The sequence below is a fragment of the Hyperolius riggenbachi genome, chromosome 3 (assembly GCF_040937935.1).
Source record: "Hyperolius riggenbachi isolate aHypRig1 chromosome 3, aHypRig1.pri, whole genome shotgun sequence".
NCBI classification, from domain to species: domain Eukaryota; kingdom Metazoa; phylum Chordata; class Amphibia; order Anura; family Hyperoliidae; genus Hyperolius; species Hyperolius riggenbachi.
The window spans coordinates 12960414-13030976 of record NC_090648.1 but is presented as its reverse complement, the minus strand read 5'-3'; the positions used below and the strand labels follow the sequence as shown (position 1 = coordinate 13030976).

Sequence of the window (70563 nt, the reverse complement as noted above, 5' to 3'; positions counted from 1 at the left end):
TGTGTAGTCTATGGGTGCCTAGGCATCCACTACTTCCTTATTATGACGTCATCAGACGGCCACTGATGACGTCATAATAAGGAAGTAGTGGATGCCTAGGCACCCATAGACTACACAATAGAGCTAGCCCTCAGTATAAAAGACGTCAGCGCCCTAGTGACGTCAGCCCCTGATGAGTCCATTGGACGAAACGCGTCGGGCGTGACCAGGAGCGCTGACGTCACTGGGATCTGGAAGGTCAGGAGACAGGCTGCCACGAGGAGCGGGGAAGTTCGGGACGCCGACACCGCCAGCAGAGAAGCTTTATTGCTAGGCTGCAATGCTTGAAATGCCTGTTATCTTCCTACACAAGTGAGTGCGCTGATATTGCGCAGGCCATAATTTTTAGCCCAACGGTTTTATGCTATGTGTGTTCTTATATGTTTTTCATGTGGAACTTGTCATTAAATATGGATCATCCAATTGTGAACTAAACTATCGTGGAAGTGTCATTGGAGTTGGCCGCTCTATAGGCTAAGCGCTAGACCCACCTGGACTGTGAGGTGGTGTCAATCTGGTGAGCTGCTAGTGTGGAGGGGCTGTAGAGACCACGAGTGATGCACAATTGAGCACTTATGCACGTGTGGGGAACTGTACTTTGCGATTCACAGTAATGCACTATGTGCGATTGTTTTTTCTATGTTTAAATTGTAGAAAAGAAGAGGAGCGCTGTCACAGCACTATAGACTGATATTCAAGGACTTGTGATAGCGAACATTCGATTGAAGCATATGCTATTGCACCCGTTTGTACTTTGGCAGGCGCAGTTTGTGTTTATTATATGGACAAATCTGCCGACATGATTGCATGTATTCTCTGGGCAAATCTGCACACATTACGTTTATTTTCTTGAGAAAACCTGGACAAGTATGTGAATTTTCTGGGGAAAGGGTCACCAAAACTTGGGTCCACTGTCTTTGCGTTGCACTTTTAAAGGGAACCCGAGGTGAGAATAATATTGAGGCTGCCATATTTATCTCCTTTTAAGCAATATCAGTTGCCTGGCTGCCGTGCTGGTCCTCTGCCTCTAATTCTTTCAACCACAGACCCTGAACAAGCATGCTTGTTTCTGGCGTGATTCAGTTCGCTACTGCAGCCAAATAGATCAGCAGGGCAACTAGTATTGTTTAAAAGGAAATAAATATGGCAGCCTCCATATCACTCTTACCCGGGTTCATGTTAAATTACAGTTAGCTCCGCCCTCATCCGGTCATGGCCACGCCCATTTTTTTGCCACGGTGCGCTTTTTTGCCCCTTTACTTTTCTTTTTTTGGGGGGGGGGGGGGGGGTCGTATAATACCCAGCACCGGGTGTCAAATGCCCTAGGTACGCCACTGGATAACCGTATCTTTGTTTCCATTCCAATGTTGATACATTTGTGTGCGTCTCTGAGAAGCTGTCTCTGCTTCAGGCACACTCACAGTTCAGAACAGCTCATAAGAAAATTTTAATATAAAATAAAAAGCAGTTGGAATAAAATACAATGGCAGCTTTCAGGGCAAGAAAAACGACACTTTGGAAACTTGTAATTTGTAAACAGACAATATTAGGTGTGCACAAAAGCAAATATGATAACTGTATGAGTAATAAAAAGGAGGAAAACACATTTTTATTGAATGTTTACATCAGAGTTTCAGACCACTTTAAGATTTCCTTTAACCTTCCTGGCGGTAAGCCCGAGCTGAGCTCGGGCTATGCCGCCGGGAGGCACCGCTCAGGCCCCGCTTGGCCGATTTGCATAATTTTTTTTTTGCTGCACGCAGCTAGCACTTTGCTAGCTGCGTGCAGTGCCCGATCGCCGCCGCTACCCGCCGATCCGCCACTATCCGTCGCGCCGCAGCCGCCCCCCCCCCCCAAGCCCCGTGCGCTGCCTGGCCAATCAGTGCCAGGCAGCTCTATGGGGTGGATCGGAATCCCCTTTGACGTCACAACGTCGATGACGTCGGTGACGTCATCCCGCCCCGTCGCCATGGCGACGGGGGAAGCCCTCCAGGAGATCCCGTTCTTTGAACGGGATCTCCTGATCGCCGATCGCCGGAGGCGATCGGAGGGGCTGGGGGGATGCCGCTGAGCAGCGGCTATCATGTAGCGAGACTTTGTCTCGCTACATGAAAAAAAAAAATTAAAAAAAAAAAAGATTTGCTGCCCCCTGGCGATTTTTTAGCAAACCGCCAGGAGGGTTAACCACCCTGGTAGTAACCCCGAGTCAGGCTCGGGGTTGGAAATCCACAGCTCAGAGCTGTAACCCTGAGCCTGACTCGTGGTGACCGCCGCGAGGCCTATGCAGAGCATAGTGTGCAGCGGGGGGTTTCACTTACCACCCTTGGGATCCAGATGCCAGCAGCCATTCTTCTTCCTGTCCGTCGAGGCTCTGCACCCCCCTGGTGGGATCGCCGCCTGTCATCATGACAACAGACAGAATCTCAATACAGGGTTACAGCGCCACCCGGAGGACGGAGGGAGAAGTGCAGCACAGGATCCCAAGGAGGCGAGTAAGTGCTGGGCTGCCGCAGGCTTTCTGGCTGCATGATGATTATTTATATTGCGGTTTTAGGGTCTGAAAGAGTGCACAGAAATGCAGCTTTTAGACCCTAAAATCTGGAAATAATCATACCGCCAGGGAGGTTAAGCAGACCATCGATCTTCCTTGGCAGACTATCACATGGATGGGTGGATTGGATTCATCTCTGTTCAGATCAGAGAGGGCTGGAGCTGTTAGCCACACTGAGTGACTGACAATCTAAGCATGTATGGACACCTTTAGCTAATGGCCCCTGCAATAGATATGCATCTGTCTACTAAGGCCCCCATTTACACTTAAAAGGGCGAGTGTCACAAATGGTAATTCTTCAACATGGATACCTTTAGTGCTGGTTTTATGAGTGTAGTGTTTGCCAGCAATTTTTTTTTTTTTTGTGCAGTATGAAAAAAAAACAAAATTAGCTTACCTGGTAATGCGGTTTTTAATAACCCTCCAGGACAGGTGCTACATATGAGATCTGGGCCCCGCCCCCAACAGGAAACACAAAGAACTAGCTCTCTATAAGTTCCACCTCTAATCTCTACCTGCCAGTATGTTCCAATCAACTGTTCCGATAGAATACCATAAAACTTTACATATTACTAAACACATGATTATATTTCCAACTTTTTACACAATCACATTTTCATATGCAAATATAAGTATTAGGGTGGGTCACCTGTCCTGGAGGGTTATTAAAAACAGCATTACCAGGTAAGCTAATTTTGTTTTTTTCAAATAACCCTCCAGGACAGGTGCTACATATGAGATGATATGCAATAAGCGACACTAACCTTAGGGAGGGACTACAGCTTGAAGAACTTTCCTTCCAAATGCCTGTTCTTCCGCTGATAGTAGATCCAATCTGTAGTGTCTAATGAAGGTGTTCACCGTCTTCCAGGTTGCCGCCTTGCAGATGTCGGTTGCTGTTGCTCCAGCTCTGTAGGCCCAGGAAGTTGCCACTGACCTTGCTGAGTGTGCTGTTACCTCCTTTGGACATTGAACTCCTTTCAGTCTATATGCTTCATTAATACAGACTTTAATCCATCTTGCTATTGATGTTTTGACATGCTTTCGCCCTTTCTTGCCCCCGAAAAATTGATAAATAAAGCTGTTGACCTCCTGAAATCCTTTACTCTGTCCAGGTAAAAAAGCAAACACCTCCTTACATCCAATCTATGCCACCTAATCTCCTTCGTTTCCTTGGCATTTTTACAAAAGGATGGCAATACAATCTCTTGCATCCTGTTAGAAAGAGTAGCAACCTTTGGCAAGAATTCACTTGTCGTCTTCAGGACTACTCTATCTTGAAAAATTAAACAAAAAGGCTCTATAGAACTTAGAGCCTCCAGCTCACTTATCCTCCTTGCTGAAGTGATTGCCACCAGAAAAATTGTCTTCATTGTGAGAAACCGTAACGACACTTCGTTCAAAGGCTCAAAATTATCACTCATGAGGACAAAGGCTCAAAATTATCACTCATGAGGACATTTAGAACTAAAGTTAAATCCCATCTTGGATATGATTGTTTTATCACTGGCCTGGATCGTTCCACCGATTTTAAAAATCTGATCACCAAGGGCTCCAATGCTAGTCGTCTATTAAGAAAAACTGACAGAGCCGCTATCTGAACCTTCAATGTACTTAACGCTAGTTTCTTGTCAATTCCTTCTTGCAAAAATTCTAATACAATAGCCAGTCTGTTAGATTTGAGACCTACTCTCTTCTTCCATTCACAGAAAGTTTTCCAATATTTTAAGTAAATAGATTGAGTTACTGTTTTTCTACTATCCAATATAGTCTTTGTTACCCTGTCCGATAGACCCCTTTTCTTTAGGATTTGCCCTTCAGAAACCAGGCTGTCAACTGAAGATTGGGAATCTGAATCCAGTCTCCTTCTCTTCTGAGGAGATTTTTGTCTCTTAATGGGATCGGTCTGTCCACCAGCATCGACTTTATCATTGGGAACCAAACTCGTTTTGGCCAATTGGGTGCAATTAATATTAGATGCATCGAAGTCCCCTTTAGTTTCTGTAATACTAATGTTAGCAGAGGAATTGGAGGAAAGGCATAGGCGATTTGGAACTCCCATGGTTGGGCCAATGAATCTACCCCTGAAGCTCCTCTTGGGTCTAGTGAGAAAAATTGATTGCAATGTGTGTTTTCCCAGTTGGCGAACAGGTCTATCTGTGGATGACCCCATGTTTGAGTCAATTCCTTGAATATACTCGGGTTCAATCTTAGCTCTGAGTTTGATAATTTCTTTCTGCTCAATAGATCCGCCATGGTGTTCAATGATCCTTTGAGGTGTACTGCTGAAAATGACTGCAGATTGTCTTCCGCCCAGTCTAGAATCTCCAGTACTAGTTTTAACAATTGCGGTGATCTTGTTCCACCTTGTTTGTTTATATACATCACCACCGTGATGTTGTCTGATCTGATCTGAGTGTGGAATCCCCTTACTATGTCTATAGTCTGAATCAGTGCTTCCCTTACTGCCAACAATTCCCGAAAATTGGATGATTGTGTCATTGTCTCTCTTGACCAAGTCCCTTGTAAACACCTGCCTTCTATATGGGCTCCCCACCCCGTGAGGCTGGCGTCTGTTGTCAGTATTTTTGTCACCGGACATTTCCATAAACGACCTCTCGTTATATTGTCTTTTTGAGTCCACCAGTCCAATGACTGTTTTACTATTACTGGTAAGGATAAAGTCTGCTCTAGAGCTGCCTGACCTCCCTTCCAATTGTGAAGAAGCCACTGTTGTATTTGCCTTATATGTTTCAGCGCCCAATACACTGCCGGGGCTGTAGAGGTTAAAAAAACCTATTAACCTCATGACTTGTCGGATAGTTGTGACATTCACTATCTGACACTCCTGCACCATTGTCTGGACTTTTTCCACCTTGTCTTGTGGAAGAAACAATTTCTGGGACACAGAGTCTATTCTGAATCCCAGAAACTGAATCTCTTGTGCCGGAACCAGGACTGATTTTTGCAAATTGACTAACCATCCTGTCTGTTCCAGAAGCTGTAACACTATATTCTTGTGTTCCTCCAACTTTTGGATACTGTCGGCCGCCACTAATAAATCGTCTAGATATGGTATAATTAGGATACCTTGTAGATGAAGAGCCCCCACAATCTCCGCCATTACCATTGTGAAGATTCTGGGTGCCGAAGAGATCCCGAATGGGAGACAGCGGAATTGAAAGTGCTCCAGACCTGAACCTGTCCGGATACTGAACCGAAGGAAAGCTTGAGATTCTTCCCTTATTGGGATATGCCAGTAGGCATCTGTTAGATCTATATTGATCATGAAACACCCTGGAGAAAGAAGGTTCCGCATCGAAAATACTGTCTCCATTCGGAATTTCTCGTACCTTATGAAGGGATTTAAAGGCTTTAGATTTAGTATCAGACGATATTTGCCTGTAGGCTTTTTCACGAGAAAGATTCTTGAATAGAATCCTTGGCCTTGTTGGGCCTGAGGAACCTTGCCTACCACATCCCGAATTAACATATCTTGTACTATCTCAGCATGGCTTTCTTCTCCTCTGGAATCCTTGGGGATTGAGTCATTATAAATCTCTTGGGAGGGGTTTTTGTAAACTGGATCTTGTATCCCTTTTCTATTAAATCTAGAATAAATTTGTTTTTTGTCATTTTCTTCCAATTTAACAGAAACTGCTTTAACCTTCCCCCCACTCTGCTGGCGTCACGGCTTGTCCTTGTTCTCTGCAGATTTAAACAAGGGGTTTCTTTTAGTGAAAAACGTATTACTTGACCAGGGTTTACGCCTCTGCTGATCTTTCCCTTGCGCTTGTTTCCTTTGAAAAAATGGCTTTTTCTTTGGTTCAAATTTCCTTTTCTTAGGAAAAGTCGCCTTTTTACTTGCCGTTCGCTCCAACACCTCCTGTAGCTGTGGACCAAACAACAAGTCTCCTGAAAATGGTATATTACAAGCTCTGGTTTTTGACGCCTGACTGCCATCCCAGGTCTTTAACCACAAATTTCTACGAGCGTTATTAATTAGGGCTGTTGATCTCGCCGTTACCCTTAATGACTCAGAAGCAGCGTCAATGACATAATCATTGCCACCCTCAATCACTTCAATTGCCTCTAAGATATCTTTCTTAGGCGCATCTTCATCAACTAATTTCTTTAATCTTTCCAACCAAACCGACATAGTGCGAGACACACAGGTTGTAGCAGCGGCTGGCTTAAAGTTAGTTGCGGAGGCTGACCAAGCCTTCTTAAGGGCGAACTCCACTTTTTTATCCCCTGGATCCTTAAGCCTTCCTAAGTCCTCGAACGCAAGTTCGTTATCTCTATCTACTTGACTAAAGGCTGCATCCAGTTTAGGACATGAGTCCCATAACTTGGAGTCCTCCTCTGTAAAAGGAAATCTCCTTTTAAACCCTTTTGAAGTAAATAGTCTCTTATCTGGGTCTTTCCATTGTAATGTAATCAAATTTTTCATTGTACCATGAAAAGGAAAACAAAGCTGATCTGTAGGTTCCATCCCCTTATATAGCTTATCATGCAATGTCTTTTCTGATGTACTTTTCTGTGGAATGTCTAGAGTCGAATAGATAGCTTTTAATAACTCCTCTGTTTCTTCTGCGGCAAACTTAAACTTGGAAGATCTACCTAAGTCACCTGTTTCTTCCTGTTCTGACAACTCCTCAGAGGACCTAGAGTCTGCATCCCTTCTGTCAGGCTGACTTTCCAGTTCCTCATCTGATGAGTAAATCACCCTTGGAGATTTATTTAAAGTCTTCTTAGGCTTAACTGCCTGTATTGGAGGAGCCTGTGCCGAAGTGGTTGGTAAACTTTCTCTGAATGCTTTAAACGTCTCAATCATTTCTTGACGCATAGTAAACATGAAATCCTTGCATGAAGCAGTGTTATCTTCATTAATAATACTAGAAATACACTTCTGACAGGACGCTTTTGGCCAGTGAAGTTGTAAGGGCTTGTTACACAAAATGCAACTCCTGGGCCTTTCAGAGCTATCAGACTCCATAGCATCCTAGAAACATACAAAATAAGTGCATCAGCATATATCTCTGTGCATAACTTCAGTAAAACACAATCTATATATACTAGATGTACTGTTAAGTCTGAAAAAGATAAGCATTATAACAAACTAGCTATTTCTGCTTACAGATATTGAAACCATTGCATATACATCTTAAGCAGCGATTCAAATGATAAAACCGCAAAAGATGCACTAACTCCAACAATGACCGCCTATTTTCAGCCAATATATAATGTTTAGCCTCAAATCAGTCTAAATGCCTGCTGCAGATATGCCCAAAGAACGACAAAGAAATGCAGACCTCCATCAGACAGCGGTATGTAATATAATAGCGTTCAATCAGACCTCACAGATCAGACGGGCGCTTGTCCTCCGACTCTGCCCACACTTACCTGATCTGCCGACCTCTGGTTCGCGTCCATCTCCTCCAACGCCGCCGCCGCATGTGAGGATGGACGCTGCGGCATCTAAGCAGCCGCCTGACCCGGACCGGAAGTGACGTCGCCGGACATGACGTCACTGTAAGGGCGGAAGTGCCTCCTCTCCAGCGCTCGCGTCCTCCGCCTCCGCCTGGACACGCTGGCTGCACTCCGCTTTCTAGAAGCCACCATTCCGCCTCTGCTTGGTGCCTGCCTCCTCCGTCAGACGTATGGCCTCCGCCTCTGCCGCCTCCGATGCCGCTCCTCAGCTTTCCGTAGCGCCTGCCCGGACACCACCAAGGATTCCACTGTTAGTGGAAAAGGTAACCCCCAAGTATCCCAAGTATCCCACGGGACAGGGTCACCTTACTAGTTCTGGATGGCCTCAGCACTGCCTGGCTGCTGACCACCTTTCCTAGCCGAGAGAGCTAGGTGTTCCCCGGAACAGGAAACACAAAGAACTGGCAGGTAGAGATTAGAGGTGGAACTTATAGAGAGCTAGTTCTTTGTGTTTCCTGTTGGGGGCGGGGCCCAGATCTCATGTGTAGCACCTGTCCTGGAGGGTTATTTGAAAAAAAAAAAAATCTTACTGCATTTATTCACCCCCCCCCCCCCCCCTGTTGGCGACGGCGACGTGGCATAAACTAACAGTACAGGGGTGTACAAGCAGCAGTTGGTATATAGTCATACCGCTCTCACCCCTGCCTCCATCGGCTGCTCCACACGAGCGCTGACAGAGCCCCTCGCAGACTCAGTGGGAGCGCCTGTCATATTGACAGGTGACATCACCGCTTTCCACACAGTAAGCCTGCGCAGGGGACCTTCAGAGTCCAGTCTGGGCAGGCACTGCTGGGGGCACCTATTGAGGCTTTAGAGCAGTAGACTGCGTATGTGCGTGAGTCTCTAAAGTTAACACTACACTCATAAAACCAGCACTAAAAGGGATCTATGTTTAAAAATTACCATTCGTGACACTGGCCCTTTAATCAATTAGTACACTTTTTTTTTTCTTTCTCCATAGCAGTGCATTGCGAAACAGCTTTCAGTTCAAAAACGCATTAAGTGTGAACTGTGCCATAGGAAGACATGGGCATTACTTTGAAAATCAGTTGTCCTTTTAGTTATAACTGAGAGCAACTGATTAAGTGCAAACGGGGCCTAACAGTTCAGAAGCTGCACGAAGTCACTTCTGCCAAAAACCGAACACATGGTGAATCTTTGTGCCAATTTCATGCCTATTTTCACAACATGAAGTCAGCTCAATTCGACACGATATGAAACTAGAAGATCTCATTCATCCCTTACATTCAGCTGACACCGGCAAAGCAGACACTCACCATTTGGAGAGGAAGTCGGCATTCTTTGTCAGGCTGGTAACTCTCTGATGGGGTTGTCCGTCTTAGAAGAATCCCCCGGCAGATTTGTACATCATCTGTTCCTTCAGGCTTCAGAACCTGGCAATGTCTGAGTGAAACCTTCCCACCTTCCCGTGACACATCGAGTCCTTTCTCTCGAGCTAGTGACCGTGAAGGAGGCATCACCCATATTGTTTGTGTTACTAGAACACACCGCTTCTCACAAGTTCAAAGAGATTAATAATGTGAGGCGGAACCGCATAGCACATGGTCCAGGAATGACGAGGTGTAAGAGGGTGTGGCACCTGGTCATCGTCTATTATCCTAAAGTATGTGGTTTCCAATAAGGGTGCAGAGAGAGAAGAAAGGTACGATCACCTCCCCCGTACAGCAGACCTGTCCGGAGGGAAACATGGAGGAATTGTAAAGGTTGTTTTTCGAGAATTCGAAAAAAAAAAAACCACTTCTCAAATATGGACAAGGGCATACCAGGCGTCTTATCTCCACAAAAATGAGTTTCCTGCAAAAAAAGGATTTGGGGTTTGAGTCTATGCAACTCCATCCATAATTTTCCCCTCTTAACTGGACAGCCAAGACCCTTAACATTTTAGTAGAGAATCCTTAAATTATCACCCTTCTGAGACATCAAATACAAACTTCATTAATTGTTTAATCTCCTTGTCGGTTATCCCGAGCTCAGCTCGGGGTAACCTGCGTAGGAGGATTGCTCAGGCCCCGCTGGGCCGATTTTCAAATTTGTTTTTCCCTACACGCAGCTAGCTGCTTGTAACATTCGATCGCCGCCGCTCGTCGCCGATCCGCCGCGCCCCCCCAGACCCCTGCGCAGCCTGGCCAATCAGTGCCAAGCAGCGCTGAGGGGTGGATTGGAAATCCCTGTGACGTCCATGACGTCGGTGATGTCATCCCGCCCCGTCGCCATGGCGACCGGGGAAGCCCAGCAGGAAATCCCGTTCTGTATGGTATTTCCTGCTTACTCTGATCGTCAGAGGCAATCGGAGTGGGTTTGGGGATGCCGCTGCTCAGCGGCTATCATGTAGCGAGCCCTGGTGACATGATTTTAAAAAAAATAAAATTTAAAAAAAAAAAAAGCGCTCTGGGGGTTAAAAAGAACCTGAGGTGGGGTTCTTACATCGCAATCCCCATACAGAGGCCGGGTCTGTCTATATAGCCCAGCCTCTGTTGCTAATTAGTTTCCTCCAAAGCCCCCCCTGCGCGCTGTCAGACCACATAAAACACAGCCGCGCTGGCGACATACAGCTGTCGCAGGTGGCTGTGTATATCTCACTACTGTCAGTCTCGGCTGCTCCCCCGCCTCCTGAATCGCTCCGGTCCCCGCCTGCGTCCCTTCCCTCCCCGCTGATTGAAGGGAAGGGACGCGGGCGGGGACCGAAGCGATTCAGGAGGCGGGGAGCAGCCGAGACTGACAGTAGTGAGATATACACAGCCGCATAGCGCGGCTGTGTTTTATGGGGTCTGACAGTGCGCAGGGGGGGCTTTGGGGGAAACTAACTAGCAACAGAGGCTGGGCTCTACAGGCAGACCCAGCCTCTGTATGTGGATTGCGATGTAAGAACCCCACCTCAGGTTCTCTTTAAAAGGAGACTAGAAGGTGAATAAAAAATGAAAAATCAAAACCACATCCAAAAATAAACAAAAAAGGAAAAACAACCCAATTGTCCACTCAGAACACCCCTCACCAGAGAACCCCATTCTCTTTGTCTCCACCCCCTTAGAGCCCCCTCCTAGGGATTTGAAAAGGCACAGCAGCTTACCCCCCTCCCACACCAGCAAAGCTCTCATACTATTACTAATCATTCATTTTTCCTTCTCCCCTCTATCCTGCTGAGAAAAGGTTACATTAAATTCAGAACTTCTCCAATCCTCAAAGTCTACTAATGTTATCCCCAAAGTCTGACAGAACTTTTTAACATCTTTGGATCTCAAAGTTGCTGATTTTCCATTTAAACTTGCAGTAAGACTAAAAAAAGGGAATCCCCACTTACATTTTGCTCCGGCTTTTCTTAATTCCTCCAACAAAGGTTTCACTGTCCTTCTGATCATTAAAGTTCTCCAAGATAAATCCGGATATAGATCAATTATGCTTCCATTAAAGTCAATTGATCCTTTTTCTCTGGCTTTCAACATAATTTCCTCTTTATCAGCAAAACGTAAAAGTCTGCAAATTACATCTCTTGGCTTCTCAGGGTCAGTCTTTTTAGGACCCAGTGACCTATGTACTCTCTCAATCTCAATAGATCTGTCACTATTCAAAATAATATGGACAATCTTCACAATTGACTCTTTCAAATCAGCTGCATTAACATTCTCAGAAAGCCCTTTTATTCTGATATTTTGTCTGCCATTCCGATTCTCATAATCATCCAATTGGGACATCATCTCATCAAATTTTTTTATTATGCAAATTAATTTGGGAAGAAACTTCAGCCACAATTTGCTCCATCTTTTCTGCCCTACCCTCCACAGCTGCTACTCTTTGACCAATACTCATCACTTCATTTTTAATCTCCATCTTTTCTATATGGAACGATTTTTCTAAACAGAGTCTCCTCCATTCTTTCTCCGCTTCTATCAGATTTTTTAGATTTCACCTCCATAAAACTTTGTATGTCCCCTGTTTGCGAGCAGCCATCAGTCTTCCCTTTCGATTTCCCACGTGTCATATTAGCGAAAACTTCTGGCCAATGGCACCAGAATACATACACAATCTACTGATTATCAAATTCTTGCGACCACCAATATGTAGCAATTTGCAGCATGTACCATATAGAACAAATCTCCTGGCCAATCGCACCAGGTTACATACACAAACTGCTGTTATCGATTTCTTGTGACCACCAATATGCAGCAACTTGCTGCACATATCTTCTGGCCAATCACACCAGGTTACATACACAATCTGCTGTAAACAATTTCTTGAGACCACCAATATGTAGCAACTTGCGTCACGTATCGAACAAATCTTCTGGCCAATCGCACCAGGTTACATACACAAACTGCTGTTATCGATTTCTTGTGACCACCAATATGCAGCAACTTACAGCATGTGTCATCTAAGACAAATCTTCTGGCCAATCACACCAGGATATATACACAGTCTGCTGCAATCACTTCTTGACGTCCACCAATGCACATATATTTATAGTCTCACCACCTTTATGCAGCAGCTTTAACACATTCCATATATATCGCTAGTCCATCTCCTATAGCCGATCCTCCTCACTCCTCTGATCCCCTCTCTGCCTCCTTCAGACTGGCAAACAGTCCTGCTTTGTATCCAGACTATTCAGAGGGATTCTGAGCTTCAGATCAGAGACGCTGCCGCAACACACGTACCGTCTCATGCATGACTTCCTGGTGAGGGGGCGGGACAGGACGCTCCTCTCACTCCCTCCTCGCTCATCTCCCTCCATCCGGATTTGCTGATAACCGCTTAACCCTCTGGGCGATATAATTACATCGCCCAGGAGGGGGCGCAGCACTTTAATTTTAAATTTTTTATCATGTACCGAGCCCTGGGCTCGCTACATGATAGCCGCTGCGCAGCGGCATCCCCCCACCCCTGCTGGGCTTCCCTGGTCGCCATGGCGACGGGGCAGCATGACGTCATCGACGTCATGGACGTCAGAGGGAGTCCCTATCCACCCCTCAGCGTTGCCTGGCACTGATTGGCCAGGCTGCGCAAGGGGTCGGGGAGGGGGGTACTGCGCAGCACGGCGGGTAGCGGTGGATCGGCGGCGAGCGGCGGTGATCGGAAGTTACACGCAGCTAGCAAAGTGCTAGCTGCGTGTAACAAAAAAAAAATTACGCAAATCGGCCCACCAGGGCCTGAGAACTCCTCCTGCGTGACATACCCTGAGCTCAGCTCGGGATTAATCGCCCAGGAGGTTAAATACAGCCCGAGGTGGGCTCATATAATTGAAAAAAAAAAACCCTAGGCTATCTGATCCGGGGAGCTGAGCGGGTCAGGTAGCCGCCATCCACGCCGCTCTCATGTGAGCTGCAATGGCCCACTTTCGACTTCATGACCTCTGGGTCCCGCCCCTTGAAAGAGAGAGAGATCGCTCTCTGACAGCAGCATGCAGGGAGGCGGGGGAGCGGCAGGGGGCGTGGCCAGGTAGAGAGAGCTACCCAATGGAAAGCCTGCAGGGAATCCCTCTCCTCCTTCCTACTCGCGATTAGTAACAATCATTGTCACCAATTTTGGGGGCTATAGCGTGGCAGCAGGGGGGGGGGGGGGAAGCAGAGAGCGGCGGTGTGAGGACACAGAGGCACGTCATGAGGCAGAGAGCATGCCCCTAAATTCCAACTGCCGCCACCGCCTCGGTTTCTCTTTAACCACTTGAGGACCGCGGAAGGACCAGGCCATTTTTGACTAATTGGTCCACTGCAGCTTTAAGGCCAAGCTGCAGCGCCGCACAACAAAGCACACAAGTCACACACTTTTCTCCCCAACAGAGCTCTCTGTTGGTGGGGTCTGATGCTCCCCAGTTGTTAGTTTTTATTATAAATATCTTTTTTATTTATTGAATGTGTGCATTTTTTTTTTTCAATCGGACTGCCCTCCCCCCCTGCCAGCCAATCAGCGTGATCGGCTGTCATAGGCTTCAGCCTATGATAGCCAATCACTTTTGAGCCTGCCAGGGGGACAGCCGTGTCACAGGGCTGTCCCCAGTACAGCGTTGTACAATGTTTATAGATGGCAGTCTCACCATCTAACAGTCTCCGAGCGGCAATCGCCGCTGGGAGACTAAAGGCAGAGCAGAGCTTCCAAGCAGAGATGCTCGCGCATCAGCGCCCTCGATCTCCTGCTAGCCCCATAGAAGACGGTAGTGGGGCAGCCGCCGCGTTCACGCCAATTGGTGTGGAGCGGTCGGCAAGGAGTTAAGTCTGCAAGAAGTTACGCCAAAATTATGAATGGACTATACGAAATCAGTTGAATTTCCAAATTGCAATTACGTGTGGCTACAAATCTGAAAATGTATGCAAAATTTGGTATAATCATGATTAGCAGATTACAATCGTCGCTATCCATTTTTATTTTTTTAATTTTTTTGCACTGTGTCATTTATTCTGGATCCCTTTCCCTTTTTGTACAATTTATATGGTAGATCACACGCTCCCCTGCCTCTGTCCCCACCGCTGCACGCCTCCTGTAAGCTTCCTCCAATCAGAAGCTAAGCCGCAACCTGGGAGGTACTTCCGATTGGAGGAAGCTCACAGGAGGCGGGCAGCGGCGGGGACAGAGGCAGGGGAGTGCACACTGAAGGACATACAGAAGGTCAATAGACAGCTAGCGACAAGGAGACTGTAGCTAGCCATGCGCTTTTTACAGGGGTGCAAAGGAGACCCCGGGGGGACAAGAGGCGGCAATAGCAAGACCCCGAGGCATGTCATTATGCACAGCACATGCCTCTGTGGTCTCCTAAAGCGGGAGTGTCACCATAAAAATCAAATTTCAACAGCAACTGGTCTGAGTGTACTAAAGAGAAACTCCGACCAAGAATTGAACTTTAGCCCAATCAGTAGCTGATAACCCCTTTTACATGAGAAATCTATTCTTTTTCACAAGCAGACAATCGGGGGGCTGTATGGCTAATATTGTGGTGAAACCTCTCCCACAAGAAAAGTACATACTCCTGGCTGTTTCCTGTCTGGGAACCTTGCTGCATTGTGGGAAATAGCTGTTTACAGCTGTTTCCAACTGCCAAAAAAACTTGCAGCTGCTACATCTCCTGCCCACAGTAAAAATGGCACCATGTAATAAATGCCAGAATGTAAATCAGGGATTTAAAAGCTTTTAGAATGGGCAAACATTGACTAAATCATTTATACATAATTATTGTAAAAATGAAGCACTTTTTTATTACATTATTTTCACTGGAGCTCCTCTTTAAGGAGCACTGGCCCTTTAGTAGTCAGTGCCAAACAGCTGCATGCTGGGGGGTTCTTTTTATGTATAATATATTCCTCCTCTTACATTTATTTCCCTGCCTAGCTGCCTATCTGAAACACGATCCCCTGCTCACTTGTGTTTACAAGCAAGGCTGAGGTGACTCAGCGATTATAGGAGAAAAGAAAAAAAAAAAGTAGAGGGCAGAAATGACATCAGGATTTAGCCTAAACTGTGGGTAAAAGACATGGTTCCCACCAGGAACAGAATTCTCTTCATTTACTATACAAAATTCACTGAAATCAAAACGTGGACAGTACAATACATGTGTTATGTAGGTAGATCAAGTATTTATCTACTTATACATGTGCTTTTTTCCCCCTGGCATAGTATGGCTAATCCTACTACTTTAAGATTTAAAATACTTCAATTACTGCTGTTACAGAACTAGTCCACTAGAGGGCATTGTTTGGCACATTTTGTTACATAGACGCTGTACATTCTATAGCAGCATTCATTGTAATGAAGTGTGAAAATCGTTTATTACCCTATACAGAGAAATTTTAGGGTAGCTAATGGCATTTACTGATGAATGACTGTCTGTCTCTGTGGATGAACGAGAATATATAACAGCTGCTAATAACAGGTTATCATCAACAAGCACCGGGGTGTAGCCAGAAACCAGGGACCCCCAAATATTCAAAACCCCCTCCTGTGGTGACCCCCACAGCAAAGTACCACAACTGTGGCCCCAATATCCTCTGATCCTGAGGGGCAGTCCCTGTGTGGGAAGGACTGGGGGGGGGGGGGGGGGGGGTAAGATCCGAAAAATAAAAAAAACAAACATTATGGGAGTAAATTGTAAAACTAAAAAAGTGAGTTAAACTCAATTACTAAAGAGGTCCTCCGGAGCCGCCTGGAAACCCCGGAGAAGAGATGACATTCAGCAAACCTGAACTGAGAGTTTATTCAACTTCTATTTGATGGCTTGTCTGAGTTATATCAAACCATATATTTAACAACAAACAATATCAAACTAGATTTACAGAAGGTGGTAAATAAGTGGGTCTGCAGTTACAGTTCCATGTATGCTTTTACCATTGGGGGGCACTTTCAGACAGACTCTGCTAAATGTATTGACCACAAATCCACTAAACTTTCAGTAACCCCACTATGGTTTGATATGACCCAACAGTGGAAGTAAGGTGTGGGAGAAGGGTGGAGTGTGCAGATCCATCATAGAAGATTGTTAAGAGGACCTGAACTCTTGCACAGGACAGAACGAAAAACAGAGAGAAATGCACCCTATATGTAGGGTTTAGCCTAATTGCCCCGCATTTATGACTAATCACCAGTGTCATGATCTCTCAGCCGTGTCAGCTGGCTGCTTTGGCAGAGCAGCTTATTTGTTAACACAGCATGTTAACCCTCTGCTTCCACGAAAGCAGGAAGTAGACACTGCAGATTTATTGCAGGCTTTGTATCAGCTGTAACAAAGAAATGTTTTTCTTTAAAGGTTATAATGCTGTTGCTTCTCTTTTAGAGCAGAGAGGAAGTTCTGAGTTCAGGTGCGCTTTAACGTGAACCTGAAGTAAGAGTGATATGGAGACTGCCATTTCTATTTCCTTGTAAACAATACACTTTGCTTGGCTGTTTTTCACAGCCCCTGAACAAGCATGCAGCAAATCAGGTGACTGACGTGTGACTGTATTAGCTGCATGCTTGTCTCCGGCCTGTGATTCAGACATTACTGCAGCCAAAGAGATCAGCAAGGCTGCCAGGCAACTGGTATTGTTTACAAAGAAATAAATATGGCAGCCGTTATATACCTCTCGCTTCAGGTTCCCAGTGTTCTCCCCGGGCTCTTTTAGCTGGGCGCTCCACCCGGCTAGTTTTGGTGACCACCCGGCTGTTATCGGCTCACCACCTCACCTCCTCCTATGCTGTAAGCAGAGTTGTGCACAGACGCACCAGCCCTGCATTCTCATCTCGCCCCACCCAGCTACTTTTTCATGACACCCGGCTGGAAAAAAAATTCTGGGGAGAACACTGGGTTCCCTTTAACTAAATCAATCCTATTGATCTTACCTTAGAAATTCATTATTCAAAATAAATCACCGTGGCCAAACAGGTTTGTTATTTTTATTAAGTGTCAAAATGTTACATTAAAAAAAAACAAAAAAAAACAATTTTTTTAAAACAAAAATTAACAGTCACAACAAATTAATTCAAACACCGTTAGGTGGTCTGCAGCGCAGGTTCTAAGGCAGCAACATGGAGAAGAAGGCACTGGGCACCTGCCGAACTCACCGAGTGCCCCGATTACCGTCCTTCCATAGGAAAAGTGCCGGTTTGTTACTCTATACAATATTACAAGTCTGTGCGTCTACGACACTGCTGGGAAGCGCGTTGTGGTGAAGTCACTCAGGCCTGGTTCACACATTTCTGTCCACATGCAGTGCTGACCCATTCGTCGTCAGTGAATGAGATCAGCGCCGCGATGCACAGAAACGCAGATGCCGTGCATTGGGTTGTAAACACCTGCGTTGCATAGTGTGAACACAGCCATAGGATACATATAAAGCTGCTGTTCCTGTCTAATGGTAGTGGGATGGTGATTGTATATTGGAAAGAGTGCTTGAATCTACTGGTAAATGTATCCATCAGAAAACTCACTCAGCCTTGCTGGGGCTGCAATGGGCTCCACATCAAAGCCTGAGCTACAAGCAACAAGAGCCGCAAGCTACAGTTTCTTCAAGTCCCCAAAGTACAACAGGCTACAACTGCCCGAGAGCTGCATGAATATGGAACAATCCACAGGTATGGAGTGATGCAACTGCCCGAGAGCTGCCAGAATATGGAACAATACACAGGTATGGAGTGATGCAACAGCCCGAGAGCTGCCAGAATATGGAATACACAGGTATGGAGTGATGCAACTGCCCGAGAGCTGCCAGAATATGGAACAATACACAGGTATGGAGTGATGCAACTGCCCGAGAGCTGCCAGAATATGGAATACACAGGTATGGAGTGATGCAACTGCCCGAGAGCTGCCAGAATATGGAATACACAGGTATGGAGTGATGCAACTGCCCGAGTGCTTCCAGAATAGGGAACAATCCACAGGTATGGAGCAATGCAACTGCCCGAGAGCTGCCAGAATAGGGAACAATCCACAGGTATGGAGTGATGCAACTGCCCGAGAGCTGCCAGAATATGGAACAATACACAGGTATGGAGTGATGCAACTGCCCGAGTGCTGCCAGAATATGGAATAATTAATACACAGGTATGGAGTGATGCAACTGCCCGAGTGCTGCCAGAATATGGAATAATTAATACACAGGTATGGAGTGATGCAACTGCCCGAGAGCTGCCAGAATATGGAACAATACACAGGTATGGAGTGATGCAACTGCCCGAGTGCTGCCAGAATATGGAATAATACACAAGAATGGTGTGAAAGCTTTGACAAATCCCACCTCATTAAACTAAAAATCTCTTCAAACAGCTTTATAAGTCTCTCCGACAATTTACAGGTGAAAAACTCATAATTAGAATATTGTGCAAAACTATTTAATTCAGTAATTCAATTTAAAAAGGTAAAACTAATCTATGAAATAGGAACCCTTTGCAGGTGTTTAGGATGAATTAGCTGATTAGAGGCCGACACTGAGCCGAGAATATTGAACATTTTCACAATAGTCTGATGGGCTGAGATTCTGATTTTGGGGTTCCTATAAGCTGTAAGCCACAAGCATCAAATTATATCAAACAAAGGCTTGGAATATCTCGCTTTGCATGTAATTAGTATTTCCTATATTAGCTTCACCTTTTTAGCTGAATTACTGGAATAAAATGGACTTTTACACAATATTCAAATTTTTTGAATTTTCACCTGTATAGTCAGGACTGTTCAACGTTTCAATCTGACTACAAATTATGCAACTTTGAAAACAATCATCTCTTTCATAAACAACGGTCAGCATCCGGTAGTGGTTAATAAATGTCACAATTTTCCTTCATTTTAGAGTGATCAAACATAGTTTCTTTTTTTCACAAACTGGAAGAACGGGGTGTCCAGTACTAAAAAACAAACAAAACAAAAGATCCAACCTTCAAAACATCCCCCTCTAGCTGTGAAGATGCAGGACTGCTAACTCCTGAGCAGTTTACTCCTAGCAGATTGTAGTCCTTACATTTGTTCATCTTGCTCTTCTTTTGAATAAGGACACGTACAGTGCACAGGATTTCTATTGGGGAAGATCTACTTTAACATTATCGTTCTTTTTCTGCTTTGGATGTCGCATGATCACATCTGACTGACTCTCTAGCGGGATCCAGAAGACAGGATGAAATATGCAGTACAGTTTATCCATCCAGATTTCCCGTTCAGCACTTTCAGGTTATTCTGAATACTGTTTACATCTGCTTAATCTGCTAATTGCTATTAGAATCTTATTTGTTCAGTTCTAAAAAAGGTCCACACACACACACACAATTTTTATCTGCAGATGACTGGCCAATTTTACAGTTTCCATGTAGTATGAACACTTACAAAAACACAATCTGTTCATAGTATTCAAAATCTGTTGGCCTTCATACTACATTGCAGTGGTAAAATTGGCCAGTCCTTTGCAGATTAAAATTGGATGTGTGTATGGAGCCTTAGTTTAAATATCTGGGCCCACTTAAAGTGACGCTACTGTCCAGCCCTCTCATGACGGTGCCACCCACGTTACAATCAAATAAATATCACTAAGCGGTTTATAAAGGCTGTGAGATCTCTAATGCTGGATACACACGGTGCGTTCCTGCACTCGATTTCCCGCTCAATTCATTTATTTCCAACATGTCCGATTTGCATTTCGATGGATCGTTAGGTCGATTTGGTATACTTTACATGTGAATTGACCTAACGATCCATCGAAATGCAAATCAGACATGTTGGAAATAAACGAATCGACGGGAATCGAGTGGGAACGCACCATGTGTATCCAGCATAAGATGTATTAATAAACTACACCACATTGAAGGTGGCACATTTATAGGAAGAGCGGCAGCTCCCCCTTGTGGCCAGATGCAGTAAAACCACAACATTTCAACTCCTTTTGTCATCAATGAGGGTGTTGCCACTGAAGTGCCCGGTTGCCTCTGTTTAAACCAGTGGTGCTCAAACTAAGGCCCGAGGGCCGAATGCGGCCCTCCAAGGATTTCTCACTGGCCCACAAACACATCATGTATAACTTACAGATGTGGCCAGATGCACCGCTAAATATGGACGCCCCGCATATAGAATAGCAGTGCTGGCATCACCCATCCACATACTGTAGAAGCCAGCGAGCAGTCATTCATTGGCTTCAAATCCAATTCTGCATCAGGTGACACTGTTGTCCAATTGGACGGCAGGTTGTCACCCGGGTATGCTTCATTGTCTGGTGCACAAAGACGTTCTTCACGCGCCGCATGACTGAATGGCTGCTGCTGGGAGTTCTCCTCCAGGCATGATTGGGGAGGAATCAATACGGGATATTCGTTCAATTTTCTTGATCGAAAAAAATGATTATTTTTAACTTTCATTCAATCGTTTTGGTCGAATAAAAGGGAAAATCGGAATGTTTTTATTGTACTTGGGCACCATAACTGTGTGTGGAGGCCTAGAAATTAGAACTAGAAGTTTGGGTGAACCGGAAAAAAACGTCATGAGAATACGGTGTGCTGAAATCACCCAAAACCCCCCACCAAAACTAGTGAGTGACTAAAAGTCATCCAAACGGGAAATCTTCTCCTTCTATGGGCTGGTGTCAATGGGCTTTTACATCACCCTCTGCTTGTTCCAACTGCTCAAAGTATATTTTTAATAAATTCAGCACCTTCACTACAGAAAAATAATGCATTATCAGCTAATTATATCTCTAGGCATAGCTCTAAAAATCTAGAAAATCTGTCTGTATCATTTAAATAAATCAACTTATCAAGTCTTCACAATCAGCAAGCCTTTGTTTCTACCAAATTGCTCTACCAACGGATTCCTTAAACAAAAGTAACAAATACGACCATGAGACAATATAGTCTACCAGAAGATGTGGTGCTGTAATGGGCTCCATTTCAGGCCCAAAGCATCAGACTACAATTGCATCTAATACCAGTGATGGGATCCATGTCAAGCCCAAAGCATCAGGGTACTAGTCCATCCAATACCAGTAATGGGATCCAGGTCAAGCCCAAAGCATCAGGCTACAATTCCATCCAATACCAGTGATGGGATCCACGTCAAGCCCAAAGCATCAGGGTACTAGTCCATCCAATACCGAAGTTTCAAGAAGCTGCAGCTTCTCAAGTCGACGCAACGCTAAGTGGATTATAATGTATTGAATCAGCTGCAGTTGTATACAAAAGCTGAATATCCACTGCAAAAAGTGCTTCTGATGTAGAATATTTGGTATATCAGTATCGTGAAAAGCTGCAGCCAGCAAGTTTGTAAGCTTTAATGGCAATCACTCTATTCTGCCTTACTGGATTATGGTTGTCTTGTTCGCATTCTTCCCAGACAGTAAACAGCAATCCCATGAGTATAAAACAAGGAAAAAAAAAAAAGAAAAGCATTATTTCTTATAACCAAAATAAATTAGTGTGTAACGTTTAGGTAGGTAAGCAACAGCAATACAGTAGAGAAATATTGTAAACTAAAAAGCAATCGGTATGTTAGCAGTGGAAAATATTATTTACATAATTGTACTGACCAGGGAAATAAAGTTATTTTGTATTGCAAAAAAAAAACAAAAAAAACAAACAAACCCACTAGACTATATGCAGTCCACCCTCCTGGTAAGCTATCCCACTACTGGTATTGTAAAGTGGGTTACATTATTAAAGATAGATAGTACTTAAACACTGAAACTCTGGCTTCCTCCAGTGATGGGCCATAGGTCTGGGACATCAGGCTGTCTGCTGCTGTTCTTGGTCTTCAAAAATATGGTTTCTCAAAGTTTATTGTAAATCAGTCGGGAAATCTCAAAAATAAAATTTAGGACATTACAGTATTTGGTGTTCCAAACCACAGGTTGTCCACATTGATGTACCAACATCACATCATCTCCAAAGTGACAACTGTACTAATGTAAAGGACAACATGTACCACATGCCCATTCTGTCAACAGCTATACGGGACATGGTCTTCTCAAAAGTGTCCAGTGGAATCCATATTAAGCAACACAGTTTGTGTTGTCTGCGATATCTGCTATTGATAGCTGGATGGAGCCAAGGTGAGTATATTCAGGCAACTATGGAGCCCTGCAATGTCCATACTCCGTGTGTACCACCAGTGTTCTATACATCATATTAGGTTTTGAAAGACCAGAAGTCCTGACCTCTACATATGATCACCCTTTCGTCTATGGTTGTCATCATGGACTATGGCGATGGTGAAGCATATGAGATATGGTCACCAACCTCTGCTTAATTATCTGACTGGCTAAAGCAAAGCTTATGCGCCTATAGAAAACACGCACCCTTAGGGCTTCTTCACACTACAAGAGCTTTTCTGAGCACTTTGTGATATTAAAAGCTTTTGCTAATGACGTCCTATGTGAGTGTCCACACTGGAGTGATGTGATTTTGTAAAAAGCCCCCATAGGGTAAGGGTTGCATTAGCAAGAGCTTTTAAAAACTCTGGCGTTAAGGACTTGTTTACACCCAGAGCATTTTTGTTCGTTTTTTAAGCGCCAGCGATTTTGAAAAATCTCCCTAAAAGCGCTTTTGCAATGATTCCCTATGAGAGAGTTCACATATGAGCAGTTCGCTTGTGACCCACTTCAAAAAGAGCTGCCTGTACCATTTTTGGGGTGATTTGGCTCAATGGAAGGTATAGGGAAAATCGCAACGCTCTTGAAAAAAGTGCTTTGTATAGCGATTTCCCCAGCGCTTATTGATTCATTATGTTCTGCAAAAGCGCTTATAAATCGTAGGGAAAATCACAATAAATTGCTCAGCGCTTGAAATAGCACTGGTGATTTATAATGTGAACATAGCCTTAAAGAGACTCACAACATTTTCAGCCTTATTTCTTCTATCCTATAAGTTCCTATGCCTGTTCTAATGTGGTCTGTCTTACTGCAGCCTTTTCTAGTTGCACAATGGCTGTATTATCTCCGTTATATGATCTAATCTTCTCTTCTCTGTTGTCTTTGTCGGGCACAGGCACTCAGGCTGGAATGTGCAGCTTTGCTTGTGATAAGATAGAAGCTATACACACCCTCTCCACGTCCCCTGCAGGCTGTGCGAGTCACAGACTGAGCTTCTCTCAGCCTATCACAAGCCATGTCTTTTGTTTGTAAACACTGCCTAAAACTGGCAATTAAAAGTCAGGATCTCAGCAGGGAGTGGCAGAAACAGCACAGAGGGGCCCAGGAGAACATAATGAATAGAATGGTATGCTTTTTATTGTAAGAATTTTACAGTACAGATTCTCTTTAAAAAGCTCTTGTAGTGTGAATCAGCCCTTGCTCTTTACATTGAAAGGTTTAAGCAAGGGCACTGGAGTGTAGTCACATGGTTTGATAAAATTCTAACTACCTACCTATAGCTGAAAATCAGGTATGCATTTTTTGTCTTTTGTGAAAACTGGTTATTGAGACTTTCTAGCACTTGCCAGTTTGACAAACTTGCACTGGAGGTCAGATCCATTCCAGGACAATTTCTAGGACACCAAGCTTAAGTTGTAGAGTAGACAGAAAGTGAAAAGGTGGTAATAGAGAAGGAAAGGTTAACATATGACACGTGTTTTAGCCAATTTAGGTTCAGTTCCCCCAAAATGGACATCGTCAGGAAGACATTACTTCCACCATCTAATGTCGTGTAGGACTTTAGCAGTAAGGAATTTTCAGTCGATAAGCCTACCGTGGTGGCTTATGGTGTGTACACACTTGAAAAAGACTAATGAAAGATCACAGACCAATTTTACCCCCTTCCATGTAGTATGAGAGCCATACCTACACAGTCTATTCTATGGAGCTGCACTCCCCATCAGACAGAGATCTTACCCCCTTCCATGTAGTATGAGAGCCACACCTACACAGTCTATTCTATGGAGCTGAACTCCCCATCAGACAGAAATCTTACCCCCTCCATGTAGTATGAGAGCCACACCTACACAGTCTATTCTATGGAGCTGCACTCCCCATCAGACAGAGATCTTACCCCCTTCCATGTAGTATGAGAGCCACACCTACACAGTCTATTCTATGGAGCTGCACTCCCCATCAGACAGAAATCTTACCCCCTTCCATGTAGTATGAGAGCCATACCTACACAGTCTATTCTATGGAGCTGCGCTCCCCATCAGACAGAGATCTTACCCCCTTCCATGTAGTATGAGAGCCACACCTACACAGTCTATTCTATGGAGCTGAACTCCCCATCAGACAGAGATCTTACCCCCTTCCATGTAGTATGAGAGCCACACCTACACAGTCTATTCTATGGAGCTGAACTCCCCATCAGACAGAGATCTTACCCCCTTCCATGTAGTATGAGAGCCACACCTACACAGTCTATTCTATGGAGCTGCACTCCCCCATCAGGCAGAGATCTTACCCCCTTCCATGTAGTATGAGAGCCACACCTACACAGTCTATTCTATGGAGCTGCACTCCCCATCAGACAGAGATCTTACCCCCTTCCATGTAGTATGAGAGCCACACCTACACAGTCTATTCTATGGAGCTGAACTCCCCATCAGATAGAAATCTTACCACCTTCCATGTAGTATGAGAGCCATACTCTACACAGTCTATTCTATGGAGCTGCACTCCCCATCAGACAGAAATCTTACCCCCTTCCATGTAGTATGAGAGCCATATCTACACAGTCTATTCTATGGAGCTGCACTCCCCATCATACAGAAATCTTACCCCCTTCCATGTAGTATGAGAGCCACACCTACAGTCTATTCTATGGTGCTGCACTCCCCATCAGACAGAGATCTTACCCCCTTCCATGTAGTATGAGAGCCACACCTACACAGTCTATTCTATGGAGCTGAGCTCCCCATCAGACAGAAATCTTACCCCCTTCCATGTAGTATGAGAGCCATACTCTACACAGTCTATTCTATGGAGCTGCACTCCCCCTCAGACAGAAATCTTACCCCCTTCCATGTAGTATGAGAGCCACACCTACACAGTCTATTCTATGGAGCTGAACTCCCCATCAGATAGAAATCTTTGCAAGATGCTGCACACAAAGATGCTGTACACATGCAACAGATCAGTATCTGCAAAAGATCTGTTCCTGCCAAAGATCCCTTCCTGCAAAATGCATCCATAGTCTAGGATATCTGCAGATCTCATACACACCTTGTGTAACAGACATTAAAGAAGGGGAGTTATCTGAGCAGCGACACTATGCTTGCCCAATCAGTACCTGGGAAGCAGGGTGTACCAAGCATATAGATGCTCTATGGAGGGTAGTGGTGGTTGTTTGGACAGTGTGGCTCTTGTAGACTGTAAACACCAGTGAAAATCACATGTCCGGCATCTCCCTTCAGCATACAGCTATGTCACAACGTTTTCAGCTACTGAATATAAAACTTATGCGACTAGTAAGGATGATCAATGAGCTGCAAATAATTCTGAGATGATGCAAATTCTGTGCACAAATGTTATGCAGCTTGAAAATGGACCACTTGACTTCCAACTTTGCATAATCCTGCAACAACTCAGAATTATTTGTATCCCATTGACCAGCAAATAGGGAGAGGGGGTGGGAGGAGTTAGTGTAATTATAAATTGAGCTGTACGGAGAGATTTCTGTTATTAGGTAGTAAGGATGAGCATATGCGGGCCAAGATAAGTAAATGAGAAAATATCTGTTGATTGCGACAATGGGCAGCAGACTTTGCATGTAATAATACTGTAATGCAAGCAAAAAACCGCAAGCACAGATTTATTATCCTTTCACGCATTCTCTCAGTATTCTGTTATGACTCAGGCCAAGACTTTTTGCCACCCAAAAAGAAAAGAATCCAGTCTAGGTTTTCTGGATCACTCATGTCCTCCAGTGCTCTCAGACCTTAATAAATAAACCCCAAAACTCATCCCATTTGTATTGGGAGCTTAGGACATTTGTCTCAGTTGACCCTCAGTTTATATAAAAAAAAAAAAATTAGAAAAAAATTAATAAATGTGCATTTAAACTGAATTTGCAAAAGTTTAAATTTTATCTCAAATCAATTTCCAGGCTGTATCCCATCACTCGTGGCCAGTGTGTGCTATGGAACAGGCTCCCCACCAACTTCCTAAGCAACCTAAGCTGCTCCCCGCCTCCCACGTCACAGGGAGTGGTTTAGACCACGATCCTCTTTGTTGCAGTTCTGCTGTTGCCACACCCCCCATGTGACTGGCTCGCCAATAGATATACTGTTATGCAATAGAAAATGTTGTGTGTAAGCTGTGTAACCTCAGTGAGCAGAGCACTGGCCAGTGAATTAGTTTTGTCTCAGGGGTGCAGGTAGATTCAGTGTGTGGTATCCTTGCACGGCCATAGAGCCAATCTAAACCATTTTGTTGTCTTAGACAGGTGTACAGTTTGGGTGCAGAGCTGTATCCAAGTGTTGGCCTTTAGCTATGTTATATATCTGAGCATCAGGCACAATATGCATTTTTTCCCCCAGACAAAGCTCAAATTTGCCACCGATGCTTGACTCTCATACAAACTATACACTGGCCAGTGCTCTGCTCACTGAGGGCTCTTGCTCAGGTTACACAGCTTACACAAAACATTCTCTATTGCATAACAGTATATCTATTGGCGAGCCAGTCACATAGGAGGTGTGGTAACAGCAGAACTTGCAGCCAGAAACACTCCACCATGATGTGGACTGTGTCACTGACACCGGGGGGGTTTATTGCATGGAGCAGGAAGAAAGCTACTGGCGGTGAGGAGCTAGTCATCGGTGATCTGCTCTATGACTAGTTTACAGTTTTAGGGAATCAATGCCTACAAGATAACATCACCCACTTGCCATATGAACAGGCACACAGATAATATACCATCATAGGTAAACTTAACCAGGTAGCCAAAATAGAAGAGTTTGGGATAACTGCAGTAAGAGGACTCCCAAAGGATGGGGGAGGGGAGAGGAAACCTTTGAAGTACCCTCATTTAAACTATAGGATTATGTGATGTTGACAAAGTCTTCTATTCGTGGATACCTGGCGGAGTGAGTGGGGAACCATCTTTGTGAAGTTCAAAATTTTAATTTCTACATTGCAAAAGTATAAACTTTGCTAAATCATTGTAAATGCACAAGTATTTTGTTGCACAACTGCATTTTTATACAGCTCCGTTCTAAAAAAGTGAAGGTGAATTAATGGAAGACTTGGAATCATAGGGTGGAAGCAAAATTGTGCAATAAAGTAACTAAAATGTGCAAATATACCAAAAATAAAAAATACTTAGAAGTGCAACTAAATCAGAGACAGACTAAGAGCCAGAAGAACGGAGTTTACAATCCTAAATATATCCGCAAATACGGAACAATAACCATCCTGTGAGGAAGTTATTGGTACAGAGTCAGTGTCAGAGTTCTCTTCTAGTAAACTGAACCTCGAAAAGGCAACAAGACATCCTCACCCCCAACAAAAATAAACCCCTAAAGTTCAAAAAGACTGCAGTCAATTCAGCAACCCAAAAAAGTGAAATATTTCACTGCAGGAATTATTTTGCCACCAAGAACACGCACATAACAGTGGTCATGTCTCGAAAACCAGAAGCCAACGAGGGTTCTCCCATCAAGCTGACTGGATCCACGGAGGGATGTTTTGTTTTTTGGATGTTTTGTTTTTTTTTCCCTAAAAATTATTTTGAAAGAAATGGAGAAATAAGTCTCCCGAACAAGTCCTAACAACCAACGTAAGCAAAGAAAAAGTACAAAAAAAAGGCAACAAATGCAAGATAATAATGTTTTGTGCAAAGTGCAAAGATGAAGAAAGGCAAAGCCACACTAAAAATAAAAGAGAACTAAATTAGAAATGTTCTTTTCCATCATGGAGTGTTCTAAAGGGTTCCAGAATCCAATCCCGGGACTTCCAGTTTTCCAGCAAAGGATTAAGGAGCAATTAGTTTCCCTGTATACTTTATCCGTAAGGAGGATGGAGTGAACGAATGGATATTGGAGTTGAGAAGGAACTGGAAAGCAGAATTTGACACCTCGTTGCTTTGACGAGAACAGTGGAAGATCCTAGTAGAACAGTATCTAGGAATGGTTGATGTGGAAGGAAATGGCAGAACCGATCAAAGCTCAGTGCATGTAACTGGAGTCAGCCCCTGAATCAGTAGCGTCGGGCCCAAACCCACTGTTAACAAGTCTAATTCCTCCAAGTAACGTTCATGGAGGCTGGGGTCAGCCGGAGGCCGTGGAAGGTAGAGGAACCGTACTGCTGCTTCAGCTCCTCCTTCCTCTGCTACTATGCGGTTGGCATTGGTCAGGTACTCAGAAGGAATAGGTTCACGGGTGAGGCCTTGCTGTTCACTTTCTTGTCCTCGTAGAGCAGCTACCCTGTCCCAGGCCACCACCCGTATGGAAGCTCGGATGCGCAACTTGGCAAGCAACTCCCTGAACTTTGCTTCGGCTGCAAGCCAACCATTGCTACCGCCACTGCCACTTGAGCTCCTCGATTCCACGCACAGGAAGACACGAAGCTGGTAGCGGCGCCATGAGGCAGCCATATTGAGGATACAGGCCATCTGCAGAAGAAACAGGCTACAAACGTCCACATAGGCTGAAGCTTGAGGTCTGAGAAGATCCAAGGGCCACACATCAATGTACATGGCGGCGTTTGATCCAGGTGTCCCCGGTCTTAAAAGATGTGGGAAACCTCGAGCCAAGACAATATTCTTATGCATTTTCAGGGCATCACAAATCATGGCAACATACTCCTTTGCAGTGACGTGATGAGACATTTCAGGACCTCTAACAGGTGGAAAGTGGGCCTGCAGTGAGGTGGCATCAACGCCGAATGGGTCATCTCGTGGTGACAGTCCGGGGGTAAAAGCAGAATCCTGCAGGAAGTAGTCCTCTGGGCAGGCTTCATCATAGAACCCCAGAACTAGCGTGTTGGGCTTCATCCCACCTGGAAAAAAAGAAGACAAAGCTTTTGAACATAATATACCGACCGTGGTGGAACTTTGTGGACAGTAAAAGCGAAATTAGAATTTAGCAATGGTGAACTTCATAGTTACAAATTAGATTGGTTGAAAAAAGCCATCCTTTTCGGTGAAATGATTACAGCAATGAAACCTACCCAGTCCGGTAATGCGTAACAGCTGTTGTGTTCCCAGCCGGACGCTTGTGCTCAGTGTGAGATCTACGAAGGCTTTGACATTCAGCTTATCCACAAGACTCAACCAGAAGCTGTAATGGGCCTGGACGGGGTCTGATGGTAGAGAATCTGTGAAGGTGAAAAGAAATGGTAAACCAAAAATATGATGCACCTCTAGAGAGATTTTCAGTGAAAAATAAGTGGGTGATCTTTGTTTCTGCCCACATATTAACCTAGCTACCCTGGTTCCTTAAAGAAAACCTGTACTGAGAAAAAAGTTCCCCTGGGGGGTACTCCCCTCAGATGGGGGAAGCCTCCGGATCCTATTGAGGCTTCCCCTGTCCTCCTGTGTCCCACGGCGGTCTCACTGGGCCCTCCGAACAGCGGGGATGTAAATATTTACCTTCCCGGCTCCAGCGCAGGCGCAGTATCGGCTCTCTGCTTGGAGATAGGCGGAAATAGCCGATCGTGGTCGGTCCACTCTACTGCGTAGGCACAAGTCTCCTGCGCAGGAGAGCGGACCCAACCGGCTATTTCCACCTATCTACATGCTGAGAGCCGCAACAGCGCCACCTGCTGGAGCCAGGGAAGGTAAATACCGTATTTTTCGGACCATAAGACGCACTTTTTCTCCCCCAAAAATGGGGGGGAAAAGTCACTGCGTCTTATGGTCCGAATACAACAATTTTGGCCGGGTGTCTGCCCCCTTTCTTGAGTCCCGTCTGCTGTAGTGTCTTCCTGGCTGCTGTCCCTTGTCCCCACATCTGTCCTAGTGTCTTTAGGGGCATTCCACAGCATCTGTTCAAGCTATGGCCCCCGGGGTAATGCGCGGCACGGAAGTGAGGAATAATTTGTACCTGAAGCGGAAGAAGTTGGATCCGACATCTGCAGCGATCGCAGCCCGCACCATGGGAGAGGGGACAGAGCGGCAGGGCATCCCAGCTGAGCTTGGTCGCAGCGGCTTACAGCATACCGGGGCCACAGAGCTGAAATGAGTAGCGGTAATCCTTTGTAGCAAAGCCGTTCGGGGGTCCGTGCACGCTGCCATAGCGTCTCTCTCGTCACTTCCGCATTACACATACCGCATGACATAAGCGGAAGTGACGAGAGAGACGCTATGGCAGCGTGCACGGACCCCCGAACGGCTTTGCTACCAGGGTTGCCAACTCAACCCTTTAAATACTGACACATCTAAGTAATGCAGGTTCGGGGGCTACTTGCACATAATTAGTGCCTAAACCACATCTAATTAGCCACAAGATCTGTATAATTCATATGTGTCAGTATTTAAAGGGATGAGTTGGCAACACAGTTTGCTACAAAGGATTACCGCTACTCATTTCAGCTCTGTGGCCCCGGTATGCTGTAAGCCGCTGCGACCAAGCTCAGCTGGGATGCCCTGCCGCTCTGTCCCCTCTCCCATGGTGCGGGCTGCGATCGCTGCAGATGTCGGATCCAACTTCTTCCGCCTCAGGTACAAATTATTCCTCACTTCCGTGCCGCGCATTACCCCGGGGGCCATGGGTGCCACATGCTATTGCTGAGCATAATGTGCTGGAGGGACGGGGCAGGGTGTCTTGTGCAGTTTGGGAGGGCATATTATGTGGTGAGCAGGGACAGGCAGGACAGGGTTGTCATTTGCAGGGGAAGTCATGTGACAGGGGTGTCATGTGGGGAAGGATAGGGGTGTGTGTCATATGCTGATGGGGGGGGAAGTGTGTCGAGCTGGGGGGACAGGTGCTGTTTTTACAGGGGAAGGAAGCTCTGACTGATGGGGGTGGGAGCAGGCACTATTTCAGTGTTTGCCAATAGGTGCCATATAACCCAGACATGCCACTGCACTCAAGACTCAGGACAGAGAACACACAGGACTCCGGACAGTCAACACAAAGGACACAGAGGACTCGGGACAGAACACACACATAGGATTCAGGACAGAGAAGGGTAGGAGACAGTGGGGGGCACTTATGAGGACACAGGGGCACATATGAGGACACAAGGGAGACACAAAAGGTACAAGGGGACACAGGGACATAATAATTGAGGGGGGGAGAAGATACTCAAGACGCTACTGCACCATGGATGCACCAGGTTTAGTATATATTTTTTTCCCATGTTTTTGTCCTCTAAACCTAGGTGCGTCTTATGGTCCGGAGCGTCTTATAGTCCGAAAAATACGGTAAATGTAGCTGGTCAGGCTTGTTGAGCTAAGATTACCAGAGACTTCAGGGGAGTCAGTGCTGGATTGCCTGCAGCTACAGGGGAGGGGGAGGCCTCATTGGGACCCTAAGGCTTCCCCCTCCCAAGTACCCCCCACGGGACATTTTTTTCAGTACAGGGTCTCTTTAAGACCTTCAAGAATCCCAAGAGAACACCAGACCTAGTCCAGTGCTGGCAGCAGTTGGACACAGTGCCCGGTGATGCCGGCAGTGAGGACCATGACAACTCCGGCACTAAATCATTCCTCGCTACAAAACTGACATACACATTTTGGTTTAAAGTACAACTGTAGTGAGAGGGATAAAGGGGCTGACATAATTATTTCATTTTAAGCAATACCAGTTGCCTGGCAGTCCTGCTGATCCTCTGCCTCTAATAGGTTTAGCCATAAACCCTGAACAAGCATGCAGCTCAGGTGACAGAAGTGTGACTGGATTAGCTGCATACTTTCTTCTGGTGTGATTCAGACAGTACTGCAGCCAAATAGATCAGCAGGACTGCCAGGCAACTGGTATTGTTTAAAAAAAAAAAAAAAAAAAAACTAAAAAAAAAAAAAAATATGGCAGCCTCCATATAACTCTCACTTCAGTTTTCCGGTAAGTCAGGCTATATATTGCTATAAATGCAGCGTGCATGCAAAACTAATACATATTACATGCAGCTCGTATTTGGGCCAATCAAATACCTAAGCTTGTAAAAAACACATTGAAGTTATTTGCATCATGTCGTTGACCATCTCTGCTAACTAAATAAATACCCAGAGCTCAATATTCTATCCATGTTGGCACACCATTGGCCTGAGGAAGTGTTTGGTCTCCACGAAACGCGTTGTCTTATTGTGCAATAAACTAGAGTTATTTATCCCAGTCTTGAAGTCTTAATGCGGTAAGAATACTCTTTTATACATTCTCATTGCCGCCATACTACCTTGGGCACCTCTATACCTGTGCTTCCATCTCTGCCAACCATCTATAATATGTGATGAAAACTGCAATGACATCATCCCTAGTGGCGCCAGCTGCTGTTCAGTCACTCTACGGGACTCAGGAGGCCCCCCCTCCCCCCCTTCCTTGCTGGTGCAGCCCAGAGCCCCCAGAGGTTTGTAATGAATTGAACTACAATTCCCACCACCCAGCGACTTGCTGCTTGATGTGGAGGGGAGCTATAGGCACAGATTCAAATCGCAGAGACACCTAGTGCTGTTCCCTGTTCAAATCCATACGCCATTTTTGTATATACACTCACTAAGCACTTTACTGGAAACACTATAGTAATGCTGGGTGTGGCCATCCATGTCCTAAAGGTCAACCCCGTGCATTCATGTCACCAATTCCTGACCCCCACTGTCTATGGCCCCATGTGCAGCAACACATGTACATGACCATACACGGAAGCATGGATGACAGCATAGCGCACTCCTGACTCTACAGCATGAGCATCTCCAAATGAGTGACCAGCACATGCACGGGGGTCAACTTATACTCAACGTTGACTCAAGGCGTTTCCATACAGATAAAGCAAGCTCTGCTCATTAATGCTGCATGAAGCAAGGAAAAGCACTTCAGCCTTCGAACAAAGCTGCCACCATAAACGGCAGTAGTTCCAATATGACAGAGCTCACCCAGATCTCCAGTCTCCACGTGGCCCATGATGTACAATCCACCTTTCTTCAGATCGTTGATGAACTTGATGAGCTGGCAGGAGGTCCGAGGGTTGGACACCATGAGAAGGATCTGAGGTCTCCAGAACTTCACATGTTCTTTGCGGACGTCGAGGAGGAGAAGATACTTCCTGACCTGAAACAGGAACAGACCATCCAATGCAAGGTGTGAACGAGTACTACACATGGCCCAAGGCTTATATTTGTGAAAAAATCTTGACGGCAACTCATACAAATCCATAACTTATTTATATCTCAAAAAAGGTCCAAAGGAATAGGTGGAAGTTTGCTTTATACTTAGACTTGATTTCTGTAGTTTTGACAAAGTTAATCACTGCCATGACAACCCTCGTTTTAGCTACCTAGCAGAGAAGTGGGGTTGCAGATATTTTTCAATTTCTATGCTTGCCAATGTTTTTATATTTATAGAATTACATGCAATTTTAAACACAGAGTGAGATTTCCTAATAAGAATATTAAAGAAAACCTGTAACAAGAAAAAGTTTCCCTAAGGGGTACTCACCTCGGGTGGGGGAAGCCTCCGGATACGATCGAGGCTTCCCCCGTCCTCCTGTGTCCCACGGCGGTCTCACTGTGCCCCTTTGAACATCAGGGATGTAAATGTTTACCTTCCCGGCTCCAGCGCAGGCGCAGTATCGGCTCTCTGCTCGGAGATAGGCGGAAATAGCCCATCGCTGTCAGGATCCTCTGCTGCGCAGGTGCAAGTCTCCTGCGCCTGCATAGGAGAGCGGACCCGACGGAGATCAGCTATTTCCACCTATCTCCGTGCTGAGAGCCGCAACAGCACCCCCGCTGGAGCCAGGAAAGGTAAATAAATCTAGCTCGTCAGGCTTGTCGTGCCAGGATTGCCGGAGACTTTGGGGGAGCCAGCGCTGGATTGCCTGCAGCTACAGGGGAAGGGGAAGCCTCATTGGGACCCTAGGGCTTCCTCCTCCCAAGGTAAGTACCCCCCAGGGGACTTTTTTTTCAGTACAGGGCATCTTTAAAGGGTAGCTGAAGAGAGAGGTATATGGAGGCTGCCATGTTTATTTCCTTTTAAGCAATACCAGTTGCCTGGCAGCCCTGCTGATGCTCTGCCTCTAATACTATTAGCCATAGCCCCTGAACAAGCATGCAGCAGATCAGGTGTTTCAGACTTTAAAGTCAGATCTGACAAGACTAGCTGCATGCTTGTTTCTGGTGTTATTTATATACTACTGCAGAGAAATAGACCAGCAGGGCTGCCAGGCAACTGGTATTAATTAAAAGGAAATAAATATGGCAGCTTCCGTATACCTCTTACTTCAGTTCCCCTTTAAGAACAATTCTGCTCCATGCTGCGACTTGCAGGATGTAAAGCTCCACCCATATCCTCCCTCCGACCCAATAGGAGCAGCTTTAACAAGTTTTGGATATATTATGGAGAATGACTAGCTAGGGATCATCCCCAAACTCTGGCCCAGGTGCCTCCTCCAGCACTTGCTTGATGGAAGACGAGACCCAGGCTTCTTGGGAACAACCCGAGGCTCTGGCCCAGGTTTCTACTCCTCTAGCACTCACCTGATGAAAGATGAGGCCCAGGCTTCTAGAAAATCACCGTACTTTAGAAGGATGAACTCTACAGGCAGGAACTTGCGTTCATGTTTAGTGCATGTCGGTACAGTACATGTTACGGGCTCCGCCCTTCGGCAGGAGTCATCACCTGATGAACGGTGGAGCCTGTTACATGTACTGTACCGACATGCATTAAACATGAACGCAAGTTCCTGCCTGTAGAGTGCCTCCTTCTAAATTACTTTGTATCACTGTGTGAAGCAGGGGTGAGTGCACCAGCGCCTGCTCTCCTGAATGGGGATTGAGCAACCAGATGAAAGTCCAACTTCTTTGCTATTGGATTCTAGAAATCATCCCTAGGTTCTGGCCCAGGTGCATCCTCCTCCAGCACTCACCTGATGGAAGAGGAGGCCCAGGCTTCTAGGGATCATCCCCAGCCTCTGGCCCAGATTCCTACTCCACCACCACTCAGAGGCGCTTAATTTGAATCCTTGTGCAGATTGTTTGATACTCCTCCCTATATTGCCTGATGAAGCGGGGTTGAACCTGCGAAACGCGTTGCATTTCTTTTTGGAGTTCCTAATAAATGTGTTTGACTGTCTGAATCGCAGTTGTTGTCGTGTCTGCTTGAGGGAGGTAAGACCACCACTTCCTCCTTCAATTTTGCCATTTAAGTTGGTTTTTAAGCTCATTTAATCTAATCTTATACTTTTGGCACCTCTGTTCATTGTATACAATATTGAGTCCACCCTTGGTGGTGGGTTGCTACCCTTTCTTCCTGTCTACAGAGAGCGACTTCTTAATCCTGAGTGGGGTCAGGACAATCTCCCCACCTGCCTTTACAGTGGTTGCCTGCTGGTGACCCTGACTTGTGAGTATCTAGCAATACAAACTTATTGCCACCTTGTCCAGTACGAATTACACTATTGGGGCTCTTGGTGTTCCCTGTTTTTAACTCACCTGATGGAAGACAAGGCCCAGGCTTCTAGGGATCATCACCAGGCTCTGGTCCAGGTGCCTCCTCCTCCAGCACTCACCTGATGGAAGACAAGGCCCAGGCTTCTAGAAATCATCCCCAGGCTCTGGCTCAGGTGCCTCCTCCTCCAGCACTCACCTGATGGAAGAGGAGGACCAGGCTTCTAGGGATCATCCACAGGCTCTGGTCCAGGTGCCTCCTCCTCCAGCACTCATCTGATGGAAGATGAGGACCAGGCTTTTAAGGATCATCCCCAACCTCTGGCCCAGGTTCCTACTCCTCCACCACTCACCTGATGGAAGATGAGGACCAGGCTTGTAGTGATCATCCACAGCCTTTGGCCCAAATTCCTACTCCTCCACCACTCACCTGATGGAAGAGGAGGCCCAGGCTTCTAGGGATCATCTCTAGGCTCTGGCCCAGGTTCCTACTCCTCCACCACTCACCTGATGGAAGATGAGGACCAGGCTTGTAGTGATCATCCACAGCCTTTGGCCCAAATTCCTACTCCTCCACCACTCACCTGATGGAAGAGGAGGCCCAGGCTTCTAGGGATCATCTCTAGGCTCTGGCCCAGGTTCCTACTCCTCCACCACTCACCTGATGGAAGAGGAGGCCCAGACTTCTAGGGATCATCCACAGCCTTTAACCCAAATTCCTACTCCTCCAGCACTCACCTGATGGAAGATGAGGGCCTGACTGATGTAGCCCCAGCTACTGCTGCCACTCCGGAAGTGGATGAAGCCCAACAGCAGCAGGAGGAGGACGATGCTGCCCGAGGCATAGGCCGGGTTAATGAGGAACATCATGACGAGACAGCTGAGGATGCCCAGCAGGCAGGAGTGCCAGGAGAAGAGACGGAACGTCGGACTGTGGAAGGAGCAGAAGGTACAATGTAAATATTTCATTACCAGAATGCAACAACATAACCAGCACTTACTGCTTCATATTAGCCAATTATGAATCCGCTGTCATATTGTCCGTACTGTGTAAAGACCAGGAGAGAAGGCTCCGATGTATTCATAACTGTGCTATTTCCCACCAAATGTGAGGGGGCGCCACTAAACAGCTGCAGGGGCAGAAGGACCAGGTCTCCATATCCAAGCTTCTCCCATTTCAGAGGAGCTGTTTAAAAAGGGACCCCGAGCAGGATGCTAAAATGGGCAAATGAACTTACCTGGGACTTCCACCAGCCCCTCGTAGTCAGTGAGGTCCCTCGGCGTAATTGGGGCTCGCTCCGTTAGAGCAGCGACTTAGGCCAAAGACGTAAGCCACTGTGCATGTGCAGCCTGCCGCTGTAAGCATTCTGCATGCGCAATCCTCGAGAGAATGAATCAAGCATGAACAGAACACTTACAGCGACAGACGTGCGAGCGAGACGCGCGCGCAGGGGAGGGGGAGCGCGCATGCACAGTTGCGCCTGACTTCCACCAGGGGCAGAACGGAGGGAGCCGACGCCGAGGGACCTCACAGACTACGAGGGGCTGTAGGAAGCCCCAGGTAAGTTAATTTGCCCATTTTAGCATCCTGCTCAGGTTCCCTGTAAAAGGAAGCGCAGGAAGCACACGCTTCCATCTATACGAATCATCTGAGAGGCGTCTGGCCGGGAGACCATTATACCGGACTATTAACTTACAGACATAATCCTAAGACATTATTAATACCTATGTATTTTCTTCATTTTTAATTTTGCTCCTGGCAACATTTGTTCATTTTGTAAGTCACAACATTTTTCTATAATAATCCAGTAATGCACTTTTTATATTTTTATTTTACACAACCCAAATTTATCAAGGCAATATAAAAAAAAAAAAAAAAAAACACACAACAAGCAAGTACAATGCATTGGATAATACATCAATTGAACAGTGGTTACCAGGGCCGGTTTTAGCAACAATGGGGCCCCAGAGCAAAATAAACCTGCCCCCCCCCCCCCCCAACAGATACCCCGAAACTAAAATCGGCATTAAGGGATCTTTTTGGTATAGTCATGGTGTGAAGCCCCAATCGGTTGGAGCTCCACATTCTGGCTATCCCAGCCTGCATGGGGGACAAGGGGCTAAAACGTTTCAGGAGGGGGGACCACACAATTTACCACCCCCCCCCCCCCCCCCAAAAAAAATTTTGGAAAAGTAGGAAAAAATGCCAGGGATCTTCATGCAGCCATATTGCGGCTGTATAGCGATCCCTGACCAAAGCGCTGCGGCTGCGTATAGACCCCCTGGAAACCCCCGTCAGGAAATTCATTGCTCTTTCTTTTGATACATGTAAAATTACACTACCGTTAGGTTTGCTACTGAAAGTGGCATTTACTGCATTTAAAAGTATACTTTTTTCCTTTAAAACTTTAAAATCGATTTTCTCAAAAACTATAAGGTCTTTTTGAAAAATTGTTTTTCCCTCTTATTCCCAATGATCTCCATAACATATCCTGCAAATTTGGGGTTTCTAGCATTTAAAGTGAACCTAAAGCCAGTTAAAAAAAATGAGATTAACTCACCTGGGGCTTCCCTCAGCCCCCTGCAGCCGATCGGTGCCCTCGCAGCTCCGCTCCGATGCCTCTGGACCCGGCGGCGACAACTTCCGGTTTCGCCGTCACCGGCCGACAGGCATGGGAACGCGAGTGATTGTTCGCGTTCCCAGCCTATATATCGCCCCCTATGCTGCTATTGCACAATAGCCCTTGGCCCTTGGCGTGACGCGGGCGGCAACAAGTTAATCTCTTCAGGACCGCAGGCTTACAGCCCCCTAGTGACCAGGCTATTTTTTACAATTTAGTGCCCTGCAGCTTTAACAGCTCACTGCAGAGCCATACTACTGAGCGCACACATGAATTTTACTTCCTTTTCTTGCCACCAACATAGTTTCTGTTGGTGGCATCTGATTGCTGCTGCAATCGCCATTTTTTTAAAGAAAAGATCCAATTAGTGAGCACCTCTCATAGGAATCAACCTATGGGAGGGGATCACATTGTTGGCCACTCGAGGGGCCCGTGTTTTGTGGTGTTGCCACGATCGCAGGCCAGCAGGCCGTTTAACTAAAGCAGCCTGGGATGCGCATGCGATCCCCGCTGATCTCCTCCCCCCGGAGTGGCTCCTCCAGTTGGCGTTAGGCAGTCCTGGGAGAGCCACTCTGCGGCCGCTGATCGGCGTTAGGCGGTCCTGGGGGAGTCACTCTGCGGCTGCTGATCGGCATTAGGCAGTCCTGGGAGAGCCACTCTGCGGCCGCTGATCGGCGTTAGGCGGTCCTGGGGGAGTCACTCTGCGGCCGCTGATCGGCGTTAGGCGGTCCTGGGGGAGTCACTCTGCGGCCACTGATCAGCGTTAGGCGGTCCTGGGGGAGTCACTCTGCGGCCGCTGATCGGCGTTAGGCGGTCCTGGGGGAGTCACTCTGCGGCCGCTGATCGGCGTTAGGCGGTCCTGGGGGAGTCACTCTGCGGCCGCTGATCGGCGTTAGGCGGTCCTGGGGGAGTCACTCTGCGGCCGCTGATCGGCGTTAGGCGGTCCTGGGGGAGTCACTCTGCGGCCGCTGATCGGCGTTAGGCGGTCCTGGGGGAGTCACTCTGCGGCCGCTGATCGGCGTTAGGCGGTCCTGGGGGAGTCACTCTGCGGCCGCTGATCGGCGTTAGGCGGTCCTGGGGGAGCCACTCTGCGGCCGCTGATCGGCGTTAGGCGGTCCTGGGGGAGTCACTCTGCGGCCGCTGATCAGCGTTAGGCGGTCCTTGGGGAGTCACTCTGCGGCCGCTGATCGGCGTTAGGCGGTCCTGGGGGAGTCACTCTGCGGCCGCTGATCAGCGTTAGGCGGTCCTGGGGGAGTCACTCTGCGGCCGCTGATCGGCGTTAGGCGGTCCTGGGGGAGTCACTCTGCGGCCGCTGATCGGCGTTAGGCGGTCCTGGGGGAGTCACTCTGCGGCCGCTGATCGGCGTTAGGCGGTCCTGGGGGAGTCACTCTGCGGCCGCTGATCGGCGTTAGGCGGTCCTGGGGGAGTCACTCTGCGGCCGCTGATCGGCGTTAGGCGGTCCTGGGGGAGTCACTCTGCGGCCGCTGATCGGCGTTAGGCGGTCCTGGGGGAGTCACTCTGCGGCCGCTGATCGGCGTTAGGCGGTCCTGGGGGAGTCACTCTGCGGCCGCTGATCGGCGTTAGGCGGTCCTGGGGGAGTCACTCTGCGGCCGCTGATCGGCGTTAGGCGGTCCTGGGGGAGCCACTCTGCGGCCGCTGATCGGCGTTAGGTGGTCGTAATGTTCACAGTAATTGTAGAATGATTCTATGTGTATATGCACTCTCCCAATCTTCTAGTTATTTAGTTAAACTGAATCTCAGCTGGTTGGTCTTTAGATGGTGGCCCTGGTTGCTGTCTATATGCAGGCAGAGGGAGACGTGATGCCAGCAGCACCACTCTTGAAGAAATAGCTCTTTATTCAGACACATAATTAAAATCACATGTCAGTAAAATGGGCTCAGACGCAGCTACAGCCTGCTGTTTCCAATGCTTCTTTGTCAAGCTGCAAGCTCATAATGACATGCTAGATAGACACACCTCTTTATATACCCCTGGTCAGATACACACTGACCAATCAGGCATACTATCTAAAAAGAACAACCAATCAGCAGGTTCCTGTAGTAAGGAGGACGTGATGGGGAACTGCAGATAAAAATAGAACTCCCTCTGACATCACCAATGACATCACTTAGTGGAGGTAATCACTGGTAAAGTAGAGTAGGCTCCCAGCCAATGAGGGCTGTAGGCGAGTGGATAGTGTAATGGTTAATGGCTCGGTCTCTGACACAGGAGACCAGGGTTCGCATCCCGGCTCCACCTGCCCAGCAAGCCAGCATCCACTATGGCATCAGGGTCAGATCAGCTTTAGCACACTCCTATCTCCATTGGAGTGCTTGTTCTAACACTGTGTGAGTCAGAGGGAGAGGTGATGCAGGTGGCCCAGGGGGCAGTGTGACCAGCGGTATTGTGTACAGCTAAGCAGAGGGGTGGGACAGATGCAGAGGGGCGGGAGGAGGAAATAGCCAGTACTTATATCAATGGTGTGTGGGAAGAAGTGAGACAGGCAGGCCGGTTTATAGCTGAACTCTACTGGTCCTCTTTAGTGGGGCTGCCCAAATGCTTCTGGTCTGGGCTTATTTCTCTGTATATGCCACATAGAATCCTGGTGGTTCTATGTAACCACACCGAGTACCCTGTACTGCTATTACCACAAGTCTCAAGCTGGCCATACACTTATAGATTGCCTCCCGATGTGACTAAACAATAGATTCCTCTCTGATCAGAGCAACCAATTCCCACCGAACACAGCACATAGTTCTGCTGGAATCTATTGAAAAATCAGTTGAACCGCAGTGTTGCCTTGTTGTTCAATGCAGTTGGCCACCAATCTACTGACACTCCCGCCATGCAATGATCTAGCTTTTCTGTCTTGTCCAATAGATACTTTTGATCGATTTTTTAGTTAAAGTCAATTACAGTCTATTGATCAGACATTGTAGGGGAAGTGTAGACCCCTTTACCGATACAGAATTGTCCAATCATACTTTGTTCTAATAAAAAGACAACTACTGGACCATGAAACAGGTAGACACAGGATGGAATAAATACATCTATAGGTGTGCTATAGACAAATGGTTCTGGATGCAGATAGGGCTTACAAGGGTAAAAAGGAAAGGACTTTGTGGCCCCGCCCATCATCCTTCAGTCATCCGTTACCCTCATTGCTCCGTGGAAATTCAAAGCTGAGCTAGATACATCGATAAAAAGTGCCAAAATCAACAAATTCATCCACTGGATATATTGGGCTGAACAAATCGTGGACAGATTGAATCTGCTGGAAAAGATTGACCAGTACACGCCCACCTTAACAGGGAGGTCAGTACACGCCCACCTTAACAGGGAGACCAGTACACGCCCACCTTAACAGGGAGACCAGTACACGCCCACCTTAACAGGGAGACCAGTACACGCCCACCTTAACAGGGAGACCAGTACACGCCCACCTTAACAGGGAGACCAGTACACGCCCACCTTAACAGGGAGACCAGTACACGCCCACCTTAACAGGGAGACCAGTACACGCCCACCTTAACAGGGAGACCAGTACACGCCCACCTTAACAGGGAGACCAGTACACGCCCACCTTAACAGGGAGACCAGTACACGCCCACCTTAACAGGGAGGCCAGTACACGCCCACCTTAACAGGGAGGCCAGTACACGCCCACCTTAACAGGGAGGCCAGTACACGCCCACCTTAACAGGGAGACCAGTACACGCCCACCTTAACAGGGAGACCAGTACACGCCCACCTTAACAGGGAGACCAGTACACGCCCACCTTAACAGGGAGGCCAGTACACGCCCACCTTAACAGGGAGGCCAGTACACGCCCACCTTAACAGGGAGGCCAGTACACGCCCACCTTAAAAAAGGAGACCAGTACACGCCCACCTTAACAGGGAGACCAGTACACGCCCACCTTAACAGGGAGACCAGTACACGCCCACCTTAACAGGGAGACCAGTACACGCCCACCTTAACAGGGAGACCAGTACACGCCCACCTTAACAGGGAGACCAGTACACGCCCACCTTAACAGGGAGACCAGTACACGCCCACCTTAACAGGGAGACCAGTACACGCCCACCTTAACAGGGAGGCCAGTACACGCCCACCTTAACAGGGAGGCCAGTACACGCCCACCTTAACAGGGAGACCAGTACACGCCCACCTTAACAAGGAGACCAGAACACGCCCACCTTAACAGGGAGACCAGTACACGCCCACCTTAACAGGGAGACCAGTACACGCCCACCTTAACAGGGAGGCCAGTACACGCCCACCTTAACAGGGAGGCCAGTACACGCCCACCTTAACAGGAAGACCAGTACACGCCCACCTTAACAAGGAGACCAGAACACGCCCACCTTAACAGGGAGACCAGTACACGCCCACCTTAACAAGGAGACCAGAACACGCCCACCTTCATAGGGAGAGAATCTAGATCATCTTTGTTGACTGTGTATGGGCAGGTTCACACGGGCGATTGAGGGACGTTTGCTGCCTCCCGCAGCGCTCATCGTTAAAGCACTGCCTATTCAGGTGAATGGGCAGTGCCTGTACTGTGGTGTACTGCCTTTTACATGAACCCCACGGTCTAATTCCAATTTTTCCTGTTTCAGCCGACCCTGGAAGCAGCATGCTGGGTTGCTAAGCGCCGTCTCCGTGTCCCAAACCCCGAAAGCCACCGAAAGCTGTCAAATGCTTTCCTGCACGTTTGCAGAAAAGCCTTCGACTGACAAGCCGCCAGAAGCCTGTATAAACCGGCCGTAAGAGAGATTAAAGCCTTTTGATCCCCATCGTTTACATACAGTATTCATCTTGTATTTCTCTAAATGCTGCCAAATTAAATCCCCATCTGCCATGAATAAATACCTTATATGTTTGGATGCAAAGACAAAATTAATTGAAGTTTTCAGTTTTACAACACTGCTGAAACAGTTAGGTTAAATGATCACAGCACCAAAATAATGTAAACACAGCCTGGGGTGGAGGGAAGGTGAAATACCAGTGAAAGCTTTTTGCTAACACTCACACTGAATCCACAGGTACCCTTTCCACCCATGCCACTGTACAGCACATAAATGAGTAGTGCTGTAGGATAAGAATACTATACTCTGCTATGAAAAGTCCTAAGTGTGGGGGTCACTTACCGGAAGTTTGGTGCAGACGCCCATTCCAGAGCCAGACAGGCCAGGTCTATCGCTGCGTACGCCATGAGGTAGAAGACAGTCACTATACCGGCAATGGTGTTTAATTTCCCAGCCAACAGAACCAGCTGAGAGAGATAGAGAGACACAGAGGTCAGAATGCAACGTCCATTAGGAATCTTTCTAAGGATTAGGGTACTTTTCCGTTAGCCGGGCGCAACCACTAGGTAGCGATAAACCTCCAGCAGAGTTACATCTTTCCCTACTATCCATGCCGGCCTGGAGGGGTAATAGTAATTAACGCCACCTAGTGGTTGCGCCCGGCTAACGGAATAGTACCGGGTACTTTTAATTCTAAATACTTTTCTAAGCTTTTAAACAAGCAACCCCCACCCTACTATACTTTCCCATCTGAATCTACAGGAAGGAGGGTTCCTCACAGCAGCTACTGCAGTTGTTGGCTTGGTGAGCTACTGCTCCCTTTGGCCATGAGGTGGCGCTGTGCAGCACTGAAACCAATAGAAAGACCAGCTAGCTCAGCACCCTAATGGTGGCCACTAATGATCCAATCTTACCATTTCTATGTAATATAAGGGAACTGCCTAAATTATCCATTCAATATATTCACTCAATTTACCCTTATACTACATAGATTTGGTAAGATTGGATGAAAAAGATTGGATCATTAGTGGCCACCTTAGCTGTAACCCAGAGAGTGTCAGATCCACCAAGATGTTTACAGATCTCGGGCCCTGTATGGCCGGGGCCCCTAAAGACAGGAGATAATGAAGGAACTAGCTTTACAAATAAGTCTCACCTGCACCAGGGCCCAGGTATAGATGACCGCCCCCCAGGGGTTTCCTCCTTTCGATATCAGCTTTGCAGGCGCCAGAAGAAATCCTGGAAAAGTAAAAACTTTTGAGGAAAAAAACTAGGTGATTAAACTATTTACACAGTGACATCATCCATGGCGGTCTGACGGGGAAAACACCACGGGTACACAGGAGGGAAATGTAGAGTGAGGCGAAAGCACCTAAACTGGTAAAACTAAATCTAGAATGGAGTCCGATCACTTGCCAGACAGGGAATGTTCAGGATCAGTATATACTTTACTGCAATAACCAAAACAACGAGTTTCGTGGAATAAACCCACTTCATCAAGTGTAGATTCCAGAGTGGCGTGGAGCCTCACTAATATACTGTATGTGTTGATATTTAAGAGGAAACGCTTTCCTTATGAGGAAGTAAGCATCTTGTGCTCCTAATAATTGAAAAACAAACACTAAAGTGAGAGGTATATGGAGGCTGCCATATTTATTTCCTGTTAAACAATACCAGTTGCCTGGCAGCCCTGCTGATCTCTCTTGCTGCAGTGGCTGAATCACACAACTGAAACAAGCATGCAGCTCATCCAGTCGCACTTCCGGTCAGAGCATCTGATCTGCTGCATGCTTGTTCAGGGGCTATTTGTAAATGTAGTAGAGGCAAAGGATCAGCAGGACAGCCAGGTAATGTGCATTGTTTAAAGGGGACCTGAGATTAACTACATTGCGCTACCGTGGCTGGGTGCGTCCTGCGCAGTAGTTACTGTGCATGCCCAGAATGCTCCTGGTCACAGGACCACGATGGGGCGCGCATGCGTGGCTGGGGCTGGAGCGGCCCGATCAGACGGCGAGGGGCTGGAGCGGCCCGATCAGCCGGCGAGGGGCTGGAGCGGCCCGATCAGACGGCGAGGGGCTGGAGCGGCCCGATCAGACGGCGAGGGGCTGGAGCGGCCCGATCAGACGGCGAGGGGCTGGAGCGGCCCGGGGAGACGGCGAGGGGCTGGAGCGGCCCGGGGAGACGGCGAGGGGCTGGAGCGGCCCGGGGAGACCGCGAGGGGCTGGAGCGGCCCGGGGAGACCGCGAGGGGCTGGAGCGGCCCGGGGAGACGGCGAGGGGCTGGAGCGGCCCGGGGAGACGGCGAGGGGCTGGAGCGGCCCGGGGAGATGGCGAGGGGCTGGAGCGGCCCGGGGAGATGGCGAGGGGCTGGAGCGGCCCGGGGAGACGGCGAGGGGCTGAGCGTGTCTGAATAAAAGCAGAAATAAGCAGATCTAACAATAATGTCAGAAACACCTGATCTGCTGCATGCTAGTTTAGGGGCTATGGCTAATAGTATTAGAGGCAGAGGATCAGCAGGGCTGCCAGGCAACTGGTATTGCTTAAAAGGAAATAAACATGGCAGCCTCCATATACCTCCCTCTTCAGTTGTCCTTTAAAGGAAACCAGAGTTCACCTAAAGTAAAGAATGAATACTTTAGGTTGCTTCCTCCCGCCCCATAAACAGGTGCAAGTCTCTCGCTGTCCTCCCACAGTCTGCCGTTCAGCTGCAATCAGCCCCCGGTAACGTCAGTCCAGGTCTACAGCGCATGTGCAGTAGGTCCACGCATGCGCAGAAGACCCAGACTGGACGCGACTAAGCCGGTTACCGGGGCTGATTGCGGCTGAACGGCAGACCACGGGAGGACGGCGAGGGACTTGCACCTGCTTATGGGGTGGGAGGAAGCAACGGGTAAGTATCGATTCTTTACTTTAGTTGATCTCTACTACACTTTAAAGGGAACCTAAACTGAAAGGGATATGGATGTTTCCTTTTAAACAATACCAGTTGCCTGGCAGTCTTGCTGGTCTCTGGCTGCAGTAGTGGCTGAATCTCACACCTGAAACAAGAATGCAGCTAATCCACTCTGACTTCAATCAAAGTACCTGATCTGCATGCTTGTTCAGGGGCTGTGGCTGAAAGTATTAGAGACGCAGAATCAGCAGGAGAGTCAGGCAACTGGTATTATTTTAATAGGAAAAATCCACCTTCTCAGTTTAGGTTCGGTTTAGGTCCAGTTAGAAGAACTGGAGCCAAAGCTTTACTAATGGAATAAAATCATTCTACAGCCTCCGGCCCTCATTCTAACCACTTGAGGACCAGAGTGGTAAACCCCCCTACAGACCAGGCACATTTTTAATAAAATGGCCACTGTAGCTGTAAGGCCAAGCTGCAGGGCCGCACAACACAGCACACGAGTGACTTACCACCCCGACCCCCCCCCCCCTTTCTCCCCACCAACAGAGCTTCCTGTTGGTGGAATCTGATTCCCCCCCCCCCCCCCCCCCCCCCCCCCACACACACACACACACACAGTGTTTTTTGTTTTGTTTTGTTATTTACTAAGACCCCTTCACCCCCCCCAGCAGCCAATCCTGACGATCGCCTGTCATAGGCTTCTGCCTATGACAGCCGATCGCTCTCTTGTCCCCCAGGGGGACAGCCGTGTCACACGCCTGTCCCCAGTACAGCGCTGTACATCTAATTAGATGGCGATGTCGTCGTCTTTACAGTCTCCCGAACGGCAATGGCCGCTCGGAGACTGAAGGCGGGGCGGAGCTCCGCCCCCCCGAGCAGGAGATGTGCATCCTGCGCGTGATCTCCTGCAAAAATGCAGCCTCAGGACTTGACGCCGATCAGCATTAGGCGGTCCTCAGGAGGTTAAACTATTCCCTTCTGGTAGCCTAACTATTCATTTCCCAGCATAATTCAGGCTCCGGCCATTGCCTGCTTACAAATCGCTCAGTGAGTGCTACTATAGGGGTAATTCGCTTTACAGCATATGGTGGTGCCCAAATCTGGAGTGGAGGGCCGCGGCCAAATTAGCCATCTTGCTGTCCAATATTGGTATAGAGTTCCCATGAAGTGCTTAGTTATAGTATTTATATAGTGCCAACCTCTTCAATCTTCTGCAGCACTTTACATACATACTGACTGTCCTCAGAGGAGCTCACACTCTAATCCTACCATAGTCATCACCTAATGTCCTAGCATATTATTATTATGTATTTATATAGCAGTGACATCTTCTGCAGCACATTACAGAGTACATAGTCATGTCACTGACTGTCCTCAGAGGAGCTCACAGTCTAATCCTACCATAATCATAGTGTAATGTCCTACCATATTATTATTATGTATTTATATAGGGCTGACATATCCTGCAGCACATTACAGAGCACATAGTCATGTCACTGACGGTCCTCAGAGGAGCTCACACTCTAATCCTGTCATAGTCTAATGTCCTACCATATTATTATTATGTATTTATATAGCACTGACATCTTCTGCAGCACATTACAGAGTACATAGTCCTGTCACTGACTGTCCTCAGAGGAGCTCACAATCTAATCCTACCATAGTCATAGTCTAATGCCCTACCATATTATTATGTATTTATATAGCACTGACATCTCCTGCAGCACTTTACAGAGTACATAGTCCTGTCACTGACTGTCCTCAGAGGAGCTCACACTCGGATCCTACCATAGTCATAGTCTAATGTCCTACCATATTATTATTATGTATTTATATAGCACTGACATCTTCTGCAGCACATTACAGAGCACATAGTCATGTCACTGACTGACCTCAGAGGAGCTCACAATCTAATTCCTACTAATAATTTCATCGTAGTCTAGTCCCTCCTCCTATTATACGTCCTCCAGTCAGCAGGGGGTGGGGCCTTCCTTCTATTATACGTCCAGCAGTCAGCAGGGGGTGGGGTCTCTCCTAACAGTGCGGCCCTCCACCTATTATACTTGCACCAGAGCTCTACAGCTCTATTGTACGTACTCCGGGCAGCAGTGGGTGTGGCCTTAGACCTTCCGTCTCCATCCAGCCTTCCATGAATAAAATGCATTGTAAAAGACCCACAGCTTAACAGGCCATCTTACCGAACAGGTCGTCCTTGGCGAGGGCGTAGAGGATGCGGGACGCCCCCGATCAGGGTGCTCATGGAGGCGGACAGCGAGGTGGCGTACACGCCGATCAGCACGAATGGCGGCCAGATGTTGATGGGCCGGAAGAAGCCGTAATCTTCTCTCAGTAACGTTCTGTGGGGGAAGGGAGAGATACAGAGAGCGTCAGGACAACAACCCGGACCAGATGACATCTAAAGATGCCCATTAATGGTACAATCGCCCGAATGATCAATCATATGAATCAATTGGCTCTGGTACCATCAATGGTGCTTATTGGCGAATGAAAGATCATTCTACGCTAGCAATTGTTCCGTTAATCTGAATTTCGGAACGATTCTTTTAGTCTGATCGGATTGCTTATCGTATTCCCCTCCATTGATGGTCAGAACAATCATTTCTGATCTATCGCAACGATTGGGCGATCGATCATTCATTCAGGAAATTGAATGGTTAATGGACCGCTTTACTGAAGGTGGCCACAAACAGTTCAATTTTTTTACCATTTTTTTCCAGTTTTAGCATTACAATCAATTTTTCCAATTGGTTGTTCATTTTTTTCCCAAAATTGGGTAAAAACTGAATGAAAAAAAAAAAAAAAAAAAAAAAAAAAAAAAAAAATTGCCTCTGTATAAAAGAAAAAAAACCAAAAACAGTCAGTCTGTGCTACGCCATTCAATTTTCGGAAAAATTTACCAGAATTTGCGTGCCTATGAAGGTCTCGCTGGTGAGTTGGACGCCAGGACAGCCGAATAACGTATTTCCCCGCTGCCGCAAAACTCCCTGGCGGAGGTTAATACTATTCCCCCTCCGAGTTGTCGCAACTCAGGAGATATAATGCGGTCTGGCAACTGCTTGAGTCCCTAATTACCCTTACACGCCCCAGGACACTGCTGCCATGGGGCACCTGGTTTCGGCACTCGGCAGTGAGTGCTGTGTGCAAAAAAACCTAATATTTTCTTATCACATTTCTCCTAAATCTGACCATGAACACTAAAACTGACAGGTTAAGCCAAATGATTTTTTTTTCAGTTAATATGAAGTTTCATGCCACTTAGGCTGTAGCTACCTGTCGCAGGTAAGTGCCGTCAGGATGAAGAGGAACAGATACACGAAAAAGGTGATGATGACGGCGATGATGGTTCCGATGGGAATGGCGCGGCTGGGCTGCTTGAGCTCCCCTGAGGAGACAAAAATGTCATACAAGTGTAAGTCCTTCTGGGTGCGACTATATGCCTGGCGTGATGTACGCTGCCGCAGGTTCTGTTAGGTGCCCATTCACTGTACAATATCTCTCAAATGCGTTCGATTGGATTTCTACAATCCCATCGTACAGAAAGCCACACAGTATGTGAAGAGAATTGACGCACAACGATTCTATGGTGGACTGGAATACAGAATTTTGTAGAACTGAATGTTAGACTTTATGGATTTTACTGAAGAGAGAAACTGCCCTAAACTGCCCCGGTAATGGGAACAACCAATAACTACCTTCTCATTTCTTATGATCTCACAAATCGGATCAAATGATCGCATCTGAGGAAAATATTGTACCATCAATGGGCACTTTGAGAGGAGGCAAAACCTGAGGCACTCTTGGTATGATGACTTCCCCCCCCCCCAGCAAACAGCCCCTAGGACCCCCCAATCTCCCCCTTAAAGGACAGTTGTAGTGAAAGGTATATGGAGGCAGCCATATTTATTTCTTGTTAAGCAATACCAGTTACCTGGCTGTCCTGATGATCTATCTCTAATACTTTTAGCCATAGCCCCTGAACAAGCATGCAGCAGATCAGGTGTTTCTGACATTATTGCCCGATCTTACAAGATTAGCTGCATGCTTGTTTCTGGTGTTATTCAGACACTACTGCAGCCAAACAGATCAGCAGGGCTGCCAGGCAAATGGTATTGTTTAATAGGAAATGAATATGGCAGCCTCCATATTCCTCTCACTACCGTTGTCGTTTAACTCCTACATACTGCTTAGGGCCCCTGCCTAATGCCAGCATTTGTAGGTCACCTTTCCCAGTGGCCCGCTCTCGTCTCCTTCCTGCTGCCTGCGTCTTGTGACCGGTGCATGTTATGTGTAAGCGTACTGGCATGCCACGCCCTGTCACTAGAGGCAGGCAGCAGGAAGACCACCAGGAGCAAGAAAGGAACGGAACAGCATGCCAGTCGCTGGGACAGGTGAGATACCAGCGATATGATTGTGCAGGGCCCCCGGGCAGTACGTAAGAGTTAAGGAGGAGGTTGGGGGCCCAGCATAGCTCGGAGGCAGAGGCAATTGCTCCCCTTGCCCTAGTGGAAGCACCCGCCCTGGATTAACTATTAACATCCATTTTTATAGTATTCATTAATAAATTAGTCAGCGTTTGCTCACTCTTAAATCTTTCCTCACTCCGATTTACATTCTGAAATAGATCACAGGTGGTGACATCTGTACTGCTGGCAGGCGCGTCACGACTGAATGTTTACCGTGTTCAAAAGCCAGTAGAAATAATGCATGGTCGCCTAAAATGCTCTGGTAGTAGAATTCTGCATAGCTAAACAGCCTAAGCTAAGCACCACTGAAAGGAAGAGGCTACAGGCCAATATACAGCAAGAGCTTCTCCCTGCCCCCAGCTTAATGTTGAAGGCTCCCCTGTGACGCTGGCTTGAGACCTTGCCTCCTTCGCAGCCTGGCGTCTTTCCACCTCAAAAGCTCGTACCAAGTAACACTTCCACATCTATTGACGTGACGTTACTGAATACGCCGGTGTCACATGGTACGGGTGATTGATCGAGGTCACAATTAAATAAGACGGCAGACACGGGAACTTGCATGTGGGGGGGGGGGGGGGGGGGGGGAAAGACAATAGCCAGTCCATCAGTAGACAGGAAATCAAACGCCACTATGCCACGCACCCAGGGCCGGATTTACCATAAGGCACTGTAGGCATGTGCCTATAGGCGCCTTATGTGAGAGAGGCGGCTTCTCCTTTTCAGATCACTGACCTCAGGAGCTTACAGTCTAATCCCTGCCTCATATCACTGACCTCAAGCACTTACACTCCAATCCTTCTTTCATGTCACTAAGGATGATATCAAACAGTGATTAGAATGTAAGTTTCTAAGGCCAGTTAGTGACATAAGGCAGGGGTTAGAGTTCAGAATATTTTACTTGGGGGAGTGGCCTGTGTACAGGGGTGGAGTTTAGGGCGCCAGAATGTCTGTGCCTACAGGCATCTCAGTTGTAAATCCGGCCCCGCGCTCAACCAATCGGAGCCCTTGCACCCTAAACTATCTAGCATGCCCAATAATAATCCTCTTGAACGATTTCTGCCAAAGATCTCTCACAACGATGAATTGAGTGGCCATGTTGCGGCATCGGTGTCTGCCATATTCGACCATTATGAATGAATCACCGGATATCGATGCCAAAAATCAAGTACTGTATGGAATGTTGTGTATTTTGGCAATAAACCAACAATAATAAAAGCAATAGTGACGCTAATCTTTTTTAGATTGTAAAACTTTATCAGCATTCCTGTGAAGTCCTCATGCTCTGTGAAACTGAATGCGGGCAGAATTACCCTCCCACCCGGCACCTTTACCCAGCTTACCGGACATGTTACAGCCGGCCATGATCCCCGTGCAGCCGTTGAACATGACGGCAAAAACGATGGCGAAATTCATGAGGTTTCCGGTGGTGTAATCCAGAGAGTACTCGGCTGGTGGGAAAGAGACACGTTACTAACATTCAACCACAGCCACCAGAGATCCTGAAAACCCGGCCTGAGGTTGTGAAATATCACCCGCTATCAGTGAGCAACCATGGCATGGGTTATATCAGGACATAGAGAGACAAGATGAAAGCTCAGTGATATGTTTACATTTAGAGCAGTGTGGAGTTTTTAAAGTAAAAAAAAAAAAAAAATCCCACCCCCATAAAATTGGCCTGGACGCCACACGACCTGTGAAATTGTCCTGGGGTATCTAACCATATACCTGTAATACTATGAATCTATAATTTAATGCAGCTCCCCCTGGTGGTCAGGCCTGCGAAGGTGTCCTGTGGCATCTGATTATATAATTATAATACATATAATAGACTATGAGCCCTTTAATAAAATGCAGCTCCCCCTGGTGGTCAGGCCTGGACCCCACAAGACCTGTGAAGGTGTCTTGTGGTATCTGACTGTATATCTATAATACCCTATCAGCCTACAATATAGTACAGCTCCCCATGGTGGTCAGACATGGACCATACCAGATCTGTGAGGGTGTCCTGGGGCATCTGATTATAGATTTATAATGCATATAATAGACTATCAGCCCTTTAATAAAATGCGGCTCCCCCTAATGGTCAGACATGTGAAGTTGTCCTGTGATATCTGACTATATATATATCTATAATACATATAATACACAATCAATAATTTAGTACAGCTCCCCTTGGTGGTCAGACATAGACTACACCAGACCAGTGAGGGTGTCCTGTGGTACCTGACTATACATCTATAATACAGGGAAACAAGGAAGACAGGGAGATAGGTATCTGAGAGGACACTGTAAATACATATTCTTACCATGAAGGTTGTTATGGAGAGTTGACGTGTTGATGCCTGTGTATTCTCCTATCAGCGTTACATTCCCCCCGTGCCGGATGATGATTTGGCGTGGCCCAACGGCTAGGAAACTGACGACAATGGAGAAGAGGACTACACAGACCAGAATAAAGATGAAGAAGGCAGCCTGGGAGTAGATGGAGGCTCCGATCAGACAGATGGACAGACAGACGAGGAGGACTACGCTGGCGTACAGGAAGCTGTATCCGTATCCCTGAGGGAGCGCGCGCAGAGGGTTGGCAGGATCAGAAGAGTCTGGAGAGGAGACACGAGAAGTTATGGTCGGGAGGTTGGGGGACAATTAAACAGGAGGCCATGAAAGAATAACTGACCTTTCCCGAAAATATCCAGGACACCCTCCACCAATCCCAGAACGTAGACTCCACAGGCGCACACATTGGCCAGGTAGAACATCAGACCGATGCTGCCGCCAAACTCTGGGCCAAGCGTGCGCGAAATCATAACTAGAACATGGTTAAGGGTAAAGATCTAGAAAGAAGCATCCAAAGAACCAAAAATATTAACCACCACTGACTTTTTTTATTCTGCAATACATAAAAACAGAATACAGGTAGTCCCCGGTTAACGAACGACATAGGAACTGTGGGTTTGTTCTTAACCTGAAGCTGTTCTTAAGTCAGAACACTGTGCCATCTCTGCCCCCTGTACCTCCAGTGTCCCTCTCTGTGTCAGCTCTGCCCCCAGGACTTGCTTATACAATAGTTTCAAAGCCATTTTTCTTTCAAATTTTTTTTTTTTTAAAAAATCGATTTTCTCAAAAATTACAAGCCCAATTTGAAAAAAAAAAAATTTGATTTGTTTCCACCGAATCCATGGCATTCGTATCAGGGGTCATTCATAAGTCAGGGACTACCTGTAATCAACAGAAACAGACTGTAACGTTTGGTACATACCGTATGTGACCACTTTTGACCCAATCAGAAACCCAGGTTCTAAAGGCTAGTGTGCACCCCCCTTCCCTTACCTAAGTGCATTGGCTTTCAAAATTTCCTCACTGCCCACAACTAAGAATAATCCCAGACATCTGATTGGCTACAGAGTAAACCTAGAAACCACATACACCATTACCAATCACTGAAGGATACAGTAGGCTCCACCACCTTGGACAGCCCCATTGGTGGATATAGCACAGACACTCAGTACGGTCAACCAGATGATGGCGTAAGCCACCACCAGCATGAGAAGGGACTGCAGAAGACCAGCATGACCAACCACAAAACCTGCAAGACATGGAGAGGAAGAGGAGTTAAGATACAGAGGATGGGATTCACAATAACAAAAAAAGTCATCAATTTCATGAGATAGACAAGTAACCAAGACATAATAAGGAGTTTGTTGAGCAGATGACCCTCCTCTTTCCTCGCCAGTAATCTGTTACTTTTAGACCTCAACCTAGAAGGCCTGGGCACCTGGGAAGAGGTCCATAGGTCATCATACTTGTAGAAAATGTTGAGGACAATGACTTGGAGTTCAGGCCTGAGACCTTCAGCATTGAGCCCCTTCAGCTAGTCCTAACCCTTCAGGAATGTTAAAGCGGAACTGTAGAGTGAAAATAAACACATTGTTTCCCTTACCTGGGGCTTCCCCAAGCCCCCAGCAGCCGTCCTGTCCCGCGCCGCTTCTCGACGAGCCTCCGTTCTCCCACCGCCAGTTACTTTCGGTTTCACCGCCGGGCCACTGCGCCTGCGCGGCTCTGGCCATGCGTATCCTTTCTTCGAGTTCCCCGCTATTGCAGAGGGGAATGCGAAGAAAGCATACGCTTGGCAGGGCTGCACTGGCCTCGACTTACAAGTCGACGTACAGGGCGGAGTGGCGGCGGGAGAACGGAGGCTCATCGAGAAGCGGCATGGGACAGGACAGCTGCTGGGGGCTTGGGGAAGCCCCAGGTAAGTAAAACAATGTGTTTATTTTTCACTCTACAGTTCCGCTTTAAATCACATATCTCTGGACACTGAAGTCCTGAGAAACATCCTCTCCACAGACCAATGAGGTGCTGATTTTTCAGACTTGCATGTAGCTTGAAACAATTAAAATTTAGCTGCTGCAGTTTTTGACAGGCCCAATAACAAGCTGTATGCAATTTCTAATAAATGTTTAAAAAATTCCACTGCCCTTCGTAAGCACTGCCATGACCATTATCTTCTGGACACCTAAAGCCCTTCTAGGACATATTCTGTCCTCTGACAGCCCAGTGGTGGATCCTTGTCTCACTATAAGCACCACCAGCATCTGGACTTCTCGGTTAGGGGTTGCCTCTTCATTATGAGTTGCTGCCTACAAAGTTCAACTGATTTCTTTCTACACCCAGCTGTTAACCAATGCCTATTTTCCTATCCTGGAGCAGGTTATGAAAATATCACCTAGAAGAAAAAGTGAATTGCATATGGGCCCCCAACTCTGAAAACATGTGAGTAGACAGATCAGGCAAACCTATTGGTTAGGAAGCCTAAACTCGAAAAATGGATCAGCAAAAATGTTCTACAAAAAAACTCTCCTTTGCTAGTCGTGTAGCACTCGATGCACCATCAACCTGTGTGGCCACACATCTGATCAGATCACATTGTATGTAAACAGAGAAGATGGTGAACCCAATCTATACTGAACTATCAGATTATCGATCGTTTCCTCAGCAAACTGGTCCATCGGTAGGCAGATTTTTTCATAGATACAATCACAGCCGATTTAGAGATTGGGAATGGTTTGGATTCAGCGGAATATAACCCTGCATTTCAACTTTGCTCTAAAACATTATTTACAGTATATTATATGCAAAAAGCATTTTTTTTTTTACTAGACCAGCATTGGAAGGGTTACACAGGGCTTTAAAGTCCCTGGAGATTTTTGCAGACGCATCCGAACTTGAGTTAGATACTTTTTGTTTACATAAATGTATCTAAGTGTTTATTGTGACTCATCTCTCTCACTGAGGAGTTGGAGGACAGCCAAAGAGTGTGTAACATTTCTAAATATATACATATATTGGGCAGCACGGTGGCGTAGTGGTTAGCTCTCTCGCCTTGCAGCGCTGGGTCCCGGGTTCGTATCCCAGCCAGGGCACTATCTGCAAAGAGTTTGTATGTTCTCTCCGTGTCTGCGTGGGTTTCCTCCGGGCACTCCGATTTCCTCCCACATTCCAAAAACATACAGATAAGTTAATTGGCTCCCACTAAAATTGGCCCTAGACTACAGTACTTACACTACATAATATAGACATATGGCAATGGTAGGGATTAGATTGTGAGCTCCTTTGACGGACAGTTAGTGACAAGAGAGATATATATATATATATATATATATATATATATATATATATATATATATATATATATATATATATATATATATATATATATATATATATACACTCTGTACAGCGCTGCGTAATATGTCGGCGCTATATAAATACTAAATAATAATAATAATAATAATATAACTAAATAGAATGTAACTATCTGAACGTCTACACGGAACTTAAAACCTCTGTGTTTAACCCTTCCAATGCTGGTCTAGTAAAAAAAAAAAATGCTTTTTGCATATAATATGCTGTAAATAATGTTTTGAGCAAAGTTGAAATGCAGGGTTATATTCCGCTTTAACGTTGTGGATTAAATACAATCTTTTCTTTCAATCTGAATGATCTTATTGAAAATAAGGCTGCTTGCTAAAATCTGACTGTTAATGGGCACATGTATGGTGATCGGGTCTGCTTGCATTGGGCAGCAGCGATGACAGGAAGGATGCTATATAAACATATCTGCGAACATGGGAGGATAGTCACCTGATCTGGGTGCTGGCCACATGTGCAGGGCAGAGTGTCATGGGGGGGGGGGGGGGGGGGGGGGGTTAGAGGCCCAGTAACATAACCTTCTCTAATTATTGTCTTTCCTGCCCTACAAGCTGGAGCCAATATTGACACAACTGAGGGTCTTATTATCGGAGGTCATCGCCTAGCAACAAAGCAGCTCCAGAGAGGAACTCAGAACTTATCTCAGCTGTTTTGAAACATATCTTTTTTTCACCTAAAGAACATTGCAAAGGGTAAATGGAACTTGAAGCGAGAGGTATATGGAGGCGGACATTTATTTAAGGTTAAACAACACCAGTGAAGTAAAATCGAAAGTTATAACAAACTTGCTGCCTGTAATCCATTTTGCCACACTCCCTTTGTTCTATACATTTTCTTTTATAAGACTGGTTCTCTTCTCTCACATGTTTTTCATGGGTCTGTGAATATTTTGTGTTGTCTCGCAGATAAGAGATGGCGACATGTTAATCACATAAGTTTAATTAGCCTTGACGAGTTAACTCCATAATTGTCACAAGAAAAATGGGTCAGCGCCATCAAAAAAAACCAGTAACCAATGAGAATACACTGAATATAATAATCAAAAGTACCAAAGTGCCTAGTGTCAATTTAGTCTGTGCAGAACGGTATAAAGTACACATAAACAACCAAAGCAAGTAAACCTCAAAAACACCCGCACCAGACAATTATAGGCACACACAATAAAGATGGAATTATGTGTGCCTAGAATGGTCTGGTGCGGGTGTTTTTGAGGTTTGGTTGTTTATGAGTTAACTCCATAAGTCTAACTAGCCTTGAAACATAACTACTGCTTAAACAAGTATTTCTGATAATAGTTAACAACTAACTGACCTCATCTACTCAGGTATTTAATTATGCATGTCCATTAGTTAGCTTAGATATCTGTAAGGACCTAATTGGGGTCAATGTAGGAGGAATAATTGTAATATGTCATTTGGAGTATAACACTTCAGTTCTGAGCTTTCCTCGGCAGACATATTGTATTGTCTCCTGTACAGTAAATCAATATATAATATAAACACAGTATAACTAAATATATACAAATATAACTATATATAAAAATAAAATATACTATACTTCCTAGAGACTGACTGGTGATATTTCACAACACCAGTTGCCTGGCTGTCCTGTTGATCCTCTGCCTCCGACACATTTAGCCATAGCCCCTGAACAAGCATGCAGCAGATCAGGTGCTTCTGACAAAAATCTGAGAAGATTTGTTTTCGGTGTGTGATTCAAACACTACTGATACTAGAATGATCAGCAGGACAGCCAGGCAGCTGGTATTGTTTATAAGGAAATAAAAATGGCAGCCTCCAAAGCGAAAAGGTAAGCATTTATTGTTACGGTAATTCAGATTAATAAAGGACTTTGTGGTTTTGTTTTTATTCCATTTTAACTCTTTGTGGTAATGGGTAGGGGGTACCCATTTCACTTGGGAAGGGGGCAGGCATCTGGGACTTCCTTTTTGAAAAAAAAACCAAAAAAAACCCATCCTCTTGATTCCACTGTTGTCGTTAGTTTGCCCTGCCAATTTGGTGATTTTAGCATGTATGAGGGCTTTCCAATTAACTGCTACAGTCGGTGGCCATTGACATCTCCCCCCACAATCTTAGATCAAAAGGACGAAACTCCATGGTCACCCCCAGAGTCAACCTCAAAACCTTTGGAGACAGAGCCTTTTGTCATGCTGCCCCTAGGCTTTGGAACTCCCTGCCACACCCAATCAGGACAGCTCCATCCCTGGAAGCATTTAAGTCTAAACTGAAAACCTACCTCTTCAGTCTGGCATTCATGAACATCTGACTATCTCCTCTGTAACACAACCCAGCCTGCAACCCTGTATTAATCTGAGACACAACTATGCGCTTTGAGTCCTATGGGAGAAAAGCGCTTTACAAATGTAATTGTATTGTATCTCCTTTAAAAACTATTTAAAAAGTGTTTACGTAAAATACATATTTTGTGGTGAATATTTCGACATTGATCCCCCGACAGAGATGCACTGAAGATTTTAAGAAGTTTGCCCGCCATTAAAGTCAATGGGGGTCACCATGAACGTTCAGTAAATGTTTATTTGCAATGTCTGTCCTTCACTGCTGATCCAAGACACGCTTATTACACTTTGGGGCCTATAAGAGAAACGCAAGAGGTGTATGGAGGCTGCCATATTTATTTCCTTTCAAACAATACCAGTTGCCTGGCTGTCCTGCTGATCCTCTGCCTCTAATACTTTTAGCCATAGCCCCTGAACAAGCATGCAGCAGATCAAGTGTTTCTGACATTATTGTAAGATCTGACAAGATTAGCCACATGCTTGTTTCTGGAAACTACTGCAGCCAAATAGTCCAGCAGGGCTGCAACTGGTATTGTTTAACAGGAAATAAACATGGCAGCCTCCATATCCCTTGTTACAGTTGTGCTTTAAAAGGCATTTTATGGACAAGTTGATAAAAGATTACCTATGAGGAAACTCAGGAGAAAACATGGATTGCATATGGGCCAGTGTGAGAAGACCCAACACACTGATAACGATGTGAATTTATCAGACATACAGAGGACTTTATCAGCAGAATGAGAGATTTATCACACAAGCAGGAAGTCAGGATAATCAGACACATAACCGCAGAGTTCCACAGACTGCCAGCCATTACGTCATGCCAACGTGTCACCGAGGAGACCGAGGAACAGGGTAACCTCCACACACACACACTATATACACACACACTGTACACACACACACACACACACACTGCACACACTATATATACACACACACACACACACACACACACACACACACACACACACACACACACACTGCACACACTATATACACACACTATATACACACACACACACACACACACACACGATGCCCACACACTATACATACACATTCACACTGTACACACACACACACACACACACCTCCACTGGACAGACAGACAGGCCCAGAGCTCCACCGGACAGACAGACAGGCCCAGAGCTCCACCGCACAGACGGGCCCAGAGCTCCACCGCACAGACGGGCCCAGAGCTCTACTGCACAAACGGGCCCCGAAGCAGGGCTCGATTGGACAGACAGGGGCAGGGCTCGATTGGACAGACAGGGGCAGGGCTCGATTGGACAGACAGGGGCAGGGCTCGATTGGACAGACAGGGGCAGGGCTCGATTGGACAGACAGGGGCAGGGCTCGATTGGACAGACAGGGGCAGGGCTCGATTGGACAGACAGGGGCAGGGCTCGATTGGACAGACAGGGGCAGGGCTCGATTGGACAGACAGGGGCAGGGCTCGATTGGACAGACAGGGGCAGGGCTCGATTGGACAGACAGGGGCAGGGCTCGATTGGACAGACAGGGGCAGGGCTCGATTGGACAGACAGGGGCAGGGCTCGATTGGACAGACAGGGGCAGGGCTCGATTAGACAGACAGGGGCAGGGCTCGTTTAGACAGACAGGGGCAGGGCTCGTTTAGACAGACAGGGGCAGGGCTCGTTTAGACAGACAGGGGCAGGGCTCGTTTAGACAGACAGGGGCAGGGCTCGTTTAGACAGACAGGGGCAGGGCTCGTTTAGACAGACAGGGGCAGGGCTCGTTTGGACAGACAGGGGCAGGGCTCGTTTGGACAGACAGGGGCAGGGCTCGTTTGGACAGACAGGGGCAGGGCTCGATTGGACAGACAGGGGCAGGGCTCGATTGGACAGACAGGGGCAGGGCTCGATTGGACAGAAAGGGGCAGGGCTCGATTGGACAGACAGGGGCAGGGCTCGATTGGACAGACAGGGGCAGGGCTCGATTGGACAGACAGGGGCAGGGCTCGATTGGACAGACAGGGGCAGGGCTCGATTGGACAGACAGGGGCAGGGCTCGATTGGACAGACAGGGGCAGGGCTCGATTGGACAGACAGGGGCAGGGCTCGATTGGACAGACAGGGGCAGGGCTCGATTGGACAGACAGGGGCAGGGCTCGATTGGACAGACAGGGGCAGGGCTCGATTGGACAGACAGGGGCAGGGCTCGATTGGACAGACAGGGGCAGGGCTCGATTGGACAGACAGGGGCAGGGCTCGATTGGACAGACAGGGGCAGGGCTCGATTGGACAGACAGGGGCAGGGCTCGATTGGACAGACGGAGCGTCCATTGGACAGCCAAAGATTTTAATCTGTAAAAGAACAGACAAAAAAAGGTTCCGATTTATGAAGACAGATGGCCATAGAACCAGAACAGTTACCCTGGGCAACTAATCAGCTTCCAGCAGTGACACAAAACGTGGATTCCCAGCCACGCTGCACCACATAGCCCAGCATCTTAGGTCTCCCGTGCAGGATTGGACAATCATGTCACACACTCCAGACTCACCGATTCTCATGAATACGACGATGCTGAACATGGAGAGGACCGTTGGCACCACCACACCGAAGAACGTGGACAGCTTGCGGGTGGGGGGTCCCGTCCCGACCACGGTGGGATCCCCATCACAGAGGGGAGCGTCCGGGGGTCCCAGGGCCGCATCTGACACACTGAAGAGGCGATAGTGCAAGAGAGGGGAGCTCTCCGAGGTCATCACTGGGGGGAGGGGAGGGAGAGAAAGCTGTTATTACAGGTACACACTATATGCCACTGTCACACCACAATACATCACTGGGGAGTAGGGAGAGACTGGGCTGTTATCACAGGTACACACTATATGCCACCGCGTCACTCCATGATACAACGCAAAGCACCACCCTACAACCCAACACAACACTGGGGGGAGGGAGAGACTGGGCTGTTATCACAGATACACACTATATGCCACTGCGTCACTCCATGATACAACGCAACGCACCACACTACAGCACAACACAACACTGGGGGGGGGGGGGGGGGGGGGGGGGGAGGAGGAGAGACTGGGCTGTTATCACAGATACACACTATATGCCACCGCGTCACTCCACGATACAGCGCAACACACCACAACACATCACTGGGGGGGAGGGAGAGACTGGGCTGTTATTACAGATTAGACATCACAGTGTAACACACTATAACACTACACATCACAATATATCACACTGCACATCCTAATGTGACACTGCACATGACAATATACCACACTAACACTGCACATGACAATATACCACACTGCACATGACAATATACCACACTATAACACTGCACATGACAATATACCACACTATAAACACTGCACATGACAATATACCACACTGTAACACTGCACATGACAATATACCACACTATAACACTGCACATCCCAATATAACAATGCACATGACAATATACCACACTATAACACTGCACATCCCAATATACCACACTATAACACTGCACATGACAATATAACACTGCACATCCCAATATAACACACTATAACACTGCACATGACAATATACCACACTATAACACTGCACATCCCAATATAACACTGCACATGACAATATACCACACTATAACACTGCACATCCCAATATAACAATGCACATGACAATATACCACACTATAACACTGCACATCCCAATATACCACACTAACACTGCACATGACAATATACCACACTATAACACTGCACATGACAATATACCACACTAACACTGCACATGACAATATACCACACTAACACTGCACATGACAATATACCACACTAACACTGCACATGACAATATACCACACTAACACTGCACATGACAATATACCACACTAACACTGCACATGACAATATACCACACTAACACTGCACATGACAATATACCACACTAACACTGCACATGACAATATACCACACTAACACTGCACATGACAATATACCACACTAACACTGCACATGACAATATACCACACTAACACTGCACATGACAATATACCACACTAACACTGCACATGACAATATACCACACTAACACTGCACATGACAATATACCACACTAACACTGCACATGACAATATACCACACTAACACTGCACACGACAATATACCACACTAACACTGCACATGACAATATACCACACTAACACTGCACATGACAATATACCACACTAACACTGCACATGACAATATACCACACTAACACTGCACATGACAATATACCACACTAACACTGCACATGACAATATACCACACTAACACTGCACATGACAATATACCACACTAACACTGCACATGACAATATACCACACTAACACTGCACATGACAATATACCACACTAACACTGCACATGACAATATATCACACGACAATATAACACACTAACACTGCACATGACAATATACCACACTATAACACTGCACATCCCAATATAACACTGCACATGACAATATACCACACTAACACTGCACATGACAATATACCACACTATAACACTGCACATCCCAACACTGCACATCCCAATATACCACACTATAACACTGCACATCCCAATATAACACTGCACATGACAATATAACACTGCACATGACAATATAACACTGCACATGACAATATAACACTGCACATGACAATATAACACTGCACATGACAATATACCACACTAAACACTGCACATCCCAATATAACACTGCACATGACAATATATCACACTATAACACTGCACATCCCAATATACCACACTATAACACTGCACATCCGAATATAACACTGCACATGACAATATAACACTGCACATGACAATATAACACTGCACATGACAATATAACACTGCACATGACAATATAACACTGCACATGACAATATAACACTGCACATGACAATATACCACACTATAACACTGCACATCCCAACACTGCACATCCCAATATACCACACTATAACACTGCACATCCCAATATAACACTGCACATGACAATATAACACTGCACATGACAATATAACACTGCACATGACAATATAACACTGCACATGACAATATAACACTGCACATGACAATATACCACACTAAACACTGCACATCCCAATATAACACTGCACATGACAATATATCACACTATAACACTGCACATCCCAATATACCACACTATAACACTGCACATCCGAATATAACACTGCACATGACAATATAACACTGCACATGACAATATAACACTGCACATGACAATATAACACTGCACATGACAATATAACACTGCACATGACAATATAACACTGCACATGACAATATACCACACTATAACACTGCACATCCCAATATAACACTGCACACGATAATATAACACTGCACATCCCAATATAACACTGCACATGACAATATACCACACTATAACACTGCACATCCCAATATAACACTGCACATCACAATATACCACACTATAACACTGCACATCCCAATATTCCACACTATAACACTGCACATGACAATATACCACACTATAACACTGCACATCCCAATATAACACTGCACATCCCAATATAACACTGCACATGACAATATACCACACTATAACACTGCACATCCCAATATAACACACTATAACACTGCACATGACAATATACCACTCTATAACACTGCACATGACAATATACCACACTATAACACTGCACATGACAATATACCACACTATAACACTGCACATGACAATATACCACACTATAACACTGCACATGACAATATACCACACTATAACACTGCACATGACAATATACCACACTATAACACTGCACATGACAATATACCACACTATAACACTGCACATGACAATATACCACACTATAACACTGCACATCCCAATATAACACTGCACATCCCAATATAACACACTATAACACTGCACATCCCAATATAACACTGCACATCCCAATATAACACACTATAACACTGCACATCCCAATATAACACTGCACATCCCAATATAACACACTATAACACTGCACATCCCAATATAACACTGCACATCCCAATATAACACACTATAACACTGCACATCCCAATATAACACTGCACATCCCAATATAACACACTATAACACTGCACATGACAATATAACACTGCACATGGCAATGTAACACAGTATATGCCATTACATGACATTGTCACACGTTACATGACAGCCACACATCCCCCAGCAGAGCTCTGTCCTCACACTGCATCCTGCTCAGCACAGCCAGCTCCACCATCTACACACCCTGCTGTGGGCGAGTCTTCCTCGTCAGCTGACTGGTCACATGACCCCTCCCTTATACACAACCAGACAGAGAGGCCATTCACTGCCGAGACAATACGCTGTGTGCTGCTGCTGCTGCTGCCTATACCCAATACACTGTGTGCCCAGCTATACCCAATACACTGTGTGCCCAGCTATGTACCCAGATATACACAGCACTATATACACTGTGTGCCCAGCTATGTACCCAGATACACAGTACTCTATATACCAATACACTGTGTGCCCAGCTATACCCAATACACTGTGTGCCCAGCTATGTACCCAGATACACAGTACTCTATATACCAATACACTGTGTGCCCAGCTATACCCAATACACTGTGTGCCCAGCTATGTACCCAGATATACACAGCACTATATACACTGTGTGCCCAGCTATGTACCCAGATACACAGTACTCTATATACCAATACACTGTGTGCCCAGCTATGTACCCAGATATACACAGCACTATATACACTGTGTGCCCAGCTATGTACCCAGATACACAGTACTCTATATACCAACACACTGTGTGCCTAGCTATACCCAATACACTGTGTGCCCAGCTATGTACCCAGATACACAGTACTCTATATACCAATACACTGTGTGCCCAGCTATGTACCCAGATATACACAGCACTATATACACTGTGTGCCCAGCTATGTACCCAGATACACAGTACTCTATATACCAACACACTGTGTGCCTAGCTATACCCAATACACTGTGTGCCCAGCTATGTACCCAGATACACAGTACTCTATATACCAATACACTGTGTGCCCAGCTATACCCAATACACTGTGTGCCCAGCTATGTACCCAGATACACAGTACTCTATATACCAATATACTGTGTGCCTGCCTGCTGTACCCAGATATACACAGCACTACATACACTGTGTGCCCAGCTATGTACCCAGATACACAGTACTCTATACAGAGCTGGGACAAGGTCCTCCAGCACCCAAGGCTGAGACACCAAAGTGCACCCCCCCATCCCTGCCACCCCAGCCGTCACACACTGATTGCTATTAGACTAAGAAGTGCCACAGGGCCACAACCTTCCCAACACCTTAATATCTAGTTAGCTGGCTTGCAGTCACTGCCATGTATCCCCTTTTCTTATTTCTTTCTGCTTCAAACACAATTAGGAATGAAAGCTGAATGAATTGTGCGCCCCCTCCTACACTGCGCCCTGAGGCTGGAGCCTCTCCAGCCTATGCCTCGGCCCGGGCCTGACTCTATATACCAATACACTGTGTGCCCATGCCCAGCTATGTACCCAGATACACAGTACTCTATATACCAATACACTGTGTGCCCAGCTATGTACCCAGATATACACAGCACTATATACACTGTGTGCCCAGCTATGTACCCAGATACACAGTACTCTATATACCAATACACTGTGTGCCCAGCTATACCCAATACACTGTGTGCCCAGCTATGTACCCAGATACACAGTACTCTATATACCAATATACTGTGTGCCTGCCTGCTGTACCCAGATATACACAGCACTACATACACTGTGTGCCCAGCTATGTACCCAGATACACAGTACTGTATATACCGATATACTGTGTACCTGCCTGCTGTACTCAGATATACACAGCACTATATATACACTGTGTGCCCAGCTATGTACCCAGATACACAGTACTCTATATACCAATACACTGTGTGCCCAGCTATGTACCCAGATACACAGTACTCTATATACCAATACACTGTGTGCCCAGCTATGTACCCAGATACACACAACACTATATACACTGTGTGCCCAGCTATGTACCCAGATACACAGTACTCTATATACCAATATACTGTGTACCTGCCTGCTGTACTCAGATATACACAGCACTACATACACTGTGTGCCCAGCTATGTACCCAGATACACAGTACTCTATATACCAATATATTGTGTGTGCCTGCCTGCTGTACCCAGATATACACAGCACTATATACACTGTGTGCCCAGCTATGTACCCAGATACACAGTACTCTATATACCAATATACTGTGTACCTGCCTGCTGTTCTCAGATATACACAGCACTATATACACTGTGTGCCCAGCTATGTACCCAGATACACAGTACTCTATATACCAATATACTGTGTACCTGCCTGCTGTACTCAGATATACACAGCACTACATACACTGTGTGCCCAGCTATGTACCCAGATACACAGTACTCTATATACCAATATATTGTGTGTGCCTGCCTGCTGTACCCAGATATACACAGCACTATATACACTGTGTGCCCAGCTATGTACCCAGATACACAGTACTCTATATACCAATATACTGTGTACCTGCCTGCTGTTCTCAGATATACACAGCACTATATACACTGTGTGCCCAGCTATGTACCCAGATACACAGTACTCTATATACCAATATACTGTGTACCTGCCTGCTGTTCTCAGATATACACAGCACTATATACACTGTGTGCCCAGCTATGTACCCAGATACACAGTACTCTATATACCAATATACTGTGTGCCTGCCTGCTGTACTCAGATATACACAGCACTACATACAATGTGTGCCCAGCTATGTACCCAGATACACGGTACTCTATATACCAATATACTGTGTGTGTGTGCCTGCCTGCTGTACCCAGATATACACAGCACTATATATACACTGTGCTGCTGCTGTGTGCTCCTTGTGCCCATAGAGATACCCAGCACTCCTTATACCCAATACACTGTGTGCCCAGCTATACCCAGAGACACCCAGCACTCCTTATACCCAATACACTGTGTGCCCAGTTATGTACCCAGATACACAGTACTCTATATACCAATATACTGTGTGCCTGCCTGCTGTACCCAGATATACACAGCCCTATATACACTGTGTGCCCAGCTATGTACCCAGATACACAGTACTCTATATACCGATATACTGTGAACCTGCCTGCTGTACTCCGATATACACAGCACTATTTATACACTGTGCTGCTGCTGTGTGCTCCTTGTGCCCATAGAGATACCCAGCACTCCTTATACCCAATACACTGTGTGCCCAGCTATACCCAGAGACACCCAGCACTCCATATACCCTATACACTGTGTGCCCAGCTATACCCAGAGAGATACCCAGCACTCCTTATACTCAATACACTGTGTGCCCAGCTATACCAAGAGAGATACCCAGCACTCCATATACCCAATATACTGTGTGCCCAGCTATACCCAGAGAGATACCCAGCACTCCTTATACTCAATACACTGTGTGCCCAGCTATACCCAATACACTGTGTGCCCAGCTATACCCAGAGAGATACCCAGCACTCCAAGTCCATATACCCAATACACTGTGTGTCCAGCTATACCCAGAGACACCCAGCACTCCTTATACCCAATACACTGTGTGCCCAGCTATACCCAGAGAGATACCCAGCACTCCCTATACCCAATACACTGTGTGCCCAGCTATACCAAGAGAGATACCCAGCACTCCATATACCCAATATACTGTGTGCCAAGCTATACCCAGAGAGATACCCAGCACTCCTTATACTCAATACACTGTGTGCCCAGCTATACCCAATACACTGTGTGCCCAGCTATACCCAGAGACACCCAGCACTCCATATACCCAATACACTGTGTGACCAGCTATACCCAATACACTGTGTGCCCAGCTATACCCAGAGACACCCAGCACTCCTTATACCCAATACACTGTGTGCCCAGCTATACCCAGAGAGATACCCAGCACTCCGAGTCCATATATCCAATACACTGTGTGTCCAGCTATACCCAGATATACAGTACCAATATACTGTGTGTGCCTGCCTGCTGTACCCAACTATACATATCAGAGAGCCTCCCCAGTATAGGTAGCCGAGGAGCTTCCCCCAGTATAGGCAGCCAAAGAGCCTCCCCAGTATAGGTAGCCAGTGACACCCCCCCCCCCCCAGTACCCCAGTATGGGTAGCCAGAGAGCCCACCCCCCCAGTACCCCAGTATAGGTATACAAAGAGCCACCACCGCAGTATAGGTAGCCAGAGAGCTCTCCCCCCCGTATAGGTAGCCAGAGCGCCCCCACAGTATAGGTAGCCGGAGAGCCCCCCAGTGTAGGTAGCCAGAGAGACCCCACTTTCCCCAGTGTACCATAGGTAGCCAGAGAGTTTCCCCCCAGTACTGGTAGCCAGAAAGCCCCCCCGAGTATATGTAACCAGAGAGCCCCCTCAGTATAGGTAGCCAGAGAGCTCCCCCCATTATAGGCAGCCAGAGAGCCCCCCAGTATAGGTAGCCAGAGAGCCCCCCTCCCCAAGTATATGTAACCAGAGACCCCCCCCCAGTATAGGTAGCCAGCGAGCCCCCCAGTATAGGTAGCCAGAGAGCCCCCTCCCCAAGTATATGTAACCAGAGTGCCTCCCCAGTATAGGTAGCCAGCGAGCCCCCCTCCCCAAGTATATGTAACCAGAGAGCCCCCTGGTATAGGTAGCCAGAGAGCCCCCACTTTCCCCAGTATACCATAGGTAGCCAAAGAGTTTCCCCCCAGCACTGGTAGCCAGAGAGCCCCCCCCCAAGTATATGTAACCAGAGAGCCCCCCCCCCCCAGTATAGGTAGCCAGAGAGCTCTCCCCATTATAGGCAGCCAGAGAGCCCCCCAGTATAGGTAGCCAGAGAGCCCACCCCCCTAGTACCCCAGTATAGGTCGCCAAAGAGCCCCCACCCCAGTATAGGTAGCCAGCGAGCCCCCCAGTATAGGTAGCCAGAGAGCCCCCCTCCCCAAGTATATGTAACCAGAGAAACCCCCCAGTATAGGTAGCCAGCGAGCCCCCCAGTATAGGTAACATAGCCATAATGCCCCCCACTATAGGTAGCCAGAGTGCCCCCCCAGTATAGGTTGCCAAAGAGCCCCCACCCCAGTATAGGTAGCCAGCGAGCCCCCCAGTATAGGTAGCCAGAGAGCCCCCCTCCCCAAGTATATGTAACCAGAGAGCCCCCCCAGTATAGGTAGCTAGGTAGCCAGCGAGCCCCCCAGTATAGGTAGCGTAGCCATAATGCCCCCCAGTATAGGTAGCCAGAGTGCCCCCCCAGTATAGGTAGCCAGAGAGTTTCCCCCAGTAGAGGTAGCCAGAGAGTTTCCCCCAGTAGAGGTAGCCAGAGAGCCCCCCTCCCCAAGTATATGTAACCAGAGAGCCCCCCCCAGTATAGGTAGCCAGCGAGCCCCCCAGTATAGGTAGCCATAATGCCCCCCAGCATAGGTAGCCAGAGTGCCCCCCCCCCCCCCAGTAGAGGTAGCCAGAGAGCCCCCCTCCCCAAGTATATGTTACCAGAGAGCCCCCCCAGTATAGGTAGCCAGTGAGCCCCCCCCCCAGTAGAGGTAGCCAGAGAGCCCCCCTCCCCAAGTATATGTAACCAGAGAGCCCCCCCAGTATAGGTAGCCAG

General features: G+C 46.7%; 1 protein-coding gene across 1 annotated transcript; it reads right to left on the bottom strand.

Annotated features, from left to right (window-relative positions):
• Window positions 1-27128: 27128 nt before the first annotated feature.
• Window positions 27129-65112, bottom strand: SLC12A9 (solute carrier family 12 member 9). Its single transcript, XM_068272016.1, is given in 15 exon segments — window positions 27129-29445; window positions 29617-29763; window positions 33476-33650; window positions 36722-36914; window positions 43760-43884; window positions 44574-44656; window positions 48511-48556; window positions 48558-48669; window positions 49604-49715; window positions 52137-52244; window positions 53103-53396; window positions 53474-53605; window positions 54248-54382; window positions 61353-61559; window positions 65065-65112. Coding segments are annotated over 15 exon segments (2742 nt in total). The 5' UTR covers window positions 65099-65112; the 3' UTR covers window positions 27129-28606.
• Between the last annotated feature and the right edge of the window lie 5451 nt (window positions 65113-70563).